The sequence below is a fragment of the Cuculus canorus genome, chromosome 2 (genome assembly GCF_017976375.1).
Source record: "Cuculus canorus isolate bCucCan1 chromosome 2, bCucCan1.pri, whole genome shotgun sequence".
NCBI lineage: Eukaryota > Metazoa > Chordata > Aves > Cuculiformes > Cuculidae > Cuculus > Cuculus canorus.
Window position 1 is genome coordinate 16,241,402 of NC_071402.1, and position 64,699 is coordinate 16,306,100.

The window sequence follows — 64,699 nt, forward strand, 5'->3', positions numbered from 1 at the left end:
AAGAGAGTGAGACCCTTGTGATCTCTCAGTTTTATACCAAGAATGACATATATGGGATGGAATACTCTGTTGGTCAGTTCGGGGTCACCTGTCCTGTCTGCTCCTCCCTGTAGATGCTACCTTTTTTGCCTCTTTGACTTATGGCACTCTAGTAGCTCAAAGATGGCCTTGGTTACTATAGGAATAAGGCGTTGGCCTTTCTGCATAACAATGCCCCATGTTATTATTTCTAGACAGAAATACTGTGTGAAAAAAACATGCAGTTAAATTTCAGAAAATGCAGTTACTTAGACAACACTGAGCTGATGTTAGAAAACTGATTCCACTTTAGCTCAAACCCCAACACCTTTAAAGGACCCTTCCAACCCAACCAATTTATGATTCTATTCTATGATTCTATGTTTTATGTTTTATGATTCTATGACTGTTAGAGCAGGATCTTCCTTTGGGTGTTTTGAGTAACCTGTGGAAAAGCTTTTTCTTCTCACAAACTAGAGGGAGCCTATATGGCCTAAGTGGGGCTGAGAGCTCCGTGTGTGAATATCCCTCTGAGGATCACATTTGACTTTCAGGTATGATAAGACACTGAGACTTGCTTGCAACAGACTCGGGCCAAAGGGAACTGGCCAACTCCATCACTTGTGTGCAAAGAGGTAATGCAAAGTTAATGTTGAGGTCCAAGATTCAAAGCACTCAGAAAAATCCTGTCTCCTCTCCTTTCCCTTTCACAGCATCTTCTCTTCTCCCTCTTCTGCACAGAACTAACCCAAGGACTTAATTTTGTACCACTGAAATAAAAAATAGGACTTTAATGAACTTCAGGGAATATCATACCCCATGTTCATTCAAGTCTATGACAGCCTGAATATCCATCCTGCACTGAGAGATAATGTACCATTTCCATCCAATTTTCTACATGGCAGCAAAGGGTCTCTCAAGTTGCTACCCTCAGATCCATTCAATTTAATCTCTGTTTTCTTGCCACTGATGAGTTCCTTTACCAGAATATCACTCCAAGTTAATTGCAGTGGCTTTTGCAATTCTAAGCCCATCATTGCCATCCAATAAAGGAACATTGAAACTTCAAGTGATAGAATTCAGATTGTGTCTGCTCAATTTTTGTGTAAAGTATATCCAGAGCTCTTCTTTACCATAATGATTCACCTCCATGTCAATCCAATACATTTAAAATCTGCATCCCAATAATGGCTTATGGTGCTAGGTTATTCTCTGGCCTTAGAAAGCCTTGCTATTTCACATTCTAGTGGAAAAGTCTTTGCCACCTAACAAAACAATCAAGTCAGCTGCTGAAAACTATATTTTTGATCCATTGTGGTTCCCTCCCAGCCCCCATACCTCTTGCTTGTTGTTTAACCACATAAAAGTATGGAGAATGATCTTGCTGAATTCCTGAGGTTTTGTATTGTTCTCAAGCAACTCCTCAGGTATCTGTTAACTAATTAACTCTACAGCCATAATAAGAAAAATAAAAGTGTCCCTCCAGGGGAGCAATTTCACCTTTAAAAGCCTCGAAGAAGAAGGCTTTGGGAGCCCAGAACCAGAGCTCACACTTCTTGAGAACCTGACTATGCTAGTGTGAGGTCTATCACACAGGCCATAGGCGAAGAGCAGACTCTATAGTCTGTCCCCAAAGAACAGCACTTGAATGACCATAAAAGTACCCAAAGTCCTAGACTCCCTTTTTTCAGGGGGTGAGTGAGGGCATGTGCAGTTGAGCACTGGAAGGGGAAAATTACATTGGGGTTCACATAGCTGGGCTTTACTTGTTCACATATGTTCAGTTTTGTAGTATTTCAGAAGGTTTCAGAGAACACTGTCATGAGAATACCGGTACCTGTGGCCATACAGAAACCCTCGATAGAGGAGTTCTTCTGTACAAGCACCTGGAGAAGATAATGCCAGAGTTTTTATCAGGATATCCACACTGCAAGTTTGGGCCTCACTGACGAGTCCTTTTCAGGAAAAAGATCCTTGTTCAGGGTATCTCTGTGAATGCCAAGCTGTGGAAGGCAGGCTGGCCTCTGGAGGTGCAGCAGAGGGGAAGGCAGCACTCAGTGAGTGGTGCGAGCAGCCTCAGCCAGACAATGAACTGGCTTGGGAGCAGGGCAGCTCCATATGGGTCCTGGCTATTTTCCCTTTTGCCTGGCACTGTAGCATGCAGGAATGAAAGGTCAAGATGTTGGCAGGAGCAAAGACGGAAAGCTTGAAGCGTCACGGATGTTGGGCTCTGAGAGGAAAATGTTTTCTGTCCTACTAAAGACAGATTCTATTTGAAATATGTATATTCCTAAACTCTGAGTTATCTTTGTGCTATATGGCCCCCAAAAGTCAATATAGTGCCTTCTCCACCTGGCTTCTCTTCCCTGATGGCAGAGGACCTCGGTTAGTACCCTAGGCAGTCAGGAGGCTTGGTCTTGGGGAGTGACTGTGTACGTTGCCCTACTGTGGAGGTAGCCTGGTGTGTGATTCTTCTGTGGTGTGAAGGACCTACCATCTGGGAGGGCTGCCCATGTGGCAGTGTAGTCAGGCCAATATGAGACATTACTGAGCACCCCGCACGGACTGTGTAGCTTCACAGAGAGAAACCACACATGGTAGCCAGCGTGTGATGTGACAGTGCGAACATGCAGGAAATTTGATCTTGTGGATAGGACTGGAGAGCAGCCTTCAAACCATATGAACCAAAGAGTCCAGGGAATTAGACCACCCTCTTTGCTCAAGTGTTTGCACCATGTGCAGCCTGAGGCACCCACGATTACCAAAATGTGGGAGTGGAGAGGAAATACCCTGTGAAAGAAGACAGCTATGAGCCGTAACTTGAAGGAAAAGTGTTGGCACAACACCAGCCTACTTCTGTATCTGGTCCTAGTCTTGTCAGCAGGACTTATTAGCCTGGGCACAGAGCCACGCTAATGCTGCTTTTGGATCCATGCTAGATTGTATCTGGCCATTTCAGAGTGTTAACAGAGGGAGTACAGTTTAGTTTGCTCCTTCCTGTGCAGACATGCCCTAAGGGGGTTGGAACAGAATCACGTTTCATAGTGGAATTTGCTCAGGAGGCTGTTAACTTCTAATCACAGAAATCTACCAAATTATATTGACTAATAAGTGGTATAGCTCACTTCTGACTGAAATTTAGTAGGGCTAGACTCTTTTTAGTAAGTCCAAGGACACTTCAATAATTTTCAATCAAGAAAAAAGTTCATTAATTTGCCAAGAATCACACATGTATGTGATTTATAGTGGGATAGACTAAGTTTGAATATCAAATGCTCTAGGCAGATACTGAATGCAGTGCTGAACCTTGCAAGGTACTGACATAAAACAATACTGAGGTCAAGTGGTTGTACAATACAGCTCCCTAAGAACAATGCAACTCATCAAGAATTCTCATATTTATTTATAATTTTCAGTCAGCCATTCTTTAATATCTCTAAAAAAATCTCCGAAGAATAAAGATACATTTGTCCTAAGGCAATCTAGGCATATGGTCCTATTGGGAAGGAAAGGAATTAGTTTAGAACACTAAAAGCGAGTGTTTCAAATTATGGTTTAAAAGGCAATTTCACAGGGGGTAAGTGTAAGGGGGAAAATGTGTACAATAGGACAATTAAGCAAGAAGTTCACAATTAAAGAAATAGAAGTAGTACTAATGTATTCTAGTCATGCTTGACATCTACATATCTGAGGTGACTGAGTTTGCATCTAAAGCCAGAATTTCATCTACAGTGTTTTTATATATGTATATGTCCAAACAATGATGTGTGCTAGTAACAGCAGACTTGCTAACCTTCTGGGACTGTCCAGACATACAACAGGACCAATGGGAATTCAAGAAATGTGTTTCTATTTTAGAGATTGCATTAGGACATCAAAGCTAAGTGTTCCAAATCTGGGAACAGCAAGTATTGCAAGTACTCCAAAGGGTGCTGTATGTGGCTGAAATATAAGGCTTCTTTTCCAGAAGGTAGTACTGGATGAGATATGTCAAATTCAGTAACTTGGACAGGCTATTTGTCAGTGAAATGCTTTAGCAAATGCATTACAGTCATCTTTCTGTTTTCTTATTTTAAATACCAAGTCCTGTAATCCTTCCTCAACATCCTCACATTGAGTACCCTGATAACCAGACTCATTCACTCATATTTTCTATATAAATGTACTTAGTTAGGCAGTCCAGAGGGAAACAGCTTCACCAGAGGAAGAAACAATGCCCTTCTGCAAAGGCAGTGTTGAGATACTTCTCTGGAAAGCAAAAGATTTTTCTTCCCACTTTGGCTGGGATAGGAATCAATTTGTTTCCTCTCCTTCAGGAAGGTAAACTCATTGGGAAAAAGCAGAACAAAAAGGAGCCACCATCCATGCTGCTCACTGCGAAGCCCAACACCTTACGCTTCTCTGAAGATGTCCTTTAGCTAGGATAGAGGATTAAAAATGTGGATCCCAAAAGGATTTAGAAGTGAGGTGGGCTTCAAGTTATGAAGAATTATCTGAATTGAGCAGCTTCTGGGAGCTGAGGCTTTATGTATAAATTATAATTTCATTCTCCTGGTGACACTTGGAAAATGAGGCGGTCACTACTGTGATGTTTGTGAGAGTTACACCATTCAGCAGAGCAACACAAGCTAACAACAGGCAGGCCTGGCTTGCTGTCTCCTTTTGCAACTATTTTACTTATTGCACGGCAGTCTTACACTTTTTTCCAAGTGATTCTGTGTTTTATCATAGGTTTATTGTGGATCAACTAAAACATTGATCTGGGGGGTATGTGTGGGTTGCAGACCTTCAAGGCAGCACTGGGAACAATGGAAAGATTTGGAGACTGGTCTTTGGAAAGAGCTCTGTGAAAATGGAATTGTTATGCAACAGCAGCAGCAAATAAACTAATAAAATTAACAAAGCTACAGTTAACAAGCCAAGGCCGCGAAAAAGAAAAGATGCCCAGAACAGAAAACTTAAATAGAGAGAAATGTCACAAGAATAAATAAAATGGGCCAGAGAACTGCGTTTCTGCATTAAGTGATGCAGATATTGTGAAACAGATGCTATTTCAATGTCATCAGCAACTTGACAAGTTGGATAAATAGTTGTTGCCAAGAAAAATAAAAGCATGTGCTGTCAGTGTGGGTGGTTGCCATGATTGCTGTGGCCTCTGGTTCAAACGTGGTTACAGAGATGATGAAAAAGAAATAAATATGGAAGTGGCTGGGGAAAAACAATTAGCTTCCCACAGATGGGCCTTTGGCATACCATAAATTGTAGCTGCCTTTTTCATTCTTAGTTTTGGTGGCAACCTGGGAAATAAAAAAAAAATGTAGAGAATTATGGGTACAGTCATTTTCCCGAATCTTTATCATAAAAAGGGAGAAGTGGTTTCTGTGGAAGAATTGTTATGAAGAAACTGCAACAGACCTTTCAGCTGCAAACTACATAATCAACAAATTACCACCCGATTCCACTGAAAACATCAATACCTTCAGAACCCCCACTCTGCAATCACATGCTGTGGGGGTACTGATGCCATCAGTAAGGTCTCTTAGGAACCTCAAAGTCTTCCTTCAGGCTTTTCCACACTTGGAGCTAGCAGCGAAATGTGGTGAGGGATTCTGTTCATACATAAGCTTCCTGGGGATCCATGGAGAAGGCATTCCAATTCCTTGAGGTATCCTTCTCAGATAATCCTGGGTTATCAGCTATTTATATAAAACATGACAGGAGGAAGAACAGTAATTCTTTCTATTTCTTGGAGAGTCCTTTCTCAGGACATTTGGTCCAGAAATATTGGCTCCATTCTCTTTTTTGTCTGAGGAGAATAATAGTACATCTACAACCACTGGGGTGAAAATAGAGCCATCTTCTGTGCAGAATCATAGACAAGATCACCTGAATTCATTCTCTGTACACATCCTTTAAGTCCTGTAACTTCTGAGAATCAGAGCCAGATTTATATACATGTCAATCCCAGTTAAATCTTATTTCAGGAAGATGAGAGATAGGAAAGACGTGTGTTGAGTCAGTCACTTGTACATCTTGTCTGCATCTCAAGGACAAACAATGTGTTCTCATACCTCCTCTATCTTGATTTTGAATTCCTTTAGCGTTTTAGCCATTGAAAATCTTCATCTCAGTCCCTGAGCAATTTTGCTTACATAAGTATAGAAGTGGATGTCAGTATCATTTGCTACAGTCCCAAATAATCCATTGGGCAAATTGTCAGTAACAAAGCAATCAGTGAGCGATTGTCAAATAAATGGCAACGTTGTTCTTTGCTCATGACATTTTGTGTAAAAATCAAGTCTGGCTGCAATTACTTGAGACGCTAATTGGTGATGTGTACTGAATGATGGGTGAAGGAAGAGAGTATAAAAGTTTAGACTACCAACATAATTCATCCAGTTAAAATGTGTGCCTTGCCTATAACCTTAAAGCATTGTAATAAGCATCAACAATGGTGACATAGCCAGAGAAGACAGATTCATAAAATCATAGAATCACAGTATCACAGACTAGTTTGGGTTGGAAGGGACCTTAAAGATCACCTAGTTCCAACACCCCTGCCATGGGCAGGGACATATCCCACTAGATCACGCTGCCCAAGGCCCCATCCAACCTGGCCTTGAACACCTCCAGGGATAGGGCAGTCACAACTTCCCCAGGCAACCTGTTCTAGTGCCCCACCACTCTCAGTGAAGAAATCCTTCCTTATGTCTAATCTAAATCTGCCCCTCACCAGTTTATACCCGTTGCCCCTGTCCTATCACTACAAGCCTTTGTGAAACTTAAGCAGGACTTAAACTCTCTGTTTTAGGGTTTGGTGTAAGACACAGTTTCAGGCTGTTTGTTTATCGGGGACCGAAATCCACTGAAATCAAGTTTACATTGTTTCGACTAGAAGGACACCCATTCACAAACTAAACATTCAAACTGTCAGTGTGGCTTTGTCCAATATAGGACAAATCTGCTGGCCTCGCTGGGCCACCCTTGGCAAAAAAGCAGAGATGGCACAAGTATGAGTCCCAGGCAGGGCCTGGGGTCCCTGGCAGAAGTGGAAAGACTGGCAAGTGGCTTGGCAGCTGGTGCAACTCTGATGCAGGAGGTGTAATTTTCAAATTTTCAGAGTAATATCCATTTTATGCCTGAAATTTCATAAAGTTTATATCCTTAATAAATATTGTTTTAAACAAGAGAGCTCAAACTTCTTATGGGAATGCACTTGAACTTCCAGCATCCAAATTCCAAGTTCAAGGTTTAGCTTCACCCCTATCTCCACATGGATATGATGACCTCCCTCCATCTTCCATACCCAAGCTTGTCTCAGATCTCTGGTTTTGGTCTACTCTCTGGTTTTGCTGCCAGACCAAGCAGAAATGTCTGATGTTTTGTTTCAGAACTTTGCTCTAACATCAGTAGAATAAAATAAAAATTCCAACACTAACACCCATTGTTCTATTTGATAGTTTAAAAAGAATAATTAATGCTCCTTTCATGAACAGAGCAGGCAAAGAGGCATATTTAGTGATCAGCTGGGAACAAGGAGGGTCTTGGAAGATTTAGGGGTAAACAACTGATCCATATCTACCACTCCTCAGAAGCCACTGTTTCACACAAGGTGATGTGGTTAATGCTTCTCTGATTCTTGAATGCCCGCCCAGTTTCTCTGTGTGATCCTATCACTAACATTGATAAATAGGTCTGCCTAAAGCAATAAGGCCACAACATATTTGCTTCTTTGAACTAGAGTAATTCTGCTGCCAAACCAGAGCTCCTAGCTTTTCAAGGTTCAGCTAACAGTGACATGTATATTGACATTTCTTTTTACCTCCAGCTAGATGAACGAGAAACAGTTTCTTACTTTGTAAGACACTTTTCTTCACACTGCGTGACAGCTTTTGACACTGCATTTGGGAAGGAGAGTGAAGGTGGTTTCCACAGAGATAGAGAGATCTTCAAACTTTTCTTTTCCACATTTCATTCAAATAAACAGGACCAGAAACACTTTTAAACTTATCTTTTCAGCAAGCTACAGTGCCATTCCTTTGAGTGCTGCTTTCTGAACTTAATCAATATTCTTCCCAGCCTGTTTGCAGATTCCTTATATACGAGAACAGCTCTCCTTAATGCATTGCTTTGGTATGTGTTGCTTTTACATAACAGATCGTCCAAGAGTTTTTGAGAAGGACTTACCAAAAAAAAGTAGTGTGCATGCTATGGAAACACACGAAGAAACTGCAGTCCATTTCATCATCTGCTGTCCAGGGGATTTAGTTGTAATACTGCAAACAAAGGTTTATGTGTTATGAACAGTTACATTTTTTTCTACATTTCTCAACAGATTTAATTCTATTTTCTGCCATTTTATTTATGTGCAAATAAATCTAAGTCAGACTTTATTCTCAGCAGAGTAAATTCTTCCTAACAGCCTGAATCTGATGTCTGCCTAAACAAGCATTTTTATCTTACAGTATAAACCAGATACCTATATGCCTATGAATTCTGGTCCTGATGACAATGTACACGATATTCTACATTTCCTAATCTTCTGCAGAACCAATTTCAAGTAGATTTATCTACTAAAGGTCTGACCTTTTCTCCCTACTCCCAGCAAGGCAAATATCTTTTTAATGAAAGGCTGATACAGAGTGAACATCTTTCCTTATCTCACCAGAACTTTGGGGATCTTATTTTTCTTTTAGAGTGTTTTTTACTGAAACACTTAGGATTAGGAATTTCAGCATTAGGAATTTCAAGCTGAGAAAACAAGCATAACTATCAAAAAAACTGTCTTTATATAAGCTTATTCACTATCTAAAGATATTATGTCTGAAATAATTTTGATCTCTTGAGTTTAGTGCCAGGGCAGAGACAGGCACAGTAAAGTCCGCGGTGTGGTTCATTCTAGTCCTGTCAAAAAGGGGCTGTGTCAGAGATATGCTAATTTCAATTCACTTTAATCCCCTAGTTATAGCATAACAGCAGTGAGAGGTGTAATAGACCTACCAGATCTTGCTTCTGATCCATATCCATGAACCAACACAGGGTATTTATCATACATTTCTTGGGTCTTGTCCTCTCAAATTTTGCGTGTATCTTGATCGATAGCTAAATGTTGTCATGTGTCACATTTTTAAGATGTTGTTAGAGGCAACAGCAATTATATAGAGGAACTGTATTTTAGAAACCTGGTGGAAATGTTTCCAATTTGGGCTCCAGTAGACTTCCACCTCTGAAGGAGGTAAAGGGGGTTGGCAGTGTGGAAGAACAGTTGTAAAGCTGGAAGAAGGTGTTGGAAAATCCAGATTTGTTCTCTTAAAACCTGTCAGTTCAAGAGACTGGTGTTTTCTTTCAAAACAATCTCCACAAAGGTGTAAGTAGTGCCTTTATTTTATAGCATACCTATGTACTTTTGAGAAAGAAAGAGAACCAGTGAACCACAGAATATATTTTATGGTTTGTATACACTTCAACACCATGACATAGTTTAGCTTTATACAGGCCATTCCTCCACCTAAAGGGAAGAACTCAAAACTGAGTAAATTGATCTAAGAGAGTAACCTTTGTACGTGGTACTTTAAGGGCTAAATAGTGCAATAGTTTTTCTGAGTGAAGACACTTTCATGGGTATGAATGGCACATTCTTAAATCATCAGATGATTAATTTTGGTTTATTTTTAAGTGATTTCTCTTGAAATGTGACCACACAATCACTCATCTATGTAGAGTGCACTGTTTCCTCAGATCTAAAGGCACAAACACAACCATATAGCAGTGACTCTGTAAAGAACCCTGACCCACGGCTATGCATGGGCATTCTAGAAAATGAGGCCTTGAATGCTCTTGCATACTGTGAGCCCCTGTTAAGGGCTAAATAGTTCATGCAACATATACTCTATCCACATGCATCCCCTTGTAATATCATGCCTCTCGTGACATGTCTCAGACTCTTTTTGGTTCTAACACCTACAAACTGTCTGACAGCAATGTGATTTGCAGCCAGTGCCATGGCCAGGTCTAACTCCTGATGTGTGCTGGGTTTCTTGTCTTCTAGTCAGTCAGAAAACTCCTCCTGGGGTCTATGAGATGAGAGGAAAGATGTGACTAGCTTTTTCCTCAGGGCATCAAGACTTCATTATGGCATGCTCAGATATGGATGAAAGCTTCATTGCAGTAATGCAGCTGTAGCATCACAGAATCACAGAATCACAAGGTTGGAAAGGACCCATTGGATCATCGAGTCCAACCATTCCTAACAATCCCTAAACCATGTCCCTAAGCACTTCATCCACCCGTTCCTTAAACACCTCCAGGGAAGGCGACTCAACCACCTCCCTGGGCAGCCTGTTCCAGTACCCAATGACTCTTACTGTGAAGAATTTTTTTCTGATATCCAACCTGAACCTCCCCTGGCAGAGCTTCAGGCCATTCCCTCTAGTCCTGTCCCCTGTCACTTGGGAGAAGAGGCCAGCTCCCTCCTCTCCACAACCTCCTTTCAGGTAGTTGTAGAGAGTAATAAGGTCTCCCCTCAGCCTCCTCTTCTCCAGGCTAAACAACCACAGCTCTCTCAGCCGCTCCTCATAAGACTTGTTCTCCAGCCCCCTCACCAGCTTTGTTGCTCTTCTCTGGACACACTCCAGAGCCTCAACATCCTTCTTGTGGTGAGGGGTCCAGAACTGAACACAGTACTCAAGGTGCGGTCTCACCAGTGCTGAGTACAGAGGGAGAATCACCTCCCTGGACCTGCTGGTGACCCCATTTCTGATACAAGCCAAGATGCCGTTGGCCTTCTTGGCCACCTGGGCACACTGCTGGCTCATGTTCAGTCGGCTGTCAACCAGCACCCCCAGGTCCTTCTCTTCCGTGCAGCTCTCCAGCCATTCTTCCCCCAGTCTGTAGCGCTGCATAGGGTTGTTGTGCCCCAAGTGCAGGACCCGGCATTTGGCCTTGTTAAACCTCATCCCATTGGTCTCGGCCCAGCAGTCCAGCCTGTTCAGATCCCTTTGCAGAGCCTCCCTACCCTCCAGCAGATCGACACTTCCTCCCAGCTTAGTGTCATCTGCAAACTTGCTAAGGGTGCACTCGATACCTTCATCCAGGTCATTGATAAAGACATTGAACAGAGCTGGACCCAGTACTGAGCCCTGAGGAACTCCACTTGTGACTGGCCTCCAGCTGGAGTTAACTCCATTGACCACCACTCTCTGGGCCCGACCATCCAACCAGTTTTCAACCCAGGAGAGTGTGCGCCTGTCCAGGCCAGAGGCAGACAAAAGTGGCTGTGAGAAATGCTGTGAGAAACTGTGTCAAAGGCTTTACTGAAGTCCAAGAAGACTACATCCACAGCCTTTCCCCCATCCAGTAGTTGAGTCATTTTGTCATAGAAGGTGATCAGGTTAGTTTGGCAAGATCTGCCTTTTGTAAACCCATGTTGACTGGGCCTGATCACCCGGTTCTCTTGCATGTGCTTCATGATAGCACTCAAGATTACCTGTTCCATGACTTTCCCTGGCACTGAGGTGAGACTGACAGGCCTGTAGTTCCCCGGATCCTCTCTGCAACCCTTCTTGTATATGGGCACAACATCAGCCAGCCTCCAGTCTAGTGGAACTTCCCCAGTCAACCAGGACCTCTGGAAGATGATGGATAGTGGTTTGGAAAGGACATCCGCCAGCTCCTTCAATACTCTTGGGTGGATCCCATCCGGCCCCATAGACTTGTGGGCGTCTAGCTGGGCAAACAAGTCTCTAACCGCCTCCTCTTGGATCACGGGAGCCTCAATCTGCCCCTCTAACTCTTGGATTTGTAAACAGAAGGAACAACTTTCTTTGCTATTAAAGACTGAGGCGAAGAAGGCATTAAGTACCTCAGCCTTGTCCTTATCCCCTGTCACTGTTATTCCTTCTGCATCCACTAGAGACTGGATATTCTCCCTCGTCCTCCTTTTCCTGTTAATGTACTTGTAGAAAGACTTTTTGTTGTCTTTCACAGACTTAGCGAGTTTTAATTCTAGTTGGGCCTTGGCCCTCCTGATTTTTTCCCTGCACGATCTCACTTTGTCCCTGTAGTCCACCCAAGATGCCTGTCCTTTCCTCCAGAGCACATAGAGCTTCTTCTTCTTATTGACGCATCTTGAGATCTCCCTGCTCCACCAAGCTGGCTTTTCCCCCCAGTTGCTGGTTCCTCTGGTCTCTTCAAGTCTGTGCTCAATTTTAGGCATTACAGTAGAATTAACCTTGTTTTAGATTAACCATGTGCTGAAGAGTGCTGTTTGTGCACAGGGTATTCAGTTCTCTATAGTACTGAGACGTAAAGCAGCAAGATATTTTTGTCTTTAAATCCAAAGGACTTCCAAGGAACCATTCATATGATTAAATGTAGGTACCTGCTGAAGTGCTTTGCTGAAGGAGAGCATTTTGAAATATTTTTTTCATATCTCTTGTGCTTGAAAAATCATAAGCATAACTGAGAAAGCCAAGAGATAAAAATACATATTAAAAAAAAAACAGAAAGAAATATGCAAGGATACTTGGGATGCTAGACATAAAGTACCTGCAGCATCTATTTTATGCAGGCATGCCAAATCGTGTGTATAAAACAGGATTTTTATTGTATTTTATGAATTGATGCAGACTACATAATACAAGTGGAACATAAAAGAATAATGGAAAGAACAAGACATGTCTGAGTAAGTCTAAAAGTTTTTTGTGGCCATTGTCAGGAGAACAAACTCTCCATCCCTTACTTTCTAACTGCCATTACTTTCAAAGAAAGATGCAACATTAGTTGCAAAATCTGTTCAGAAAATTCTTTCACTCCATCCCTACAAAAGCAAAAGCATTAGAATCAGTTGCAAAATGAATACAATGATGTTTGTTGCAAGCAACACAAACTGGCTATTAATTTTGATAACTAAAATAGGAAGGGGAAAGGGTGAAAAATTAATTCTGTTCCATACCAGATATGAATTCCTGCACCTTGTTAGTATTTTACTACTGTTTTACTTGGATAATCCTGTAGTACTGCAGAGATAGACAGAGTATGCTGGCTGACAGACAAAGAGCTAATATTCTGAGAGGTGTACAGCTTGGGGAGAGTTTTGCTGTAACGCTGATTATCCTATGTCACATTTGTGTATAAGTCCATTTCGTAGAAGAAAAGCTTATCCTCACCACAAAGCCATTTTAGTTTTGCTAGATACAGAAGCAGCTGAACGATTTGTATGATATAGTCAGAATACTCTATGATAAAAATGAGTTATTGATTCAAGGAGATTTTAATTTAGATTAGTTCACTTAAAATGAGTAATAAATTGAAATGAACTCTACAGAGATCGCTTTCAGAATGAATTATCTTGCCACCTCATTGAAACCTTAGGCAAGGAATAATTCTACTTATGGCCCTAACTCAAATCACCAATTTTAAATAAGAACTGTACAAATAATTTGGACAAGGGAATGACAGATGTGAAATCTGATTTTTAAATGAATTTTAGGGAAATGAAAGGAAAAAGAAGAAAAATTTATTTTCCTGAAATAAATCAGAAATGCTGGTAATTTTAGTAATACACTTTAATATTAACAGTTCCTCATCTATCAAATGCTATGATAATATTTGATAAAATCTTGCATATAGCTACTAGTATTTCTTTCCAAGAACTCTTTGTTCTTCTCCCCATTCATCTTTCTGCATAGGACTTTTAATGAGTTATTCCTGCACTGAAGCATTTTACAATAGCTAGCAGTTCTGTTTGCTAAGATGTCTTGTGCTGATCTAACCTGTTTTGCTTTAGGTATTGTTTATCCATGCATGTTTACAATAGGCATATTCATCACCCACACTCAGACTGTTGATGTATATAAACATACATTTATACACTTCAATAAATTATTTCCTCTTGACCAATTTTAAAACTTCCAGTTCCTTGCCAATTCTTTTTATTATAGTTCTGATTAAGATTTCTTCATTCTGGCCATTTCCCTGTATATTGTTGAATTTCTTTCCCACTAGTGTTAAATTGGGAATACAAGTTCTAAAATTGATAGCAGAATTGGACAAATATTGGATACATTTTGCTTCCACTTTTTCTGTAATCTTATCTTGCTGTTTAATTTCCAACTTATATATTTTAGGGGATATTCGGAGTTTTTTGTTGACATTTTTAATAATAAATTTTCATCTTAGAATTGATGGTCTTTGTTCAAGGCTTAGCTTGCTGGATGCCCTGGGGATCATTTTAGCCATCTAAACTCAATGATTTTACATTTTTTCCAGGTGAATATGAGGTGTCCAGAAGAGATGTCTTGCTTACACTAAGTAGGTCTTCTGGATTTATCACACGAATATGTCTATATAGCATTCTTATTTAGATACGCAAAGCTAAGACCAATATACATATTCCACTGTCCAAAGCACAGCTACTTTGGTCTCTACTACCTGTGCATAGTCACCCTCTGCTCCTGGCTAATCTCCCCTCATGGAGCTGCTCTGCTCTTACCTCTCCCTGAAAATGGGACTGGAAGGCAGTTTAATTTAAGACAATACTGATTTCACTCATGCAGTCCAACAATCCCACAGACAAGCACCAAGATGTACATACACCAGCCGTCTGTCCAGCATCAAAGATGTCTGAATTCAGGTGGTCTTCCAAGGTTCCTAGTGGGGGACAGGATGCCATTTATTGATTCCTGATCTTGTCTCCTCGTTTGGGAATTGTGCTGATTTCTGCTCCTGCCTTTTTGTACCCTTTTAGGCCTGCTGGTGCTTTTTCTCTCCACTCCATTCCACCTCCATGAGTTGTCAGGATTTACTCACTGTCCTTTATCTGTGACTTAGTGTCCTGATAAACTGAACTTCACTGTGTACTAGGATTGTGATGAGCTGCTAATCTCTAGGCATTTTGAAAACATGGTGAGATTGTTCCATTTGTTTCCCATCCATACCAGTCACAATACTCCTGTTAATTTTTATTACAGATTCTGCACAAGATTTTTATGCACAGAATGCTTTCAGTGGTGGTCAGATCTAAAAATGTATTAGGGTGCCCCTTCTCTTTCCAGAGGAATAAATCAAATGGTAATAGCAAATTTTAGACACTTTAATTTAAGAAAAGATACATTTCCAGAAGCAGAGATAAAGGGGAAATTAATACATTTTGTCCGTGTCACAAAATAAATTCAGGCCTGGACTTAAAATTGATTGCATTTGGTAACAGAAAAATACGTGTCTTCACTCTCTGATTCGAAGTCTACTGAGCAGAAAAAAGCAAGCACTCTGGATGAGAAAAAAAACACTAGCTCTTTGATAGCGGTTTCTGTGCCGCAAATGTAATTATCTGTGTAAAACAGCAGCATTACAAAAAGAGACGTTTGGAAAAAGCAGAGGCATTCATCTTCAACAAAATTTAAAATTGAGATCCAGTACAATCCAGTCCTTTCTGTCATCCTAATGTGTCTGTTTGTAGTTTCTGCAGTGAATTAGAAGATCCTAAAATTGGTTTTCCTATCAACCAAATTTACAGTTTGTATTATTTCTAGAGAACGCCGTGTTTCCCCGAAGAGTTTGTGACCATACAGGTAAGTTAAATATATCTGGAACTGTTCTCCAATACTGAGCCCAACTGGTATGCTCTGACCTGCATTCAGAGGTCCCAAAGCAGATTAACCATGTGCAGACTGCCCATGGGAATGACAGCTTGGCCATGCCAACTTTTGAATCTTGCCTGGGAATATTTAGGAGGAAACTAACTGGCTTGGGGCAAAATCATGCCAGAGTTTCTTCTAAGTTTACCTCTGTAAATGGATGAATTATCATTCCTGGGACCGTTTGCACAGTTAATTTAGCAGTATAGACATAGCCAATGTGGAAGATATCTCAGAATTTAGAGACAGAGAAGGAGAAAGACACATTGCACTCTGTCCAGACGTATTGTGTCTAGGTGGCTTCTCCTGCTTTTTCTTCTCCATATCTGCTTCAGTTATATTACCTCCAGAGTGGATATAACAGTGTTTAATCTTCCTCCTAACTTTCTTCCAAGAGATTGTGTAGGTATTATTTAGATAATAATTAGATTTCCTCTAATATTAGATCAGATCCAATGTTAGTAGGTATAGCTTTGATTTTAATAAGAAAATTACATAGATAGAGATAGGTAATTAGTAGAGGGGTCATAAAGTCAGTACATTTGAGTCCCTTCCTCAGATTTGATTAAGTGCCAATTGCAGGATTGCCATTTGCTCATGATAGTTAATAGGATATTTAACCTTGTATGTTTCCTAAAACATTAAACTTTTCTTATTTTGTTGCTGCTTCTATTCCTTTCAGCCTGGCTTTCAGGTAGATAATCTCCATTCTACTGCCTTTATCGTTTAACATGGAAACAAGTGGATCTGAATTTTTTTCAGATCTGCGTTTGATAATTAATTTTTATTTCAGGTGATAGCCTGAAATGTGTTTTAAGAGTGATCAGGAGACAGAGACGATATTTTGCCTGTGACCAGGGAAAGGATGTTAATTTTTGTTCTTTTGTTCATTTGCTCTTTTTAAGCTTCTGCTCATCCTCCCATCTCCAAATGCCTTGAATTGTTCATGAATGTGCTTCTTAATAGAACAAATACTTTTTTGTGATAGTTTTCCTCCAAAATTCACAATATCAGCAACAAGGAATGTCTAAAGTCCTTGCAATTACTAGGTTCCCGTCAGTGGTGGGAGCAATAGGCTCCCCATGTGTCACAATTAGAATAGCACTAGAAAATGAGATTGGTTATAGAAAAGATCTGCTCAGCCTCTTCAAGCAGTGTGAGCTGCCAGATATGAAATAACTAATGCAGTTGCCAAGTTACCAACATCAAGTCATGATTCATACAGCAGACAGTCTTATTAGTAAATAACTTTAAAAATAACTGCTATTTCAAGGAGGGCTATTTTTATCTATACTTTAATATTAAAATGACTGGTCTGCTTGTTATTTACCCTGAATCATTCTCTAAAAGACTTCTGCTTTCTGTAAAAATAAAGGAGAATTAATTATAAAGTTATATACATAGTCATTTCACAACAATCATCTGTGAATAGAAGACTGACATCCCATATGGAGACCCAGGTGTCTGGATCAATCTAGTGTAATCTGGCACCTTCCTATTGATTCTCCTACATCTGGTAAGATTTTTTTGAATGCATATTCAACATCATAGATGTTATGTGTGTAGACTGAGATTCATTTGTGCAAGACGTACAAGAGAAAAACAACATGCCACTCCGATCATTCCAAAATAAAAGATAAATAATGTTGGTCAAAGATTTATAAATATGCCAATTCAGTGACCACAATCTGGGGAGCAGATCCATAGCTGCAGTAAAGATTGGCTCGGCAACTCCTTGTTCTAGCTATGCATTAAGTAGCTTTCACACCTGCTATGCTGAGCTCAGGGACTAATGGCCTTTTGGAGTGGCTTCTTGTGTTGCTTTACTACAGGATTGATGGTGGGTACAGCGACTACCCTGCAAGCAGTGCTGTGGAAAGGCTTCTGGTGCATTTAGATAAATTTTGAGTCAGTTGAATTAGTAACTGCACAGACTTTGTTAAAGCAGCTCCTCAGTGGTGTGAACACTGTGTGGTGAGAAGCTGCTGGGCATGGACAAACCATCACAACTGACTGCACCATTTACAGATGAGGCATTTAGGCAGCTGCATTCTTCCCGTGGCCAGGGACAAGAGAGAAGTACTGGAAAGACTGAGCTGTGCCCTGTCTCTTGTAACCCTGTTGTTGGAGGGGAGGAATGAGATGGTGCTCCTGGCTTCAGGAGCCCCAGAGTCTGCTGGCTGTTTGGGATTTTGGGGAATTTTCATAGAATCATAGAATCATAGAATAGTTAGGACTGGAAGAGACCTTAAAGATCAGCCAGTTCCAACCCCCCTGCCATGGGCAAGAACATCCTACTGGATCAGGCTGCCCAATGCCCCATCCAACCTGGCCTTGAACACCTCCAGGGATGGCGCATCCACAACCTCCCTAGGCAAACTGTACCACTGTCTCACCACCCTCATAGTGAAGAAATTCTTCCTAATGTCTAGTCTAAATCTGCCTCTCTCCAGTTTATACCTGTTTCCCCTGGTCCCATCACCACAAGCCTTTATGAATAGCCCCTCCCCAGCTTTCCTGTAGGTCCCTTTCAGGTACTGGAAGGTCGCTATAAGATCTCCTCACAGCCTTCTCTTCTCCAGGCTGAACAAGCCCAACTCTCTCAGCCTGTCCTCATAGGGAAGGTTCTCCAGCCTTTCGATCATCTTTGTAGCCCTCCTCTGGACCCGTTCACTCCCAGGTGAAGGATCTTACACGTGGCCTTGTTGAACCTCATGAGGCTCTTAGAGGCTCCCTTCTCCAGCCTGTCCAGGTCTCTCTGGATGACATCCCATCCTTCTCATGTGGCAACTACACCACTCAGCTTGGTTTTTTTCTGACCACTTGCTTCAGCTGCCCTGGTACTTTCCACTCGACATGTTATGCTGACCACTTCTGGAGACACAGTGGAGGGATTGGTGGTCTCTATGGCCCTGTTCTTACATCTTCATTTGCCTATGAATTACCTCTACGGTTTCTATCCATTTCCAGTGATTTTATATGGCACAGAAATTATCAGCTTACTGTAGATGCCTGAGTTTCAGATAAAGTGAAATTATAATAATTCTTCCTTAAAGTATTAACTTTTATGCCTCAAACATGCAAAATGTTTTCACTCCTCTTCCTACAAGTAAATCTGTAACATCATTGGGACTCAGCATGCGTTTAAAGGTTCATTAGTGCCTTAATAATGAAAATGATACTGAACCATTTTGGCAATTATGATAACACAACTGTGCATGAATAGAATATTTTTCACTGCACTCTAGCGTAAGCTACAATATGCTTGCAAAGTAAACCTGCAAATACTTGCTGTTTAGCCTTTCTTGTCTCTGAAATTCATGATTAATTCAATCAGGGATTTTTCTGTTTACTTGAACTGGCTTTGATTTGAACATTAGTTAAGTTAGCATTATGCAAATTCATGGCAGATGTGCAGAATGTGATTTTTCAGTTGTTAATGATTTTGTCCAATTCCAATAAGACAGAAAGTCTTATTTTCTTTTTAAATATTACCTTTCCCGTTCCAGTCCAATAGATACATTTGAAAAGAGTGAGGCAGAATTTCTTTTATCTAGGGAAATAATTTATTCTTCCCTACCCCTCAAAAACTTCTGAAATGCTGTTCCTCCAGTAAAGGAGTTCTCTGAGATGAAGCCCGTCTTCTCAAGATTTTACACAGAAAAGTAGAAACTTATGCAACCTGGTTGTCAGAGACTTGTGCTGCTTCTGTGGTTACAACAGGGATGTTGTATCATGACAAGAAATGTCATTTTCTATTTAGACATAGAATGACAAGTCTAAATCCTGAGTTAGTAATCAAAAAGCATAGGTCAGAAACTCCTTCATTTGATTAGTTTAGGCAAGTAGTCTTCATGGATTTATGCACAGTTCATACTTACTCTACTTAGTAAAAATTTTCAGTCAATGGGAATTAATGCTCTACTATTACTATTAATTGGATACTTTCATTCTTTAGCTATTTTTTAAATCAATTCCCATATGTCTAGGTAATGAAATGTCATTCTGCCAACCAAAGCAGTTGTTATACTGCAATGCGGTGGAGGAAAAATACAACGTGCTGGTGTAAGGAAAATTTGTCTGGCTTCACCTTCCTCTTCACTCAAAGTTTTGAAAAAAACAGTTCTAATAAAACTCCAAGACTATAATGCAGATACAATACCTCCAGAGGTGTTTTCATTCCAGTGTTACAAGTATTAATACATGTGAAATAATTGGAAATCTTGGAAAAAGGAAAAACAATTGAGCATAGATGTTTTGCTTCTTTTGCTTCTATTGGACTTCTCCTCTATGCAAACTTGTATTTTCATTGTGCTTTTTCCTTGTACACCACAAAACGCAATACATCTACAGGATAATTTTGCCTGACCTATTTTTCATGAGAGTCCTGAGAAGATTCTTTCTCATATTTCTCCTTTTTTTTTTTAACAGAAACATATTTCAAGTAAAACAGAAATATTTGTGGAAAATATCTTCCCTTCAAAGCCTGTTTTTTTTTGTCAGGATATGAAATCCACACTAAAAAACTTTTAATCCAAAAGTCCAAAATTAATGTGATTTATGCTGGCATATATTTACACAAATCTTTCATATGTAAGTTTAAGACATAGCTTAAGCACTCAATATTAACACTTCCTATGGAATTACCAGCCTCATTCCTGTTTATTCATGACAAATGGGAACGTGGCATCTTTACTTCTGCAGTTTCTGTCAGTGTAAACCTCAACTACTGCCTTCTGCCATATCTTCTTCTTATTTTCTTGCTGTCATCTGTAGTCAACAGTCCATCCATCACTGTTGCTTTGATGATTGCCAGAGTCCCTGCATCTCTACCACACTGATGGCTTGATATTCTGCATGTGCAATAACCTTCCCACCGCAGTAGGGATATCTAGCAGCTCCAGTGCCACTAGGACAGGCTATTCTTTAGAGCTGATAAGCATACAGATGGAAAAAAGCTTTAATCTTTTGTGGTTTTACTGGGGCTTTTTGATTGTCTGTTTTGATCTGTCTTTTTGACTATTCTGATTTCTCTCTGTGGTTATGTTGCTGCTTTGACACAGTCCCTTATCAAGGAATACCTTTTGAAAGAACTGAACATGATTTTATTTACTCTAGTTCATCCCCATTAGCAGGAGTGCATCGTGTCGGCTGTATGAGGTCTGATTTCTCAGTAAATACCAGCAAAATGATGCTGTGAATGCAAATTCTCCTGAGTTTTCCTTGGTTTGCCTTAAAGCAATTTTAAATAGCATGTTATAAACTGAGAAACAGTATGTTTGTTCTCATCTCTTACCATGTGTGCAAACACACACACACATACACACCACTGTATGTATAAAAGTATATATATGTTATATCAAGTTATGTATTTAAATCAGGATAAATCAGGTCAGATTCATGCCATATCTCATGGAATGATTTAGCTTTTGAAGCTGTGTATCTTTGCAGATCCGGGAATTTCTTGGTAAAGGAACATCTTCCTTTGTTGCATATCTGTTGTATTTCTCATTGATGTAATCCAGGACTGTTAAGGCAACACAAAGTTCCTATTTTGATGTTTGGGGAATGATGTTGCTGCTACATATTCTCCATTGTAGTGGAGGTTTTACTGATTGTAGTCAGCATGATGCATCCACAACAACAAGGATACTTACAGTTATTCTTACGTCAGAGAAATCAGCTAACACTTATAAAAAGCTAGCAAGCTTGAACATATGCTCAGAGGCAATAAAAATAAAAGTTCTATTGGGATAAGGCTTTGCTTTCTACTTTCTATTATAAAAAATATATTTTTCACAAGAAATCAGGAGGCAGTCACTCTTCTCATAGTTCTAGTTAATGGACAGCACCATCACTAGTAAATCAAGTAGTTTCATCTGCAAATGAAAAGGCAAAGTCCTCCAAGTAACACAGTTAAAGAAACAAATGAGCAGTTTCTGTACAGTCTTGAAGACAGCATTTCACAGAGCACAAAGATGAAAATGCCTCTAGAATCGAAGGAAAAGTATTTTGGAAAGGAGTTTCAATCCAAATGTTGAAAGACACTGAATTATACAAAGTGCTAATGAATGCAATTCGATGCAACTATCAGAAAGGAAAATTACATTTAATATCTCCATAGCAGAAACTGCACTAGAAAATAAAGGAAAAAACTGCACTTCATTTCTGGAAAAATGAGTAAGCATCATTTCCTGAAGGCAATCAATTCCTGAACTGCCAATAAGGGTCTGTCTGTGCCCATGGCGTCCAGACATGTCAGAAATTCATCAGTTCCTTTTGGAAAGCTTATGATTATCTCTGTCATTGCTTGTTCAGATAAATTCCAATTTTGGTAAATACGTGCCATTCAAACATACAAAATAGACAAAAAGAATAATAAAAAAAAGCAGCAATAAATTTAAACATGAGCATGCAGGATTGTAGTTGCCAGTTTTCAGTAAAGATAAATGTTACACTCTCCCAATCCTAAATAGTTTAGAGGCATGAAAAACAGTCTGAAAGCGGAAGTGTTACACAGCCCTGGAACTGGGGTCTACACAGGTGTAAACGGTGAGAATAGGGATAGAATTAGTGAGATGAGAACAACTTCCCCTACCACAGCAGAACCAGACATTTATCCCAACCTGGCTTCATGTGTATGCAGAACTGTGTGACTACCAGAAGAAGGAAACGGAGAGGAGAGGAGAGGAGAGGAGAGGAGAGGAGAGGAGAGGAGAGGAGAGGAGAGGAGAGGAGAGGAGAGGAGAGGAGAGGAGAGGAGAGGAGAGGAGAGGAGAGGAGAGGAGAGGAGAGGAGAGGAGAGGAGAGGAGAAAATTGATATCTCCAGTGCAATTGCTTCTACTTTCCTGCTTCTTTTTAATATAATTGTTGCATTAAATGCCTCCTGAGCCAGGGTTAGGCTGCCAACTTTGAAGAGAAATTGCACTCAGAAGAACCCAAAGGACAGAAGGCCACCACTCTTTGTCAAAGAAGACAAGAAGACTTTATTATTGCCCATCCCCAAGCATTCAAAGGTCATGCTTAAGCTCCAGATGATATGAGACTGGCTTGAAAATCACAGAATTGAATGAAAGGTTAGATTTGTTATATTTACTATCTGATTCCTACACCTGGTTGTAAGGAGGCTTTTGTGTTATATTTTCAAGTTCCCCAACGACCACTGGAACTGAACCTTGTGGGTGTCTTTTTTTCTTTTAAGAAAAGGAGCAGAGGCTGGCACTGAGGCATTCATTTCCAGAGGTAAATTTCCAGAGATCAGCCATAAACTATTGCAAGAATCAATGAGATACTGACAGTTGTCATCACCAGGTGTACTAAAATGTGGCAGTAATCTGACTTGAACTTTGCAGGAAAAAATAATACCAAATGCAATTTAAAAACAAGCAGGACTGGGAGCAAGAAAGGCTTCTACCAGATTCGTGTTCTCATTTCCATATGGCTCTCTCCCCCTTCCCAGATGGCTACATTTCCAAATGCCTGTCTTAAATTTTTCTACTGGTCACAGGATTTTTAGAGTAGTTTGAAGAATATTCTTCTTTATCAGCAAGTTTTTCTTGCCAAGTGTCTTCTGCTGAGAAATTTTTGCAATCTAAAAGTTTCTATTTTCTACAGAAGTTCTCTTACAGAGGAGGTCTTTTGTTTAGCATACAAGCTACCATAGACTTATGAGTTTAGACTTAATTTTGTATCTAATAATATACTAATAATGACATTTCACTGCTTCTAGGATAGGAAGCTTCCTTCGTAGAGTACTACCTCTTTCTGCCCCCCATTATTTGCCAAATATTGTCTAAGGTCTATTTCAAATATTTCTTCTGAAGTGTAATGCAGTGATGCACTGGTGTGAAGGAAGGCAATTCAACTCACTTCCCATTTATCTATTAAACCCTTATTTTTACATTTCTTTATTTTACTCTTTTTGGATGCTTGCCAGTGTGACTGTGGTTCTCATGAAGTAATGCTGATGTGCCGCAGAGGGAGCTTTGAAGAGCCATAGGTCTGCATGGTGAATTTCAGTGAGGCACCAAGGTCTGCCCAAGTGCCAGCAGCGACACTGGCTGAGCTCCCGTCTGCCCAGCTGCCGTGGATGGTATCAGTCAAAGGGCAGGGATGAGACAAAAGGTTTATTAAAGTTTAGATGACCTGGTGGCCATGAAGATATCTTTTATTTGTCTTGACATCTCCACTGTCAGTAGGAATGACAAAGTGTTTATCTCTTACCTGCTTTCTCTAGGACTGAGAGAAATGGAAACCTACTGGGGCATTCAGTCAAGTTGAGCCACAGGTTTTGATGGTGTGATGGTAAATGTTAATGAACAGACAGGACAAGGGTTGCCAAGAGGAAGTTTAGAAGACGTGCCAAGGTTAGGGAAACTTTGTGGCGTGTGGTGAAGACTTCCAAGAAAGAATCTGTTTTGAATCTTTCAGGAGAGTACAAACTCTCCAAAAGGCAAACAGGTCCCTAATTTTCACTGAAACCTGTGGCTTTGAGCATCAAGGCCTGAATTCCTCATGCTACGAGAGTTTGAAAAAGACTGACTGCAACTATGACAGGATAAAACATCATTTTTTCGTGTCTCTTTTATGTTTTTCCAAGTTCTCAGTTACCCAGGTTGTACCACACTCATCCAGTTCCTCACCAAGAGGTTTTGTGAGGTGTTCAAACATATTCATCGAGCTTTCTGAGGTAGAAATATAAAACTGAGTGTCATCAGGATGTCCTTTAAGCCATGTCTGCTCTAAACTACATTGAGCATTTGTAAAAGAGAGATTAATCAGCTTTCTGTTCAGAGGGGGAAGAGGAATTGTCCTGCCTTACCCTCAGGCTTTCTCTCTTCAAGAGTCTGCAAATCACTGAGTACTACATCATTCTTGGCTCCAAATTTTTTGCTAGATCAAAGCAAGGACATCTAAGGATTAACAGGAGTTTCCTTGTCTCTAGCAAGTGTTGCTTCTTGCTCTCAGTCATATAAAATGAGTGGCAAAAACATGTAGCTTCAGTAGCTGGCCATCCAAACGCAATCATCAGAGACTGGGACTTGTAAGAGATCTTTGTTATGGGCTGCTTTTCTCCTGTTTCTTACTAAGTGCCAGGAGTGAAACTACAGCCTTAAATTGATCAATTTTGCCATCACCTTGAGGAAAGTAAAGATTTCACCTGCAGAGTTTGAGACTTTGCTTCTCTGCTAATGTGTGCAGAAAGGGCAAGGGTAGGCTTCCCAGGGAACCAGAGTGAAGAAACACTTTCCATTAAAAAAAAAAAAAAAAAAAAAAGCGCTCCATTTTATAAAGCTAATTTTAGTTTCCTGTTTGATACTCTGTCTCAGGAAAGGACAAAGCAGTGACTACTGTCTGTTTAATGTTGCTAGTTTAGAACTGAAATAACTTTTGATAGAAGTCAGTGACTTTAGGCAATGACTTTTATAGTGACAACAGAGAACAGACTAGCTATTTGGGATGTCTTACAAGTGATTCAGACAAAGTCAGAATCTTGGATCTTGACCCTAGATATTCGGTATTGTAAGAACTAAAGTCCTTAATATCTCTTATTCTCTCCTGATAAATAACTAATATTTTGTATTGCGCTGTAGTTACTGTATGAGCATTGTAGATGACCTTTTATTTCTCTTCACTAAGACACTGGTCATATTTGACTGTAAGTTATTAAGATCAATAAATGCTTAGTGTGTTATCTTCTCAGTCTAATTTTTTGCGACACCTTAATGAACCAGCAAAAGGAATGGAGGACAGATTAGGATGTGAAGTGACATCTGAGAGGTATTTATATACAACAGCTATGGATTTGTGACATATTTGCCAGGATTATTAATCTATTTTTACATTGCTAAGTCCTCTAACTACCTGCCCATAAAATGAAGAAAGGGTCACCTTGCAGTTCAAATGTAGAACTGAGATTCATTAGATCAGGATTTAGTTCCTACCCATGCCGTAGATTTTGACTGTGACCTTGGGCACATCACTTACTCTCCCTGCCTCTCATTTCTCTGTAAGCTGAAGTAGGGACAATAACTTCTTAAAGGTGAGTGGTTCATGTGGGTCTCACATCATTATTCAGCTCAAGGTCCTACCTCTGCCCCTACCTCTGTCTTGAGCTAAGATGGAGTTGATCAAATTCTACTGCAGCAACAGTTTATGCCAAAGTGAATTTCCTGCTCTTTTAATGTTTAAATAGAGTCATAGATAGTGTCTGGGTTGAGACTGTTCAAAACTGGTCAGTTTGTACCCTGACAGATTTCAAAACCTTTGTTCACCCCGTCTTTGGTGCAGAGTCCTCTCTCTTTTCTCAAACTGTAAGTCATATACTGCCTTGATCTAACCCGTCATACAAAGTGGACTTCATGATCCTGTGCATCTGGCACATGACTTGTGTAGTGTCAAGACATCACAGGGCATGAAAGAGACCTTGAAAAGGTCATAGGTGTGCTCTTCTCTCCCTTTCTTTACCCACAGTTGACAAATAGCTTATACAGATTGCTTCTTTTTTCCTTCCCTAAAGAACATGTTCCAAGAGTCATTTGGGCAAAATCCTCAAAATTTCTCCATGGTGCCAGGCTCCTAAACCCCCACCACATGATTGCTACATGTTACAAGCCACAGTAAAGCCTTTGCCATATGTCATTGACTATCAGTGATGGTTAGATGCAGTGATAAAACAAACAATATTATGTTAACTGTTCTGCATTTAAAATTCCAGAAAGCATCCAAGGCACCAGGAAACATGCTGCTCTGATCCTGTGAGCAAAGCAATTGCTGTCCTCTCTCTATCACAAATGCCATACCACTCTGGTTACCCATTGGGTCAGCTCTCATGATACCTGAGGTGCTAACAAATAAAATCACCACATCCTGAACTGCAGTTGCCTTTTCCTTAATGCCAGAAAAGAAAAAGAAAAAAAAAACAACAACCAAACAGAAGTCATACTGAATCCACCAGCCAGCCTTTGAATACATGTACACACAAAATTCCCAATAGACATGGGATCAGTGCAGAGGCCAACACTGGAATTACTGAATATAGCTGGCAACCTATAAAAAAGAAAAATGGGGACCAGTTCTGTCTGTGTTATCTCAGATGAAACCATCTTTTCCATTGGAGAAACAAACTCTCTTAAAATGAAAGCAAAGATAAAAGAAGATATACTGGATGAGAAATTGTCCCCATTCTTTTAAGTTGTGTCAAGCATGCTTCATCCTGAAATGGGAACCATGATATATAATTGTTTGTCACTGGTAGCTGAAGTTTTTAAATTAAAATCAAAATTCCACTTTGTTGGATTCATAGAGGGTAACAGAGAGCTTAGAGCTGTCCTGAGGCATTGCTGTGGTCTACTGTGTCTCATGGGAAACCTTTAAAAGTGCCTTTAAAATTAATGAAAAAAATATTTCCATGGAGAGGGTTTTTTACATAGAAGGGGACAAAGAGCGTATTGAAACTGTTCAAATTTACAGAATGCAGTGTAAAATAAAAGGTTATGAAAACCAAATATGAACTAACAGGCACAGTTTACCAAGGGTGAACTAGATGTTTGGTCAGATTCAGCCTGTGCCAGCACCCTCAGAGAGGCAATCTCTATATCCTTTTGTGTTTCTGAAGCAGTAGCACGTAACAGTGACCTTGTTGCCTGCATGTGTGGTGTGCATTAATGAAATTACTAGTGGTATTAGTGAGAAAAGTCAAAACAGCATCTTCTGAACAGATAAACTTCAAAAGTAGCCTTTAACTTTACAAAAGCAGGTACAGCATGCACACTGCAACAGGTTCTTCTAGTCTCTTCAGTAAATTTATGACTGGAAAAGACTCTGCCCTCATCTGTGAATAGGTTGCCTCAGGTAAGCTTGGAAGAACAGAGATAATGCAGCTCTGTGTGCGTGTTGTGTTCTCTGAGGAAGAAGGGCTGATTCACATAAGAGGATTAGAGAAACAACTTCAGTGAACTGATGGGAATAACATTCATCCTTATATTAAATGCTACATTAAGGCCCTAATTTCAGATACCGATGTGAATTCATGGGTAAGGTTGATGCTTCTTGCAAGTCTATAATCCTAAGTGACAAACATTCATCTTAAACTGTAAAGATCTTAGTGCTAAGATGGATGTGTCCGATATAAGACTAAAGAAAATTTTAACTGAAGGCCTCAAACTTCCTGATGAAATTTCATGATTCTTTAATGATGAATAATGGCTGAATCCTTTGGTCAAGGTCTTGTTTGTGGTTATGATTTCAGACTGCCCAGTACAAGAAAAGCATTGACAGACTGGAATGGGTCAATGGACAGGCCAACAAGATGGTCAAGTGCTAAAGCTTGGAAAAGGAGCAGATGCTTAGGGTTGGGTTTGTTCAGCCTGGAGAAGGGGTGACTCAGGGAGATCTTACTCCTGTATGCAACTGCCTAATGGGAGGGTGCAGAACAGACAGACAGGCAGAAGTGCACAGAGACAGGATCAGAGAGCAATAGAACCAATATGAAATAAGGGAAATTCCTCTTGGATATAGAGAAAACTTCTACCATGATAGTGACCAAATATTGAAACAAGTTGCCTGGAGAAGCTGTGCAGATGTCTAAAATTCAACCAGAGTTGAGCAGCCTACTCTAATTAGGCCTCCACGAAGCAGCAAGTTGGACGAGGTCATCTCTACAAGTCCTCTCTAATCTATTCTTTTTCTGTGAGTTTATGAGTCAGGTCAACAAGATGATTTAATTGGTTGATTCAATGGCTTGTGGCTTTCACACTTTGAAATACTGTCTTTCTGAAATGTCAGCAGAGGGGAAATCAGAGGGAGAAGAAGCAAGCTTTGTTCCCAGCTCCTGCGACAGCGGATACTGTCATGACTTGCATCTGTCTTCATAGTCCTGAGCAATACCCAGACCACTCTCAGGCAGAGAGAAGACACTGAATGATAGTACTGTTGTTGATAGCTAGATCTAGCATTTGAAGCATAAAAGCTTTGTTTCTATGCTATGCTCCTTAAGGTTTGTTTTTTGTTTTTTTTTCAAGTGAAAGGATGAGGTCTTGGGAAGTCTTGAGAAATGCTACGTATTTCTGCTGCAGCTGCTGGTTGAGGCCGTTAGGAGGAGCAGAGAAACTGATTAAGATCATTTGGTGCAACCATAATAAAATTAAAGATTATAAAAGCTCTGCTGCGAGTAAGCCTCCTTCTTCTGAAGTCTGAAGGAAATATATCAGCAAGGTAAATGGGAGTAGACAAGACCTGAGAGCATTTCACCCAGGTTTCCCTTTAACAACTAAGCACTACTATGTTTTTAAGACTAATCTCAGTGTTTCATCTCATTCTACATTGGCATGTTTGAAAGAAATATTAATACAGCAGAATAATTCATTGCACTCTTTTCCCTCCTATATGAACCTGTTTCTTATTTTATTCTTTTTCTCCACACTCCCCATACACATTCACCAGCCCAAACTGTGTTTGTTACATAAGCTGTCAAATTATCTGCGTAATGTTGTGTTAAGGATTTAGCTAGAGAAACAAATTCCCTTGGTGTGCAAGTATGATTAGAACACCTTGTGTATGTGACGGATTTGTGGAATGAAAACTCATTCTATTTTAGTCTGATTATGAGGGCAAGGTCAAATGCAAACAATATTAGCAGAACTATAGGCCTGACTCTTCAAAAACCCATGAACTTTAAAATCTCTGCAAAACTGTGTTTGGTGCAGTGACATCTCATTAAAATTGGCATGTCTTTCCTCCCCAGTTTCTATTTCTTCCCTTAAGCAATTACAATTGCTAAATACTTTGGTAATCAGCTTTCCTGGCCCCGCTTATTTTTCTCAAGGCCAAATCTTCTGGATACTCTCACAAGAAGAGTACTCACAGGTTCATGTACACTTTCCGGAAGAGTAGGGAGAGCAAGATGAAACTCTCACTAATGCCACAACTTGATGTCAATGATACCATTGCCACAGAGACACACTGAAACATGCCCAGGAGTACGCCATGCCGTACTATCTAGTCTGGACATAGTGAAAACATAGGCTGTTTTAAGAGTCTGTGCAGTGGCAGCAAGTCTCAAGCTCACTGAAAATGCCCTCAAGCCCCTGGCTCCTGTCTCTGCCTTTGGAGCAGTCACAAAACACAAGCCAGATAAGACAGGCTTATTGCCTTATTTCCACCATGAGATTTGTTACCTACAGCAATCCCCAGGCCAAAGGCATCCTGAGCACTAAGGCTGACTGTGAATGGGGCATATACAACTTGGTGAAACACACTTCCCATGGAAATGCCATGTCTTTAAAGGAGGTCAGTGCAATCATTGAGGCTGTCACACTGTGTTTCATGGTGGTTTCAGACTAAGAAACAAGTCAGCTGGAGTGGTCTCCTAAGTCTAAATTCCTCACGAGTCTCCTGATGAACTGATTAAAATTAGAGGAAAGCCTGGATTTGATTTCACTGGAGAACGAAGTATGTATGGTTACGTCATTTTAAAGAGACTGTTTCACATAACCATCATCAATGAATCCAATATGATGACTGTTGCTACTCAAGTCGCTCTCTGCTAGATGTTTACCTCTAAATAGCAGTATACATTTCTCTGCTAGAGAGCAACATACCGTTTCAATGGACTTCAAAGTCTTTCACGCATTCTGCTACAAGAAAAGTAAGTAAATAAATCAGCGCTTAGGACCTGGTCATGGCCCATTGTCTTTCCTGTGTTTACTCTTGCTAATGATCAACAGAATGAGGAAAAAACAATTAACAAGCAGACTGAGTCTCGAAGCCTTGCATCTGCAAACCTTCCTCCCCGTTTCTGTGGGACTAGACACACAAACACGGCATTGAGCTCTTTGGTTGCTGGAATAAAAGCCAACATAATTTGCTTCTAACCAGTCAGAGGAGTCAGTGAAGTTGGACAACAGTGAAACGTAGATCTGTTATTGCTCGGTTTAATCTCCTGCTCTTGTGGTGCAAGGAGTTGTTTGTAAACTGAAATAGAACATCGGCAGTGTGCCAAAATTTCTGTGCAGTATGCTAACTGCTTTGCCTCATTCTCTGTATCCTGTGATGACAGAGATTTCAATCTTCCCTACTTTTCAGAAAGTTCAGTCATCTGCAGAGAGTAAAAGACGTGAGACATACTGCAGTCTGGATTTACTGCTATTTCATGTAACAAGTGCTGTGTTCTGAAATACCACCTATTGGTCCTGGAGGTTGATAGCAGATTTGTACACCTTCATACTGCAGACTGTGCCTAGATAAAGGAGATTTGTTAAACACAGTATTCTAGAGATCACGTACAGTTTGTGACTACTACTGCTGTTCTGTCTGGTAGGGTAAGTGCTAAGCATCAGGACAGCAAAGCCTGCGCTGCAACAACCATCTGTCCCCTGGTAGCAGTGGGTGCAAGAGATCCAGGGTCCTTCAAGATCTATTACACAGCTGAGAGACGCTAAAAACAAGAGAAAGTTCTGCCTACCGTCTCAGGCACTGGCAAAACAGGTTTTCCAAATCACCTCTGACTAAACACTGAAAGGTAGCTTGACACATAACTTGAAGCCTTAGAATCATGAAAAGCGAAGCTACAAAACCATCACTTTGACCAACAAAAGATCTAGAACTCAACCCTGTTTGTCAGTATGTCTTTCCTCTCTACTAACAAAAACTAGACCTAGTTCCTGTATAAACTGGTTGAAGATTAAGAAATGTTGAAATCTCAACAGCTATTCAAGATATTAATGTATAAAACATAACAAATTGGCCATTACAATTTCAGTCTATTCTGGTCAGCTGTGCATCCTAGTAAGACTGAGAATTCAAGGACTCATCAGCAGAGCCCTTTGACAGCACACCAGTGTTGTTGAATGCTGATGTTTTTGAATAGTATGACAATTCAAAGAGACATTATTTTTTGCTTAAGAAATAAGAACAATATTAGGTTGTGATTTCTCAGTTTATTAAAGGGTTTCTAAACCCCCAGGGAATTAAAGGCAAAGGTGTTTCTGGAATGCAGAGAGCTTTTCTCCATATTGTATGTTTCAATATAACGAAGTAAAGCCATGATTTAAGCTAAAAACTTTAAGAAAAAATGGTATTCCCCTCATTTAACCAAAGGTGCCTCCTCTGGTACTAGTAATGTTGTAATTCTATTTATTCTCCACTGAATTTGGTTAGCAGATTCTTTTAGGGAAAAAGACTTTTCTAAAGTAGAAAGAAAACTCAGAGGGAAAAATCCACTTTTTTATTCCCTTAAAAAATTCCCCAGTCAAACACAGACCTCCTTTTTGCAAATCCTCTTTGAACTAATTCAATGAATTCAAATGGTTTAATGGTTCTAACAGAGAACAAACACATGCCCGGTTACTTACTCTTTTGAATGAACATGTTAAACACAGAGCTACAGTGATAAGGTAAGGTTGCTGAGGCACTTTGTGCTTACCAGAGCTTTAGCCTCTATTACTTGATGGATTCCTAACCAGCTTTGACTTTTCATTGACTTTCCTCACCTTTAATTTAAGACTGCATTGACTTTTCCTGTCACCTTAATCCATTTCTAGCATTAAATTGCCGCACAGCTAGCTGTAATACTACTCAGTATTGATTATATTCTTTCCTCTCAATAATGTTTTGCTACATAAATTGAAAAGTAATCAAAGAAACTTCATAGTGCTTTGCCGCTTTTTAGTAGTTAATAATTCCACTGATTTTTTAAAGAATGTTTTCTTCAGTGTTTCATTGCTCACTTAACCCAGGTTGGTGTTTTGGAGAATGGAAAGCTGTAAACGAGATGCTCTGCAGTAGCTGTGCAGAACATAGCTGATCTCTAGAGTTTGCCATAAATGACAGCTGTGTGAGAGTAAATCCTTACCAGGTGCCAGTGGTGGCTTTCCAAGGAACTGAAATCACATTCCACAGCTGATGCCCAGGTCATTTCCAAGCAGGATCACCACTATAGGAGGGGTGTGAGAAGGAGGAATGAAAGCTGCCTCAACCTGGGGACTTCCCAACTGTATAAACACTAACAGGGAAACACAGCATTCTGGGGACTGCAGTGCAAACTTAAGACAGCTGATAGTCTGAGCCTCTTGCTAATGACCAGCTACAGATTAGCTCCTCGGACACTGCAGAGGCATTAGAGAAGCGAGATTTGTGCCATGTGTAAAGATTGCAAAGACAGCACCTGTAAAGCCATGACTAATTTCCTCCAGATCCTTGCCCTAAAATGGTGGCAATATTTCATTTTCATGCATCTCTGCCTTGCAGGGAACTTCGGTTTTACACCAAGCTGCATAGCATGGGGTCACCTCAATCACAATAACCCGGGCCTAATTAAAAGGTATTTCTGTTTTACCAAAGAACTGGAATTACAGAAGTGAAAAGATGAAACAAAATATAGTATTCTATGGGAAAATACTGTATGGAATAACATTGTGTTAGCTGAGGCTTAAAATACTCTGGGGAAATTTAAAAGTTACTTGAAGAATTACACAAGGAAGGATAAAATATTTTTTTCCAGTCTCAAGGTTTAAGCTTGAATTTATTGCTCCATGACAGGGTGTCTCCTCTCATCATTTAGTGTATCACAAGAAGAAGACTCCATTTTTCTTTTTTCTTGTCAAAAAAGTGACTAACGCTTGTAGCCCAAGCTCAGAATATTTGCCTGGCTGCGTAGGTCTTCAACACTTTTTTGGTAAAGAAGGGAAGAAACATATACATGATGAATACAAAATGTTTTCTGGTATCATTTGAATGAAGACAAGTACTGTGATCATTCCTGTCTGTCTCCTTGACTAAGCATGTTGTCATGCCTCAGACTCACCTTCCTGCTTAAACATTATACAGGAGATGTAACACAGGTCTCACGGAAAGTAAATCTCTCCTCCCATAAGACTCCATTAACTCCCAAGGCAAAAAGGCACACCACTGGCTGTCCTAAAAGTCAGTCTGCTTAAGTGGAGGTATCACTAAAAATGAACAACAGAGTTCAAAGAAAATTAAGGTTATGTGGTCCAATACACACTTCTAGTAGCAGCTTTAAAAGAAACTTTTGGGTTTTTTTGTTTGTTGTTTTTAACTTATGTCTTGTGTTTGCTGTCCTTTTTGTTAGGGATGAGTCCTCTCTGATTTTACTTTCTTCTTTCCCATAATACTAAAATAGCTCTTTAATGTAACCCAGTCTGTGCAAGTAAGTGCTCACATGTATATGTTTGTGTCTGTTCCTGGGCAGGGCATTAGAGCACTCACAGGGAAAGCTGGTTTGTATAACAGCCTCCACCGTGGACCTCAGATGTGAGCTCAGAAAAATCATTCTGATTTTCTCCTTTGTGTTGCCTCTCTGATTCCTAGTTTGTCCAGTACAGGCAGTTCAGAACCTTCTGGGGACTGAGACCACCCCTTTTCATTAGGAACATGAGCTGTGCCTGCTACAAACCCTGTGTGCTGCGAGAATACAAATTAATGACATTAATCTACTATTGAAAAGCCTTATTGACTCACGTCTTCTACACAATATTGAAGTCTATATGGTTCTTAAACCTTTCTGTCACAGTTAATACCAGCTTTCAGTCATATCTCTGCAACTGAAACTCAGCAGGAGACTAATGGATGACCAACTATTTTCTGCTAATACAGAGCAGAAATGAGTGTGGCTGATCAATTCTTAGAAACACTTACAGTGAAGAAAGTACTCAGAGAAAGTTGAAACTATTATTTTCAGAAGAACATTTCTTTTTATGATCCCTGATTCTGCATTTAATTCTGTAAGCGTAGTTTAAAGGGCAGAGGGAGTTGTTAAATTTCATTTCACATTCACACTCTTCTCTCATCGGCACTCCTGTGGAACTGTTACTACTGCTTATGCATATTGAGGGGAAATGCACCCCTTTGCAGGCAGAGTACATCTCTGCAGCTCGTTCTCAGCCATTTCCCAGATGCTTTGCACTGCGATATCATTGAAGCCCATAGGATTTCCCATTTATGCCCTTATCATTTTTCTTGCTTCCTACAAAGGATCTGCTTTTGCAAAAACTATCTCTATGGCAGAGGAGGGCTGGATGCTCTGTCCTTATAAGCACATCAGCAGTTCTTGCTGTTCCTTCAAAGCACAGCACATCCTTCAAAGCACTTCTAACACTTGTCTGCCAGGAAATGAGAAAGCAGGGCAGGAGCCAAAAGTCAAAGATCCAGGTTGCACACTGCTGCTGGGAAGCACACCGGTTCCAAGTGTTTTGACATTTGAATTACTGCCTACTCCAGGAGCTAGCCTAGAGTGACTTGTGCCTCTGTGGATTAGCAGGTTGTGCCATGACTAATGAATTCCTGCTCTTTCCCCTTTAAACAGAAGCTACACTAACTGTTCTAGTCAGCTTCAGTCTCCAGGAAGAAAATTAATACAGAATATAACTACACAGCAGGAAAAAAGAAATCAGTGCATCACCAAAGTCTAGATGATCTTTCAGCCCATAAAATTCAGGAGAAGTCCCAAAGCTGAGAAGCTCGTAGCTATAGCATACAAGGAATCATGTAGCATCTGTCACAGCAGGACATCTTTCATTGCATGTCATGGCAGTTTCCATGGTGCATAGTAAGGAGAGAAAGCACAACATGGCAGAGTGTGCAGCACTGCAGTTTGGGAGACAAAGCTACTGAGCCCTGCTGTTAGAGTGCAAGCCATGAGGTAAAATGGCTCAGATGTCACCAGGAATATTTCACAATACAAACCTTCCAACTTCTGTTCATTCATTTCTTTTCATCCTTTTTTTTAAAAAAATCAAAAGTCAACCCCCAAGATTTTATTGAAAAGCAGACAAATTTCTCATCGACGTAACACCTGGGATGGAAAATTCTGAATCTGCACCAGTAACCATGTGAAAAAACCCTCTGTTGTGCTTCCATTCCAGCCACTGTTCTTTCTAGGCTGCTCTCCAAAGCTTCCTCTGCAGTGCGTTCCTGCTAGACACTGACTGCCTGACACAAAGTCCAAGCAGAGAGAAGTTGAAGAAGCCTGTTAATCAACTGGATGTCTCTAATCCCTTTCTTGCTTAAACTGTGTGTACTCAAGTGGGAAAGGATTGTATTTTCCTCAGCTGAAAGAGATTATCAGCAGGCTTGAGAACATGAAAGAGTACCTTATGCTGGAGCCAGTTCAGATAATTTTTTAGCTGTGAAAGTTCAAAATAACTTTAGTAGAAAGTAAATAAAGATTGGTGTTTGACATGAGTCAATATGTGTTGTCTGGAGTAGCTGTTGTTCTTTGGTTTTATTAAATGTCTGCTGTTATCGTGCTTAGTGGAGCCTCAAACAAAAAAATATGGTTCATTACCCCATGTTTTCAACAAACATAGAGCAAAAGGCAGTTTCTTTCTGAGGAGCTTTTATTTAACCACACAGGCTGAAGAGGAGTTTGAACGGCTGTAAGAAGAAAGGACATGATAAATATCATCTTGGCATTCAAATGTGAATAGGTAGTCAGTTGAGGCATTGTTGAAAAAAAGACATATGAGGAAAAATAGAAGACATGAGGTTAGGAGGGGAAAATAGTTGAAGGGGATGAAAAAGGAAGGAAAGTACATCTGCTATGGCTGAGGGGAAGGCGCTGGGGAAGGTGTGCTGGAAAACACTAGCTTTTACAACAGAGGAGAAAATGCTTAGAGTCAAATTTTTTTGATGTAACCTCTAGACATTGGTTAGAATGATATTGCAGATCAACATGGTCCTTGTTGCTTAGGCCACCATTTACTGCCATGGACAGGACTGAGACATCTTGTTTGGCCTTCCTCTGGAGATGACAAATTACTGTTGTGATGTCTCACAGTAAGTGGGCAATATAATCATTGATTGTATATCTAACTTCTACAATCACTTCACACTTCAGGCAGGAGAACACAGGTTGATATCTACAACTATAGTTACAGAAAGTGACTATCTCTTTGATGCTAATGACAGATTTGTGCCTTAACTGTTTCCATTTTAAATAATTATAAATAATTCTGTCATTATTTGATGGTCATCTCAGCATAATATTGGCGTTTAAGCTCTTTGTCAGTGATGAATGAGGCTTTGCATTTGCACGTTTCATGGTTTCTACTCCAAAAAGTTTTGAGCTTCTACAAACTCCTCAACTTCAGGCTCTGCTCAATGTGTTAGATTCTGGTTGTGCGAAGTGAAAAACAGAGAGTGCATTTGGGGGGATGGAAAGCTATATAATTTACAAGCTGCAAAATGAATACATTAAAACTTAGAGAAAGATGAATATACTTATACATGTAAAATATCAGTGGTAGCCAGTAAAGCCCTGTACTTGCCCATGTGAACTGAACTCCACCAGAAAACAGATAACTTTCATGGCAAAATACTTTTCTGTTTCATAGTATTACAAGGATGATTTAGAGATAATAATTTTTTTTTTTTAAGTTTTCTTATAGTTATTCTGCAGACAATCAAAAGGAAGGAAAGACAATAAAAACAGAGAAGTCTAGAAATTGTGTCTGAATTTCTCAGCCCTCTCCTCTGTATGTTGTAGTAGCATTTCTGCAGAAATCCTCCCCAGCCAGCTATCCAATATTCTGGAAACTACTAAGATATCAAGATAATATACCTCAAGATCAGACTAGATGTGGATGAAAAACAAATACATGTTTCACATTCATATACATAGTGGGAGCACTAAGATTCAGTTTGTTATAGCGATGTTCATAACTATAGGTAAATAATTGCTTGAAATTCTTCTTCAATCTATAACATTTAGGTGAAGTTTCCTTGGGTTTTCGTAAGCTATTGCATTACTTTTGCTACAGAGTTCTGCTAGAGTAAATACAACTACAGAAAGTAGAGGCTTTCTTAGCTTTTGCAGAAGATAAGTGATTAAGTTCTTCTGCCTGAAAAACAAGTTCTACTGTTGCTAGCAAACCCAAACATCGCCTCTTCCTCCCCATTTCTGCCCTAACCTCTATTACTCTCATCCCCAGGCTACTATTCTGAGAGTCTGGTAGATCACCAGGACTACTGTGGATGACAGACAGTACCTCACTTCCTTCTTAAAACTTGTTTTTTTAAAAAAAGTCCCTCAACTGCCTTTCATTAAGGATCATTATTTTGGATTAGCTCCTCCTTTCCTCATGTCTCTAATTTCACTGGTCCTTTTTGCAAGACTTCCTCATTCTTTCAATTAATTGGGACAAATCCTCATCAGTCCTGATCCTAGCTGCTGAATCCTTTTTTTCAAGCCTCCCTTGTGTTGCTTCCATCCAGCTTTTCCACAACTTTGTTACGCAGTGTAGCTTTCTTGGTGGACCATGTCACTTGTCTGGTTTTCCCATGTTCAACACTTGCTTTTAAAGTTTTTGTCTTTCTCTCTACCTCAACCTAAATCTCAGGACTGAATCTGTCTCCTATACAGATGCTTCTGTCATCCATTCATTACCTTTTATGTTGTCCTTAACCATAAAACTGTTCCCTCCAATTCCCTATTTTATCCATATCTGTGTTTTCATCTTATTCAAAACAATTTGAAAGGTTTTGTTTTTTTCATATGAAGACCACACTACTAACTTGTCCTCCCAAACTAATGAAAAGGATGATTAGGTTACTTAACAAACACAGCTGAGCTGTCATTGGTAGGAGGCAACTGTGCTAAACTATACCAGCAGAGACACTGGCCGAAATACAAGTTGATTTCTTCATTTATGGTTTCTTTCTGTGCTTTGATTTATCTGTCTCTTATCTTCTGGAGTTTCAGCTGTAAAGGGCAAGAATTGTCTGTACTGAATACCATGCTATGTTCTCAGTTCTTTCAAGCCAGTAAATAACGAGATACACATGAAATTCTTAGTGGGTGATTTGTTTTAATACCTTATCTGATTTCAGTGGAAGTTTATCTGACTAACATCTTTTGGGATACCTCCACAAAGCAGAATAATTTCTTGTTCTTCCTACCAGGTAACAAATGTCAGCTTAATACATCAATCTATCATCACATAGTTATGTATCATCCATAGCCAAAATCCTCAAATAGTAAATACTAATCACCTTATAAAGCAGAAAATTCATGTGAATCTATTGCAAATAGAAGTGAATTCCCTAAAAAACAAAGCCTTTTTATATCTTAATAACACAATGCTCTTTCCAGCTGTCAGCCTTGAAACTCCATACCACGTACTTCATTCTGTTCTAACAAACCTGTTAATAAAATGAGCCCTACAGCTGTGGGACTGAGGATTGTGGGGTGAGAAAACATTACATCTACTTCTGCACAGAAAGTGAAGTTTCATTATTGTGGCCAAGGGCAGAATTGAAGTGGTTTTGAGAAGAAGCAGTTGAGCATCCATTTTGAAGTGCAACCCTTGTTTTCGCTAACAGGTGAGTTAGTTGGGCAAAAGCAGAGGCATTGCAGCAAGACCTGACTCTTTGTTCCCAGTTCAGCAGTAACCATTGCCATTTATGCAGAAAAGAAATATTTAACACATCCCATTAGAAAATCCGGGAATTAGTTGCCTGAAGGAGAGGCACATTCTTTCTCTGTACAGTGAATGTCTGTGTTATGCCAAAAGTTTTTTTTTTAGTTAACTGATATAACTTCAGGGATGAAGTATTAGTGTGTAACACTCCACAGGCCACACTATCAAGGACATTAGATGTGATATTCACCGTTGCCCTCAGTCTTCTCTTGCCCTAATTATTTTTTTCCTTTCCTAGGAGCACCTGGTCTGTTTCAGTTTTACTACTTAGTTCTACCTTGTGACACAGACATCCAAAATATCTACTACAAATATTCCATCAAAACTTATTATGATGCAGTGCAATAAAAGTTATAGGTTGTTTTAGAATCATAGAATCACAGAATTGTTTGGGTTGGAAGAGACCTTAAAGATCATCCAGTTCCAAGCCCCCTGGCATGGACAGGGACACTTCCCACTAGATCAGGCTGCCCTGGCCTTGAACATCTCCAGGTATGGGGCATCCACAGCTTTCCCAGGCAACCTGTTCCTGTGTCTCACCATTCTCATAATGAAGAAATTCTTCCTTATATCTAGTCTAAATCTGCTCCTCTCCAATGTATACCCATTGCTCCTAGTTCTATCACTGCAAACCTTTGTAAACAGTCCCTCCCCAGCTTTCTTGTAGCCCCCTCCAGGTATTGGAAGGAGCCTGTCCTCATATGGGAGGTGCTCCAGCCCTCTGATCATATTTGTAGCTCTCCGCTGGACCCGTTCCAACAGTTCCATATCCTTCTTATGTTGAGGATTCCAGAACTGGACACAACACTCCAAGTGAGGTCTCACAGGAGAGGAATAGAGGAGCAGAATCACCTCCCTCGACCTGCTAGCCACGCTTCTTTTGATGCAGCCCAGGCTTCTTATGATGCAGCCTTAATAGTAGAGGATACTGCCCATGGCTGGCAAAAAAAGGTTTGGCTGAGAGCTAGCTGAAAAATAGGCAGGTCTAGCTAAAAACCAAAGAGTTATACACCAAATATGAATGGAGTGAATCCTTTTGTGATCACACTGCAGAATATGGTGAACATCTGATACCTCCCTTAATATGCAGGAGGAGGAGTGTCTGCCAAAAGGCAAGAAAAACATATGCCACCATCTCTTTCCTTCACAGACCTCTTCATCCCTCATGCTAATTTAAATTTTCTCTTTTATCCTGAGTGTTGAGCTTTGCCAACATCAAGCTTACGTTTCATTACATTTTGTAATTAATTGGTCTGCTGGTAGTTTGAAGGTTGATTAGCTTTTTGTTACCTGTGATTACAAACAGGCACTCTTAAATGTTGCTTTAGTGTCAATCTGCTGCTCTATTCAAGAATAGTTTAGACATTTCCTCTTGTAATTAAAAGTAACCACTGATGGACAGGTAATCTAGCTGATGGATGGACCTAATACATGTTGTTTCCCAGTAGACGGTACTAGCAAATAAAGGTCCATGCACTGTTTGCAGTGGCAGGGCTTTTTAGTTCAGTTAATTGCTATTTGTTTTTAATCAATTACATACAACCAGCACATACAGTCTCCATTGACCTGTAAGAGGGGTGATCATTATTTTGCATAGCATACTGCTCTCTTTAATCCCTGGGTTCTTGACAGAAGGTGCAGTCTCGTTTCTGATCCTCTCCCGACTCAATCTGAATGGTGATGGAGTGAAAACTGTAGTGCTCAAACAGGGCTCGGGTAATATCTCTCAGAATCTTCTGGCTGTCCGCTGTGTCTGCTACAGATGGCAAGCAGAAAATAATCAAAATGTGTATAATAGAATATTTTACACAAACATTATTACTGACAGAAACTATTTGCAAACAACCTGGCAAAAATAAGTTTGTTTGGAGAAGTGTTTCCTGTCCTTTTTATCCTCCTTTCAGGAACCTGTTTGTCAGCAAAAGTTTACTCATTTAAATGTGGTCAGAATACACAATTCCGGCAAGAGCTGAGCTAAGTTTAATCACCAAAGAGATTCAGTTTGGCAGAAGACAATTTCTGGAGGAAAGAAGGGATAGTTAATAAAGATTAGTTCATCCAGCCAGGGAATAGCAACAGTGCCAAGTCATTTGGATGGGTGATAGACCCATTCTTTTTGAGAAGCCGGGACTCCATGAGGGACTTCACCTCAGAACCTGTTCTTGGTCAAACAGAGGTGGAATGTGCAAACCAAACAGATAAACAAGAACATTGATCTAAGTAGAGGACAATTTGTCAACAGGGATAAGGACTATGTCTTTTAAAAGTATTTTTAAAGACTAATTGTTCCCCTGGAGTAACCTCTATGCTTCAAGCTATGTTTTAAAAACTGTTTTATAGCTGGAGATGCATCAAGAATGCAAATTTGCTCTGTAAATTTTTCTTATAGTGACCAAAAGTTCTAAATAAATTCACTCAAAGCATGTATTTAATTGTAAGAAAAATCTAGCCTGGGTCTAATTCTTCTCATTTATTTGAAATATCTTGTTGATTACTTCCATGCCCCACAACCTCTGCCGTTCTCAAGTTTTGGGCTAAGTAGAATTTCTTTGGCAAGATTTCTGGGAAGAGGATTTGACAGCTTTATTGTGGTTCTTGTTTTTTTATTTTTCCAACAAAATTATGACATTTCTTTCAAAAAGCAACAGATATACAGTGAGGTGTATCCCAATCAGGAGAGTCTGACCTCTACTAGGCAACAGCTGAATACTTAGACTCTGTTTACAGAAACTTACTGACCTGTGGCAACATGAACAGATAATATGGTTTGATTCATTGTCAGAGACCAAAGATGAAGGTTGTGAACAGACTCCACTTTCTCAACTGCTAAAATTCTTGCTTTCACTGCATCATACGCAAGTCCTTTGGCCGTTCCTTAAAAAGGGAAATTGGGAAAAGAAAATATATTTTGAAGAGACAATAACGATGATCATTAGAGAAAAATGCATCATTAACTTTTATTCAGTTAGATATATAATTTTTATGAAAATGCTTTGGAAAGCCTCTCTATTTCAGCATTCACTGCGCAGTTTAAAACTACCCATTGCTTTATACTTCTCCATAGAAGAATGAGATTCTTGCATATCTTAAGAAACACTCTGAGGGTTTCTTTTACATAGGGAAGTAAGCTGTTTAGGCACATTATGTCATAGTTTTGCACAAACATCCTTTGTGAGTGCAGATTTTATGGCATCACCTGAGCACATCTGAGGGATTTTGTCTTTAACATATTTACACAATAGAGAAGCATCTGTTTAGCAGAGAGGGAAAGATAAGCATAAAGTTGTTTGAATGAGAAGTCTTTGATGAGACTAGATCCCAGGTCTAGTTAATGAGTAGATCAGTGATTGTGACTCCTTTCCTTCTTACGAAAGATGGTGATGACCCTCATTTAGATTGAGGGCAATTGTGACAGGGTGAATTGCAACATGAAATTCAGAGTTTAATCTAAATATCTAAATCGGTATTTGACCAAGTAATTTAACTACGGATCTTCCCTGGAATGAGACATGAGAGTTTGGAAAGGCACCTCTATGCCCATCTGAACAGCTATGCTCACCAAGCTTAACTCAGTTCAGCAAACTGAAAAATATTTTTAATGCCACAAGTTATGAAGCGTAATAATGATAAGCACAGTATTGGTTGTCTTTCATAACATAACTGATAATTATTTCTAATTGTTAATGATCTCAGTGTTGTCTGCTTAGTCTTATCTGTTTATTGCAAAAATGATATGCTATATGGAGTACTGGCTTAGTACAATATGATGCTGGTACACATGCTGTTCAGAGAAAACCGTGGGCAGTCAGTGCCTGTGTGACACAGTTGCATGGGATGTGGGGTTGACACCCAGGGACAGACTGGAAGTTCTGTGCATGGGGTGAGAGCCACCTCCGATACCAGCTTTAACATCCAAGTTCTCTTCAGAAAATTCTGGGCAGAATATGTTACTTAGAAGGCAGGTGACTGGCTTCAGAGATCTCCTGCAGAAGGACAATGGAAAAGGGCTTGCTGCAGAGGGGAAGAGAGCACTGCCAATTTTGGCATATCAATGCTACCTATGGAAGCTGGCAATCACTATTCTGAGAAAAAGACCTGTGTGTGCCAGAGGGTGCCAGGCCGTCCTGGTAGTTTGATTTTTTTTGGTAATCAAGAGATCTTCTGATACTGTCAGTTGCTGCGCTTATACTAGGTATGCTTCTACGCAAATGGTCTATCATCTCACCGTCACAGAAAGTAAACCAACCCTAGAATGAAGCTTTATTGTGAAACAATATTGGACATTTTCTTTCTTGAAACAGAAGTAGGTGCAAAGTGAAAGAGAGAAGTAAAGAGCCATGCAGTCTCACTGAGTAGCTCATATCCATTTAAAAGCTACACTGTTATAGCTACTTTCCCCTTTAATCCTTATATTTTCACAGCTGAAAAAGAATTTGCATTGTATTATTCAGTGTAAAGAAGGCAAAACCATGCATCTATGACTGCTCAAGTCATTTGGCCTTGCAAATCAAATGTTCAGGCCCATAGCTGACAGGATTAAATATTGCTAAGCCTATTTTTTTTGTGGCTGATATGCTGGGAATTGTCTATTCCCTTGCACCTGAATGCGACTGGAAAGCTCCATCAGTATTCTTTTCTGAATTGGCATAACTAAAAATCTTTTAAATTTCTGCCTCTTGCATTCAGCCTATTTCACAGACACAGTTCAAAGCAGTCTTTTTCTTTCTTTGCTCTTTTTTTTTGGCAGACTTGTTTTTCAAATGGTTAAAGGAATTACACAATGAACAATGGAAGAAGAAATCTCCTATGCCAAAGGGACAATAAAGAGCAATTCTATGCATATAACAAACAAAAGCAACTTATTTTAGAAATAGATTGGGAGTTCATTAGCAAAACACCAATACACAGATTTTTTTTGAAAAAATGACTTATGTATAAGTCTTCTAGTGCAATAGTAGAAAAGAGTTTTGATTAAAGTATGATCAGAGTTATGAGAGTACTAGAAACTGATACAGAAGTGTGCTATTATACTTTTGTCAGCGTATATAAGCATTGTGGAAAGAGAAAGAATAAAACCCAGAACATAACTGTATTGATTTTGCAATCAGGTCCTACCTTCCATTAACACAATCAAAATATCCCTTAAAATGGTGATGGTGGTTGCCAAAACAAAGATGGAAAACACAAATGTGCAGACTGGGTCAGCTATTTTGTATTCTGGCTAGAAAAATACAAACACACCACTTTATTAATTCATCATTGTTGGTTATCATCATTTTTAATTAGTTAATTTCAAAGAATAATACATCCCATTCATCTAGTACAAAATCAGCTGACCTCCCTTGCCAGCTAGGAAGCCACAGCACAGGGAGTGAAAGTGCTATGGTCAAAGGAAGGGAGAGACAAGGAAATATCCTCCAGTAAAACACCAAGAAGTAAACATTGCACTCTGAACAGTCATTTCAATTCCCAGGAATAAATATAATTGACTAAATTACAATGTATATTATTAAAACAGAGAAAATATTTACGTATTCTTTAGTGTCACAATGATTTGAAAATAACTTTTATCCTTCATTGCAAGAAAGGCAAGTGAACTAGTAAAACTAACCTTGAAGAAGATGATAAGTGCACTAATTAGCACACTAATACTCTGGAACAGATCTCCAATGGCGTGCACAAAGGCTGCCCGCAGACTGGCATTGCTCAGACCTGGCTTTTGGGGAGGGGCTGATGTGTGTTCCCTGGCTTGTGCCCCATGGCTGTGCCCGTGGCCGGTCTGGTACAGAATCAGGCTTAGTCTGCAAGGAATGTAAAGCTGCAAATATCAGTGGGGTTATTCCACCTCTGAAGGCAGTGACATCACATATACCATCAATCCTCTGACTTCTGCATGCTGAACAGTACTATCAGTCACATTAAGGCAAAATACAGAGTGGCTAAGTAGCTAATTCCTGGGTGTTACAGTGTATTGCATACAAACAAGAAAGTCTGTGAACAAGGGAATTAATTAGGCCTCATTTTCAATAGAGTTCTTTTCTGACCTCTAGTACTAAGTGAGATGAAGATTAATCTTTTCCTGCAGTTTGCCCATTCATAATTTCCCTTCCCACTGTGACAGGTAACGGAAAGGAGGAGAGCAACTGCAGTCTTCGATGGGAAGCAGGATCTGTCTTCACTATCCATTTCCATATTCTCATGAAACTAATAAAAATATTTTCAAGGCCAATATCTCTCTACAGTTTTTATTGAAATACAGAAGCAAGTTCAATGTCCAAAAATTACATATAGAGGAAAAAAAAGTAACTTACAGAATGTTGGCGAGCACAGCACAAGCAGAGGTAATGAGCATCACTGTAGCATCAATATTGTAATCAGAGTGCAGCAGCCTCATGCCAGCCAAATATGTCAACACACCAGTCACCATCCAAACGATTACCATAGACATCAAAGCTCCCAGAATTTCTAGGAATTAAAAAAATCTAATTTCAACAGGAGTCATAAAAGAAACACAAGAAACTTTTCAGGGAATGATACTGATGTTTCCAGGTTTGTGAGCTTTATAGTCAGGAAAGTTATTTCTTGTGTCTTGACAGCCTTGATGCTCACAAAGAATGGGCCAAAGAATGCTCACAAAGAATGGGCTCATAGCATATCCAGTGGCTGCCCAGGGTAGCCCCATATATATGGTGGACTAACCTTGTTCTACCTTCTTCTACTTTTGTGCCTATTAGAGTATTGAGTTCATGGCGCATTTGGAGAAACTGGAGGAATTAAAAAATCATTTGATGTGGGTGATGGCCTTGAATTGTTAGACAGTTTGGGGAGTTTTGGGTAGAGCAAAAGGAGTTGTAATGGGTAGGAAAGATAAAAGAGCAATTCTTTTACACCTTATATAATCGGCTGGCCTTTCAAGAATAGAATGAGGACCCCAGGAACCAGTCCTCCTTCCCGAAAGAGATTATCTTGGTGACTGGAGTGGGGGCTGGAGGGAAGGAGAGAGGCATGGGTCACCCAAACCCACTGGCAGACTTAGTCCTCCTCCAGCTGCCTCTCTTGTTTCTGCACACCTCTCATCAATTCACACTTCAGCGACAGCCTCTAGTTGAGCCCCTATCAGTAAAACCTCTCCTTCTTCTCTCCTGAGACTCGTCCTGCCAATGCCATAAAATCATTTTTGTGTCACCAGCAGTGATGACGATGAAAGAAGTTATTTTTTCCCTGGGGCAGCAAAATTTAATTTTGTCTCTACTGGCTTTGAGTTGGGCTCAAATTAGTCTAATCCCCGAGGCCACCTTTTATTGCACTGCCACAGCCAGGGTCCAGGGATGTCTATATGAATGTGCAGCATGTTTTAATAGGATGTGGGACTAGTAATTGACATGTGATGTGAATGGGTACATGTGGCACTTTATGAGCTCAACAGAGACAATACAAAGGAAAACGAAAGTTCACGGTAAAGTTGAAGGTAGTGATATCCAGAAAGAGCAAAGCATATGCACAGATCTCCACTGTCAATGCATGAAAGCAGCTGAAACTCATCTTATGATTTTGAATGCATTTTTTGAAGGATCACACCTTTTGCAGCAGTCCAGTCATCAAATGCTTATCAAAATAACTGTTTTGTCTGAAACTGACAAAGAGTGAATGAAACTTGCACTGATAGAGAAATCTGCTTTTGCTTAAAAGTAGATAGAAATCAACATAAAGCATGGTTTCTATATTTTCTGGTAAATTTGGTGTTTATATTGTTTGCAAGTTACAGGTTGAAAACCTGCCACCTTGGCCCAGATGAAGGTATTGATGACTCTGTTATCATTCACAAGAAAGGAGCCAAAAGCTTTTAGAAACACCTGCATGAATGTCTGTGTGTTTATGCATTACTCCACAATGAATATGTTAGAGGTCATCTTTACCTACACAGGCGAAAATACATGTTACTTTTCAGTGTAGCATGTTAGCAAAAGGTTAGCTAATCTTACAGACCAGTTCAGTATCACTAAATGTTTTAGTCAGGATTTTCTCAGTTCAATAACTTCAGAACTAACAGAGCACAGTAAAAAATAGCATAAATATTGTTCAGGAAACTCTGCATCATAATAGAGATACAGAAATAAAGTCGAAGAGAGCTATTCTACCTGGAAGTATGTCTAGCTCACACTATCAGTCTTATTCAATATCGTGCTTCTAGCCATGTTGCTGAAAGTAGCTGCACACTCAAATAATTACACTGAACTGCTGTCTTGACTGATTCTGCTGCCTGATTCTGGCTTAGAAGGCAGAAGGCATTCAGACAGCTCCTGCTCAGTCTGAGCCCTGTCATACACAGCCTCTGCATGACAAAGTCTATCTATCAGTCTGAGAAAAGCAGTGAAAAAAACCAGCTTCCAGTGTCATGGAAGGCTGCAGCTGCAAGACTTTGGTAGTAAGCGCACAGTGACTCTGCCACCCACCTGTCTGCCCTCAGCTGCTCTTTTAAGTCACCTACTTGCATATTAAACTGGAAAACAAGCAAGAAATAGGATAACTATTGTGGAATGCAAGTAAATAGTCACTGACATTTGATGCAGGATTCTCTTTGCTGCCAGGATAAAAAGGCAATAAATGATGGATCTTGAAGTCCTGCATTTCAATGACAAAAATTAAAAAATCTAACACAGACTGAGGATGAAGTTACACACAATAACTGAATCTGTCTACCCTCTTCTCTTCACCAAGATAGAAGTCTCACTTTCACTACCATTTCCTCTCAGAGCATAAAACCAAAAAGTAATTATGGATCAAATAACATTAAGTAGTAGTTAGCTATGACTGCAAATTTCAGCTGTGTTTGCAACATAATGCCAACGATGCTTCAGCCATACTAAACCTCCCCTTTATCCAGCAGCGTGTTTCCAGCAGTGTTGGTAGAACATAGGTAGGTACAAACATAAAGACTGGATCAGTACAGCATACATCTTCTCTGCCACATTCTGCAGGTATGGCTTGACTCAACATGTATAGATGACATGTAGCCTTCTAGAGTGGGAGCTGGAGACTTTGTGGAACACATTAGAACATTTCAAATAGCACTAATCACTTACGTATGAGCAACTAAATTGAGCCTGACAACACCCCGCATTGTATTAATTTCTAGACCAAGGCAACTAAATTAAAATGTCTGCATGTAAGTGTGAACTAGGTATCTTAGCTGCCATTGTGGATGATGAACATCAAATTAAAGTTGATTGACAAAGGTCCCTGTTCCATTGACTCACTAGGAATAAAACCTACTTTCTTAATTGTGAGCGTCCAGTGGTATTTGAAATGCCTTGGTCTTGTTCTTGGCACCCTGTGTAGAGTTCTGTGGGTCTTGCACCATAGCTGTCACCATACATAAGTCTCAGATGGATATAGCACTAGACCTTTATGTTTAAGCAGCAGAATGGAGCCTAGATCTCTGTTGCTCACTTGCTCGTTCTGCTTGTCATGTGTCCTGGGAGCAACAGTGTACTATCTCTTAAATATCTGCACACCTATGCTGGACACCAGCACATTTTCCAGTGCCTGGCCATGACAACCTCCCTTTTTCAGCTGACATTTTTACACTGTGACATGTTTGATACCTGCTCGATGCCACCCAAAAGTTAACTGCTTGGTGGGAGGTTTGGAAGCAAGCCACAGTGAGAAGAGGCTGATCAGGAAGCTCGTCAGGTCCACCAGGATGTGTGCCGCATCGGTGATCACTGCCAGGCTCCCAGCAATCTGCCCACCTGTGTGAAACATGCGTCTGCATCACAGTTCTGGTCAGAAATTTGAGTCAACCAGATCAAACTGGAGACCTGCTTTGCCAGTCAAAGGGAATATTCAATTTTCGGTGATCATAGACATGACTCAAAACTCTTCAAAGATAACTTCATTTGTACCCCATTCGTGCCACGAAAGTAATAAGGTGATATTCTTGGTCCTCTCTTTGTTCTTTCTTAGAGAGAGAGAGAGAGAGAGAGAGAGAGACCCAGGGACAATAAGAGTTGTGATATATTAGTGCTGTGCATTTATTATTATTGCACTGTTTCACTGTGACTATTTTAGTATCAGACTTCTTGGTGAAAAGCAGAATTAGGGATCACATTTCCACTGTCCTCCCATTATCTCTTCACAGATCACTGATATTTTTATGTATGTACAAGAACTCAGAGGCTTAGCTTGCAGGATTAATTTCCCATTTATTGAAGGAAAATATGCATGTTCTTCTTGAGTTTTGGGTATGTGGATGCCCAACTGCTTATTTGTCACAAGCGATGCTGAAACGGGAATAAAAGGAAAGGGCCCACTAGGAGAGCTGTGATAAATAACCAACCATTTTTGTGAGGGCATAGAGAAAAATGTTCTGTTCGCAGGACTAATCTATCATTTTGCATCTGTAATGCATGATTTAATTTTCCTGCTAAAGCTGGAAAATTGTGGCTTAATGTCATTTTACTTTAGGGTTTTTGGTTTCATGTGAATTCCGAAAGGAAAACCCAAGCCATTTCAGGCTATCTGAAACCACACTTCTTTTACCCAGTAAGCCAAATATTATTTTGCCAAATTCTTCTAACCATTTCTCAGGGCTAAAGACAAATCCAAAGAAACTAAAAGGTTGTTCTAAACTACCCCAGCTGCCAGTGGCTGCAAAAGAAGACAAAGATCCCAGTCAGGAAGCAGTCCTGCCAACTTGTTATCATAGAGAAATCTTTTTATCAGAGTGAAAATATAGAAAAATGGAAATGTGAAAATATAGAAAAATGGAAATATGAAATAATAGAGCTAAATTGTCTCGTTCCTGTATCTTGCAATATATTTCCATCTTTTTTCAGTCATTCAACTCATTTCAGCTCACCTGTTTCTCCTGACCAAAACCCATATGAGAATCAGTGAATTCTGAAAAACATCATAAAGTGCCTCATTCAAACCTTTGCCAAGAAACTGCTGCCAAATGGACATGTAGACATATATCTTGTTTCCTGATAGATGGAAAGTCTTCATGCTAACTGGGTGGACTGTCTCTTTAATTTCCTCCCACATGCAGATTTCAGATTAGAATACCTAACACTGTATGATTTGTCACCACAGGAAAATGTATATTGCACATTTGGGCATATATTAATTTTTTCTGTTGCCTCACATACATCCCATTTACAGTTGCCTGAAAGTTACTTCCCAAAAGGGAGCAAGCACGACTGCAGAACTGGGGGGTGTCTCATTCCCTTCAGTAAAATGAATAATTCAACAGAACGGGGATTTCCCAGAATATGAGCATGTGTATATGCATATATACTATTTCATCATGACCCAGCTCCTAGACATTCACTGTCTGCAGGATTGCTGTTTCGCAAGTAGGAAGCAATTTTGTTTAGCAGAGGGAAGCAGGCTCATCTAGCAGCGCACAGATGTTAACCAAGGTATCAGCTATCTTTTAGCAAACAAATATGTGGAGTACTAGCTGCCTGCAAAACCATATTGCATTTTAGATACTGTATTTCCATGTTCTGCAGGACAGTATTACAAAAGCTTACTTCTAGCCTGCCATCTTTGCAAATGTTGACAAATCATTATTTTATGTATTGCTAGCATAGCTTATGTCTTGGGTGAATTTCTGAGGCCTCAGCCTGCTTATCTTAGCAACCTGGTCAAGTCTTTACAATCTTTTTTGACATGATGACACATGCTGGGTTTGTCTCTTTCTAGTGCCTAAATGGAAATAAAGTACTTTGAAATCCACCTTTCGTCCTTAGCCACTAAAAATCCTTAGGAAGCGCATTTACATCAGGGCTGTACATAGGGTGTCTGATATCTCCAAATCCATGGAGATCTAGATGGATCTGCATCAGAAGAAGAGAAGATTATTAGAGTTGTCCTTTGGAAATGGTATATCAGGGTCAGCCAACAGTGCCCTTTTGGGAGAGTAGTAAGGGCCAGCACAGATGGTTTGAGCGAAAAATATTACAGGAAAGGCCTAGGAATTCAAAGAAGCACAACTTTTCAATCTCTTTGAGTGTGATGCATCTTTGTTTCCTCTGTTTAATATTATAATTCCCACAGAAGTTTTTTGCCCTTTAGAAGAGAAAGAAGGGGAAGTATTCTTTATTTTCAAGAGTATAGCCTGTGTAACAGTTATAGGCTTTGATTGCTTAGTATCAATACTTCCAACGTGGCCTTTATGACTTACTATTACCCATAATGAATGTTTATTGCTTTGTATACCACAAAGCAGTAAAATTATCAGTCACTCAATGGTCAATCGTCAGGCACAGGCAGTCTAGCTTAACGATTGAAAAAATTAAATGTGTGGTTCGTAATTACAAAAATCTCCATAGACTGCTGCCTGTAACTGCAGTTAATAACTGGTTTGTCAAAGTTTAATGGTCTGAAGCAAAATGGTCTTCAAGCCTGTTACTTAAGCTGTCACTGCAAAAAAGCTGTATGATTCATTAAGCTAAATGAAACATTTAGTTAACGTATCATCTGTCCTTCCAATTACCCTCTAGCATTGCCACATTCACCAAACTTAAGCCTACTGGTTATATGGTTTTGTTAATAATGCATCGCTTCTGGAGCTGGAAAATACTGCATGGAGATTAGTGGTGTGCACCGGTTTCCATGAGGGAAATGCACATGACCTACAAACAAAAGGACTTCTTGCAGATGAAACACAAGGGAGGAAAGAGCTGGAGAAGTCCCTGCTGGGTTTGGCAGCTGAAGAAGAAGGCAGAGACATAGCTGCTCTTTCAGTGCCTCCACTTCCCACCTGTGGGCAAGATAAAGACTTTCTACTTAATTTTCATGGGGCTCCAGGGATGCTGAAGCTGGGAAAACAGGGGTTTCAGAGGCATTCCAGGCTGATTTTGTTACATCCCCTCGAGCATATGTGCAAAATCCTGTGTGAATCTTCATGCCTTATCTTACCTCACCTCACCATCGAGAAGGGGAAATAGAAACTAGCAGCTAGGTATAAATACCACAGAAGACATGCAGGGACCAGATTGGTAAGACAAAGTGAAGGCTGATGCTCTATGAGCAAGCAAACCCCCTATACTGGATATTGTAGAATAAGTCCAAAAGTGAAGGCTAATTAGACATGAAAATAATCTTCCATTGATCCAGAGACACACCAGCAGTCCAATTTAAAACATGCCCTGGTATAAATACATTGATTTAACTGAAGAAAAGCAGATGGTGAATCTGGCACTGGATTCCCCTGGATTTTGTAAAGACGCTGGCATTTAATACCAGATCCTGCTGCTAGCAGCTTTCATCAGTGCTGAGGTCTCATTGGCCTGGATAAGCATGGAAAATCTTTAATCTTTTCAAAAACAATGTAACACAATCTATTAGAAACCTTTTGTGACATGATACTAAGACACGCTAGTCATTTTTAGCTGAGCTTAAAGACCTGGGAGGATAGCTTAGATCGTAAACTGATAATTGTATTACCACCCAGATGCAGTCCTTAAATGAATATATGAAAATATTTTCATAATTTCACTTAGAAAAATCCCACAAGTCTTTTGAAGATTGTGAAGAAAGGAGAGATATTTTATCCCCCCAGGCATCATGGGTCCCTGCACTAAGAGTGGGTACAAAAGGGCATGAATTTGGCTGTACTGAGCTCCAAACTGAGCTCTCTGTGGGCAAAAATACTCCCCTGTAATCTCAGCAATCATGAAGAAGATGCAAATTACTGATGCTACACAGAGCTTCCTCCTGGCTTGATGCTGCTCCCTTTTTCTGTTTTCATAGGCCTGTGAGTAGCTGTGACAGTGATACGCTGAATTAGCTTCAGTAACTTCTACTTTCTGCTGCTGCCTCTCTTCATTTAAATTCTTCTGATGCCGGCTCATCCTTAGGGATTGAAAGAAACAGAAGGTTAAAAAAAGAAAAACCCTGGTTATTTGGGCATCTAGCCCTGCAGCCCCAGAAACTATGTAATTAATTCTTTTCAAAGATAAAAGCAGCATTGGGAACAGCAGAGCAGGTTGTAGAAAAGACTTGCTCACACAAGCAAGACTCTGCAGGAGGGAGCTGCACATGAAATAAGTGCTCCGGCTGTGTTTCCCAGTTTCTTGGGCTTTCCTACATAATTTAATAGTTTATGAAGCACAGGGTGATTTTTTTGGGCTGCGTATTTTATGCACACGATATGATTTTCAGGAAGTCATAACTTGTGCATATAGTAACCAAATTCAGCATAGCATGGAGAGAGTTCTATGGAAAATTCAAATTTTTATTCCCAACAGCTTCTTCAGGAAGACTATTAAAAAAAAAAAAAAAAAAAGGCAAAGTTCTTTTTCTCAAATATAACTGACTGAAGATATTTCCCTCCTCTCTTTGCCTGCAGAACTATTTTATCTAAAATTTCCACATATGTACAAAAACTATCAATCTTTCAGCAGGACCTGAACATAGAAAATGTTAGCCCAGATCTATCAAAGGCACTTAAAGAAATCAGTTCTCCATAGTATGCTGACCCCTTTGTGCCACAGATTTCATAGAAAAGCAAGAAGTTCAGCAGAAGTAGCTCTTCAAGCATTGCCCTATCACAACGTGATTTTCCAGTCAAATTTGCTCTCCCACAAAATCTCAATGCTGTCCTTCTCAGGGCTTCTGCATAGGAAATACAGGATACAGGTAGAGAGGTCCAAGGTAGAGCACATTGCATTGCAACTGCGGGAGCTTCTGAATAACCATCATGCCTGGTGCTTTCAGTAGAGCAGCCCAGAGACTCCCTTAGTTCATTCTTGAGGCCCCAAAGTGATGTGGTAAGCAAGAGCATCCCCTCCTCCTTATTTCTCAACTGAGAATAGCCTAAACACAAAAAAAAAAAAAAAAAAGCAACCCCTAAACCATGGTCCTGGAGGCTCTACTGAAGACCATTATGTCTCTCCAGATACATTTGCTGTCACAGCTACTCCTAATGTGATTTTTCACATGTAAAACCTCCCCTGTTATGTACTGAGACGTGCGGGAGTGCACGGTACATCAAAAGGTGAATTCTGCCCAGATGCACCTATGTAACATCCATATAACCACGTGTAACAACTACTCGAAGTTTGTGTGTGCAGGGCCATACCCTGCAAGCCTATGTGGACATGCAGCAAACCCCACCGTTGTTTCCAAGTCTAAAATTAGCCTGGGGGCACGCTGTTGGTCTGGGCTAAGCTGCCTCCACTAATAACAGCCTCTTTTCCCCATTCGGATGAAGGGCTTTCATTTAGGACCAGGAAGAATAGTTTCTTCAGTTATGGGAAGGAGATCTGTGCTCAGGGACGTTACATAGATCTCGGTTATTTTCTGTAGCACTTCTGCACGGTTTATGGAAGTGTCAAGATGTCTAAAATCTTTCTGAAAAGAAGTCATGCCAGTGGCTGCCGATCTGCAGCAGTCAACGTCAAGAAAAAAACTGCACTGAAGTCACAAGCTTTTTCCAGTTGCCTTTTAGGGCAGCCTGAGTGGGCTACAGCTGCTTAGCGCATCCAAAGTGCCCAGCAGCCCACAGCCCATCCGTGGGCAAGAGGCAAAGGCAGCTGCAAAGCTGTAGATGCCTCGGCCCCTCAATGTGTTTGTTAGCACCATGGAGGTACTGGTGAAAGGAGAAGAGCTGGCCCACCTCGGCAGTGAAGCCACCTGCAACTGTAGATAGTCAACGTGGATTGGGTTTTGTAAATATTATTGAGATGTTCCAGGGATGCAACATGTTCCCCTAAGTCAGCTTGTTTCCCAGCCAGGTCAGCATGTGGTCTCTGTTTGCTCATCAGAGGCAACCAGTTCCCTCTGCGTATGAGGCACTTGCGTAAAAGAGCGACTGGTCAGATCTAATGCCCAGTGCCTGGAGACAGTGAGTTTTCTTAATCCTTTTGTCAGTATTTTCCTTCGTATTGCCCACAACAACAAATAAGTGGGAGGTGGGCCACCTGGGGAATGGACTGCCCATCTGGCAGGTGTGGTCCCTGCTAGGAAGTTCTTCTCCAGTCCTTTAGTTCTATGTTTGTTAGGCTCCTCATGTGCCTGTGTCACTTACATACAATATTTCCTGGACATATTAGACTCAGAAAGTACCACAAATTTATTCCTTCCAGACAGCTGAATAAAATATTGTAGTTCTCTTTCTCTCCCCTGGAGATCAGGGCATGCAAGTTTTTTTTTTCATGATCCCTCTCTGGGGTTAACTTCCAATGCTTTTCTACAGTTTGCATGTAAAATTAATTTCCCTTTAACTGAATTTTCATCAGCTGGCATTGAACATTAAAATCATCTTAACGACATGAGTCATGATCAGCTCAACAGCCTGTCAGGGATACCAAAATTACCTCTGCAGATCTCTGAGCCACCAAATCCTTTCCTTGCTGTTAACAAAATAGGTCATTTTGTGACCCCCCCCTCCCTTTTTTAATCTTCAAGTCTCTCCATTGGCTTTCAAAACCTCAGAGCACCAGTGAGAGGTAGGAGAGCACTGTCCACAGATCTGGTTGAACAGATGCAAAAGCAAACAGAGACAGTGTAAACCCACGAATGTTACATTTTTCTGTATAAAGGGTACCTAAATAAAAGCAGCCCAGTTGTGAGAGGCAATGAGCATTCACTGTTCACTTTGAACTTGCAGAGCAGCATCTGGCCCTACGAGTTAGGAAGACTCCTGCCAGCTCCCATGCGTAACCATCATTTTTTTCTTCCAAGAGCAGCCTGCCACTAATTAAAACAATCTAAGAGACAGTTTTATAAATCTGTGAATCAAAAGCTTAAGGTGCAGAGATCAGCTCTGTCAAACCATAAAGCCGTTCTGAGTGTGTTAGAGAAAGGTGTAGCCTTTGAGCATCAGATCTCTGCACCAGCACACGGCAAGCAGAGTCTCAGATTAAAAATAATTTCTCCATTTTAAATTCTCTTTCCTTTGTAAAAAAGAGAGTAGGGGGAACATCACAGAAAGGCTCCTACTGAGTCATGCCTAGAAGGGGGGAAGGAGAAAATACTAATAAATATTGCAGATTCAATACAAATCATTAGCAAGAGCTTTGGATTACAACTTCCCTTTGTTTGTTTTCACTTGATCTGTTGGGTGCCTTGATCGACATGCTGATGGGAATAATTGCCGTCCTCCTAGACCATTATGAGATCCCCAGTCAAAAGAGCAAAATGTGGAGTCACTGCACTTCCCACAGGAGACCATCTCCTTCACAAGCAATTTTTGGTGCCTGAAAGAATAGTGAAACTGCCTCCCGAGAAAAATTTATCAAAGTCATAGTCACCTCCCTTATGCTGGCACTACTCTGATTTCAACTAAAAAAAATAATTCAATACCAGCGCTGAATATTTTCAAGTCATTTAAGACTCTGTTTATAGCTTGGCTGTCCAGATGTTGCTTTTCCTTTCACAGTATTGTGGGCACAAAACAAAGGCAAATATTAATATATTTGCATACATTTAGGTGCCTACTAGAAGAACACTACTCCTATGGCTATTTTATTTAGTCTTATTTTGAGGGCCTAGCCATATATGTATGAAATGTATTGTCAATAATTTTCCTTTTGCATAAAAGTATAACAATAGCTGTACTGAGTTAGACCAAAGGTGCTTGTAGCCAAGTACCCAAACTCTGTTTTGAGCATGAGGGGATACATAAGAGCAAACAAGGTACAAGAAAGGAACGTGTCCAGAGATGTACTGTTACCTGGTTGCACAAATCTGGAAGCTGGGAGGTGGCTAAATCAGAGCTTATGGGTCTAATAGCCCTTTATATATCTTTCTTCCATGAATCTGGCTGTCTTGAAAGTGTTGAGTACCACAGTTTAACTATAATTTGTGTGAAAATAATGCATCCTTTGTTACTCTTAAGCTGTCTCCCTGATATTTTAATTAGTCCTTATACTGTTAGAAATAATGAATGAGCATTCCCTGTTTATCTTCATTGCATCATTCATGATTTTATGCATCATTGTAATACTCCTGAATCATCAATTTCCTGAGCTGATGTCCTAGTTATTTAGTTTGTTTCATACCTCTTACTGTCTTGGTTTTAATTTTCTTTCTGAGATGAAGTGGGCATAACTGAATTAGTCATAATGGAGATGGCCTATGGCTAGTACTGGGCAGACACAATCCTTTCCACAGTGTACTCGTGTAATCTATCCTGCGGGCAAGAGTAACAGGATGGCTTTGGCTGAGTCCCCTAAGATACTACATGTTTCTGGTGTCAGCTGGTAAGCCAGTACAAAGGAGCCATAACCACAGGGCTCACAGCTAAATCCAGCTAAGTCACAAGAAACACCTAAAGTTTTCCTGAGCATTGAGTTCTGCAAAACACAAGGAGAGGTGAAAAGCCTTTACTTGATGAGGACTCTGATCCCATAAGAGTTTTCACAATGCCTGCAGGAAGGCAGTAAAGGAAGAAAATATTTCCTACATGCTTGTCATAGAAAATCAATTTCCATCTGAAGAAATCATCTCCCAGCCTCACTTCAGAATTTTTGCCTACTGGTATGAACCTGGCAGACAGGAATCAACTACAAATCTGAGGCTTCATTGATATGAATAACTACAGGTCACGTTAATGCCTTTTGTTAAAAACATGCGCATGAAGACAAGCCCTAAGGTTTTTACACATCTTTCCTGCTTTCTGCATTGCCTCCTTCCTCCCAACCTTGTCTCTTGTCTCAGAGACAAATTAAGAAAACAAAACCTTGAGACTAGAAGCCTTGAGTTTCATTTGTGTGATGGTATTCAAAATTCTATTATAATGACATATAAAGAACACAATTAAAATTCAGAAATCCATGCTGGATCATGCCAAAATCAAGTTCATAGTGTACATCTGATACAAATCCACTGATTTATGAAGTGAGATATTGAATATTTATGGTCAATATTGAGCTGATCTATTGTCATGAAGAAATAAAATCATCTAGCCTGTCTTCTCTCATGGAAACTTCAGGAATTTGGTCAAGATATTCCCTAGTCTTTGATAGATGGTTATCTAGAGCAACCTTGTTTGATCCCTCAGCTGACACCATTTTGAGCAAGAGGTTGGACCAGAGACCTCCTGAGGTCCCTTCCAACCTGAATTATCCTACAAGCCTACAGCTGACCTAATTTTCAGAGTGCTCAGTTAAAGATTACTGCCTTGCAATCATTTCAAGTTTGGCATGGGAGAATCTCAATGCATCCAAACCCACTAGTGACTACAGACCGGATTGGCATGCACAAAATATTTTCCTCCACAGCTTTGTGAGCAGGGAACAGGGCCTGTATTCAGACTTCCTACTTACGTGGTTAAGATAAAACAGCTTTATTCCCTGTGCATTTTAATAATGGCATTTATTAAAAAGAAAGAGGTTGAGGGATGGCAAAGAAATAGGCAATCTATGTGCATAATAAATTCTGTTGAAAGCATTAGAGCTGTTCATTAGGCCTTCACACAGGGAACAGAAAAATGTGGTAATTTAAACCAAAGGCTAAGATGAGCTTATTGCTGCTGATCGGCTTAAGACACCTGAAGCTGTTCATGCAGCCAGCCTGTGCAAGCCCGAGCCCAGCAGGCTGCCTCCCCTTGCCACGCTGGCTCTGGCCCCTGAGCTGGCTCTGGCCCCCCACCTGGCATCCCGGATCACTGGGTTACGAGATGGGGCACCTCTGAGGTGCCAGCTTTCCCAGACGGGAGGGAGACCCCAGCTTTCGGTCCTCCTTTGCTGCAATGGAATAACTAGGTCATGCAGTTAATCAAACTTCACCTGGCAAGAAAAGCGAGATGAAGTGTAACACAAAAGGTACCCACCACGACAAGAAGTCTTCCTCCTACTGGGGAGCTGTGTTAACACTGCCAAAACTCAGCCATCTCGGGACCTCTGCTATAGAGTCCCCCTAGGACTGGCCCTCACACTTTGGAGCTGTTAGGAATATCTGCAGCAATCAGCCCAACAATCACAATTGTCATAGCGATTTGCCCCCTCCAACTTCAATTCTAAACTAAGAAATAGTTACTGGAAAGAAATCAAATGCTCCAGGAGGTGAGACAGTCCTTATCGGGGTAGATCAGCTACCAGCAGTTACTGCCTCTGATGTGCATCCTGCTCCTTTTTTCACTGGTGATATTCCCTGTTCTCAGTGATCCAGGGAAACTGAGGGTTTCCTCAAGAGGCAGCCTAAAAACTATCCCTGTTTCAGCAAAACTTCCCACCCTGTGTAAAGGCTTCATCCAGAGATGTCCTTGTGTTCAGAGGTGGAAAGGGGTAAAAAGAACCTCAATGACTGAAGATGTGCTCATACAGTTGCAAACTATCAACAAAGCTCTGAGAGTTTTCAGTAACAAAAATGAATTGCAGAATCATATGGGATCTTTTAAAAATATAAATATTACCACAAAAGTCATTTTGGACAGTGCCATGTATATTTATGGAGCCCTGTAATAACATATAAATAACAACCCAGACACTCAAATAACTAAAATATGATGGCAGTGACCCCATTATAAGAACATGGAGAGACAGATTTCCATTTAAACTGACAGTGTTTATGCCAAATTTCTGTCCCACGCGTTTTTAAGAGAGCCAAGCAATAAATAACCTGAAAACCAATGAGATAATGGAAATGTCAAGAGGTGCTAAGCTGTAACTGAGCAGCTATTTTCTTTTAAAAATACTTGCTGGACTGAGCCAAGAAGAAGAATGAAAATAAGTTCAATTGCAAAACTATTTTGTGATAGACATTCGTACTTACTTTTTAACCCAAGCTACAACATATCTTATGTTTTCAGAGGGTCTTTCCTCAGTCAAGCAAGCATTTATTCACAGGACCTCTAGCACACAAGAGGTAAAGCAGCTTCAGGTCTGACAGACTATCCACATGAATAAAGTTCTGCAGGATCAAGTCCTTAACAGCATCGCATTTCTTTCACACCAAATGGATTATTTAGACATTCAAGCATGAAGGAGTCTTGAATCAAACACGGTGTCAATAGCACTATTATAATTCAGCCTAAAATTGCAGCATAATCCATGAGGTTTTGCATCCTACAATAAATCTACTAAGTTTATAAAATACATTGCAGAAGACACTTGCTTCAACAGTAGATTGGTTCAATCCATCAAAGATGCAGACACATCAGCCTGCTGTCTAGTAAATGCATCAAACATTTAATAAGAAAGTTCAGGAAGGAAAAAATCAAACAAAACATTTTGAAAGCAGTGAAAGATATTCCCTGAATGCACTGTGAAACTCCCTGTACTTTGACTTCAGCAGCCCATCAGTAATCTCATATTGCTCTCAAAGACAAAACAATGGCAGTGAAGGAAACAGAGCTGTGTTACCTGTCTAGGCCCAAGGAGTACTTCTTGGTGTCCCTCTCATTCACAAGGCAGGCTCTTTCAAGACCCTTATTGGCAGCCATCAGGAAAGTCGGTGGGGTTTTTCTTTCCCCCCCCTTAAACTCTCCTTTCTCTGCTAGAAGTGGATGTGGGCAAAAATGTCCTCCCAACTTAGGCAAAGGTCTCTGCCAACTGTTTTCAAATGAAAAGGTTCTAATAATCTTCTCAATAAACCCACAGCGAGAGAAAGCTGCTTTCCTAGTGCTGGTGGCGTCACTAAAATGCCAAACAGCAACTTGCTGAGCATGTCAGATAGGGGGGTTGGGACCTCCGTCTCTCTTTTTTTCCTTCTTTCGCCCTCCCATGTTTGATGTTGTGACGTGCTCTTGGGTCACGCGGTGGGTGCGTGTTCTCCTACTCACTGGCTTGAAGCTAAGTGCAGCAGTGCACAAACCGAAGTGCACACAGGCACTCACACAGGTGCACTGAAAGGGAGAAGAAAGGTGATTAAAACAGCCTGATTTTCCTGGAAACAATCAAACCACCGTTCACCTTTCTTCTTCATCAGCTTGGGAGGAAAGCACACCTCCTTCACCCTGGCTTGGCACAAGCCTCTTTAATCTAAGCAATCACTCTAAAGACTTATTTATACCCCTGGCATGTTTGCTCCTAACAGTTTGAAAAAGAAGAGACTGCTTTTTATTGCTATCTGTGACACTGGTTATTGAAATCTTAATTTCACCAGGAAGGACTGCAAGTTGTTATTTCTGCTTCATTCGGTGTGTTAGTTCTGTCAACAGCCAGGGTCCCTGGAGGAGAGGAGAAGACCCTCTCACAACCTGGCCTCAAACATACTCTTTGATGCTAATGGGACATTTTGCACCAATGCTGTCTGTGTTTTACTACATTTTGGCAGAAACAAAGGGGGATTGAGATCCCTACTCATGCACTGCCTTCAAAGGAGAGATTAGAAATAGGCAGTGAGTAAATACTGAGTGATACATTTAAATTCTCCAGCTTTTTTTACCATGAGCAGCCTAACATGTACATGATGAGCTGGGATTTCCCATCCCTTTCTCCTGCTTGCAGAATATGTACCCTGTCTGAGATTCATGGAGACATGTTTGTACATCATATGAATGCAAAAAATTTGTTTTATGCCATTGGAGATCCATATGTTGCCTGCTGCATGTCGGCTGTGCAAACACTTCCCTGGAGCCTGTGAACCAAGGAGCTAATGGTATCTCAAACAATTTCTGAACAGCCACTGGCAAAAATACATAGCTTTTCTGCAATGCATTTTCACCTCTGACCCTCTAATGTCCTTTTCTCAAGAAACTTTTCCCAGGTGCTTATACCCACCTACGCACACTTATAAGCCCCTTTGGTGGAAGAGATTGATTTTCTAACTCATTCCTGGGACTTTCTAGCTTCTTATAGACGTTAAAAGTTGCTCTTTAACATTTTTTAAAGTTGCAGCCGCGTACTGGGGTCTGACTTAACGTGGGTGGCTGGCTTTGAGGACAGACTCAGGTCTAAGGATGAATAGTATGGACCCAGGGCATTTGCAGAAGTCTTGCAAAACAGAAGTACCACATTACTTACCATCCCAGAAATGCCATTATGTAGGAATTTTGTTCTGCACCCAAGAGGGAGGAAGGAAGAACAAGGAGGGCAGCTTTTCCAGCTGTGTGCCCTGGAACCTTAAGCAGGCCAATAATTCATACAGAACAAGGGCTTCTGCTGGCTCCCTATCCCATAAATACCACTGTTATTGCAGCGTCCCCTCTTGCTTCTCAAATCATCTTTTCTTTAGAAATTACCTGACACCAACGTCCTGCCATAGACTAGGGATGCCTGAAAAAATAAACCTTCTCTGGGACCTGATTTACAACAGAGCTCAGTCTTTCTAAGGTGCTAAGCCAAAGTATAAGGTCTAAGCATCCTCAATTTAAGGAAAATTTAAAATTCACCTCAGAAGATTACACATAAAGCCTGTTTCTGTTTCATATCACTGGAAGCATATAACTTTTGTTAGTGAGATGGATGAGTTTCCATCATTTTGGAAAGGGGTCTCAAGCCTCAGGTGCATACCAGCAAACAAAGCCATAGATCATGCCCAGCATTTAATCTAGACCTTTGTTCTGTGTTTATTGTTGTCAGTGCTGATGGTTGTGCTTCTCAGGAGGCAGGCTGTGAGGCAGGATAGAAAAATATCTCTTCAGAGCCTTCCACAAAGACTTGGGTTCCCTCTCTGTATATACAGACTCTGAAACTCATTAAGCTGCTGCCTGTGGAATTTCTGCTTCAGAGAAATTAGTCAGACCTTCTCAATAAATTCATCCTCAGCTTTCAATAATAATGCAGTTTGTTTCTGATTCTACATTAAAAATGTCACATACCCAATCGTACCAGTTCTAATGACCCTAGTCAAGGACATTTCTCAAAATTTGCATCCCATGCAGACATGTAAGGCATTGCAGTGGCTTTCACAAATGAAATCCCCTTGTCATGATTATCCAAAATAGCTATCCTTGATCCCATTTTAACTTTAATCAACCACACTTTAAAAACGGAAAAATAAAAGCTCATGCTGTTATAAGGGAAGCACAGACTGACAGCTTAAATGTACAGAGGGAAATTCAGAGCACCTATTAATTGAAAATGTCAGCGAAGTCAGTCAATTTTACCAGGCATGAGACAAATTAGAGATCATCTACAAAGTTCTCCTCCACCTTCCTGTGGTATCAGCTCGAACAGCTTTATATTGCATTGCCTGAAACTAGGGATATGTGATTTCTGGGGCTGGATTATTACAGTTTTTGCATTTATAGTGAGAATATGCTTTTTTACCCAATGGAGCTCCAATGTCTTTGACTGGAACTTCTCCTAAAACGATCCTATCATTTTAGGATCCAACGTTAGAGGCAAGACAAATCGAGAGAAAAAGCACTTCCCTCTTCCTGTGAAACTAGTAATGCAGTAACCTTTTACAAGTGATTGTCGAAAGGAAAATATCTACCGTGATTTAGAGCCAATTTAAAAATCATTAAAAGAATGTTAATGTTCAATATTTTAAAATACTGAATTTTTTAATTTTAGTATTTTTATCTTGGGTTTGATGCCAACATTTCAAAAGAATGGAGACCTTTGACAGCCATTGATTATCTCTTTACTGAGGAGTAGAAGTCCTCTGCGATGTCATAGATGGGTATTTCAAATTACACAAAGTAGTAGGGGAGAAAAAGACTTTTTACTTTTCAGGCCCTTGTCAAAGAAATTTGAGTTTGCATTGGGAGTGGGGACCTAGCAAGAAGACAGCATGGTACCTTTTTGGGGTGCACGCCATTACCTCCAACAGTAAAAGTCTATACTGCTACCAAATCAAGTTGGAATTCTTCCATGGAGGCTGGAGCCTTAGGTCAGGTGTATGACTTCTACTTCCCCTGTGGGTTCTCAGAGGTTCTCTTAGGCTCCTGGTGAAGCCAATAGTATGAGACAACTGCTCCCAAGACAGACATCTCTGGAGAAGCTCAAGATCTTACTATAGATAGCGAGAGAGCCCAGAGTGTCCAGGCTGGCCAGGGAGTGCACTGGTAGATACATGAGGAGATGTGGGATAAATTTAGACCACAACATGTGAATCCTGAAGAACATCACAGACATAAGCACAGCTACAAACCTCATATAGCCTGTGCCAGGCTTCTTGGAAGTTTTCTTTCTCCAAGGTGTGATATGAATAGCCTAATCAGTGCTGTCACAGAAAAAGTAAGGTTTAGCACTTTTTTGTCCTTTGTTATTTTATTTATTCAAATTTATTTTTTTTATCTTATTTTCTTAGGACCAACATTTCAGAAGTGCTCTGAATCAGCTTCCCAATGTCTCAGTTTCATGGTTGAATCCACATTGCCCAAATAACCCAGCTCTAATTAAGTTCCTTGGAGTGATCAGACCTTCAGAAGCAAGCAATGCCAAGAAATGTTATTTTGATACAGCTTCTTTGCTTCTCTGAGAGCCTGGCAAGTTACTTCCATGTCTGAGTGTCCCAAAAGTCCTGTTCAGGAGTAGCATGGAGTCTAACCTTAGAAGAGTTTCTTCATTCTAGGCTGTTGCTTAAAAGACAGTACAGTTGAAAAACAAATGCTAATGACTTCTCAAATATTATTGTCAAAGAGTGTGTCGGCTTTTGTTATAAAAATATATTATTATCTTCCTCTGAACGCTTAGTGTTTTCCTGTCTCTTTTCCATTACTATTGCAAAGGGCTTCTGCTTGCTTTTGTTTTTATGATGTC

General features: G+C 40.2%; 1 protein-coding gene across 1 annotated transcript; it reads right to left on the reverse strand.

Annotated features, from left to right (window-relative positions):
- Nucleotides 1-40,147: 40,147 nt before the first annotated feature.
- Nucleotides 40,148-60,489, reverse strand: SLC30A8 (solute carrier family 30 member 8). Its single transcript, XM_009568768.2, has 8 exons — nt 60,410-60,489; nt 52,755-52,955; nt 48,698-48,861; nt 45,404-45,557; nt 44,704-44,893; nt 44,208-44,313; nt 41,832-41,966; nt 40,148-40,848 (listed from the first exon to the last, which is right to left on the reverse strand). Exons 1-8 carry the CDS (start codon nt 60,487-60,489, stop codon nt 40,703-40,705), a joined length of 1,176 nt encoding a protein of 391 aa, XP_009567063.2. The 3' UTR covers nt 40,148-40,702.
- Between the last annotated feature and the right edge of the window lie 4,210 nt (nt 60,490-64,699).

Coding starts and splice junctions, on each gene's coding strand:
- SLC30A8 (XM_009568768.2), bottom strand. CDS start 60,489: ATGGCTGCCAATAAGGGTCTTGAAAGAGCCTGCCTTGTGAATGAGAGG. Junction 52,956..60,409: donor TACTCCTTGGGCCTAGACAG/GTAACACAGCTC, acceptor TCAATCCCTAAG/GATGAGCCGGCATCAGAAGA. Junction 41,967..44,207: donor TTTGATTGTGTTAATGGAAG/GTAGGACCTGAT, acceptor TCCCTTTTTAAG/GAACGGCCAAAGGACTTGCG.